Source organism: Neltuma alba, unplaced genomic scaffold (genome assembly GCF_004799145.2).
Source record: "Neltuma alba isolate B1F8T4 unplaced genomic scaffold, ASM479914v2 tig00011029_pilon, whole genome shotgun sequence".
NCBI lineage: Eukaryota > Viridiplantae > Streptophyta > Magnoliopsida > Fabales > Fabaceae > Neltuma > Neltuma alba.
The window spans coordinates 1-62,292 of record NW_021635780.1 but is presented as its reverse complement, the minus strand read 5'-3'; the positions used below and the strand labels follow the sequence as shown (position 1 = coordinate 62,292).

Below are 62,292 nucleotides of genomic sequence, written 5' to 3'. Positions count from 1 at the left end.
GTATTTAAGGGTGATTTAAGCTAGTTTAAGACCTTTTATTTGGAAAATTCCAAATAAATATTTTGAAGGAGAATAAATTCCAAAAAAATTCCTATGATGCCCCAAGGAATTATAAGAGATTATAAAATTAAAAGGAGACCCTCAATTATCCAAGATTTTTCCTAATTATTCAGAAAAGTGAAAAAATCACTAAAGAGAAGGAAATTAGTTTTCCTTTTTATCCAATTGAGTTTGAGCTAAAGAGGGCATTTTAGGAAGAAAAAATTGAGAAGAGTAAATTATGGATTTGACAAAAATAATTACAGAGGCCAGAGTACTTTAATTATAGAAAAGAAATTAAACTCGGAGTAAAAGTGCACGATAAAAGTGTAAATTAGAGTCTTACACTTTACTTGGCTCACAAGTTGCCACTTGTTAAGCCCTATTAGAAAGTAATTAAAGTTCCAAGTGTCAAGCCTTAAGAGGATCTTGATTTTGGAAACTAATTATATTTGGATTTACTTAATTAAGAGAGAAGTTTCAAGACTAAATAGGGAAGTGACACATGGCGTAGCAATTAATTATGATAGTTGGGTAGTTGAGATATTTGTTTGAGCTTTTAATGAGCTCTTCTTACCTCTAGAATCAGATTTCTCATTTGGCTAAGAGAAGAAGCATTAGCCATCCATTTTTAAAGATCAAGCAAGAAGAAAGACACTACTTTTGGTCAAGTAAGCTTGGACTTAAGGTTAGTGGATGATCCTATAGGGTTTCTTGCTCGTTTTTCTTGAGTTTAATGGTTGGAAAAATATGTTCTTGTTCCTTATGGTGCTGGCTGAATTGATCTTTGGGTAGGGAAGGAAGTTTTGTTGCTCAAACTAGCTAAAACACTTTAAATCATGTTAGTTTCAAGTGATTTGGTGTTGTTTTTGAAAGATTTCTTGGTTGGTTTTCAAGAGAGACTATTCGGCCAAAACGAAAGCTGTAACCTAGGATGTATTTTTCAATGTTTTGATGCTTTCATGGTGCTCAAAATGAAAAATAGTGTAGGATAAACCTAAGAACAAGTGTTGGAAGCATTAAAATCAAAGTTGTAAGTTTTGGAAAAACCTAGACCCTACTCGGCCAACCTTAGTTCTTGAGGAAGGGGGTTTGTTTTCTTAAATTCAAGAGTATATTTGGAATCTACATGAAAAACAATGTAGGAATGAACCAAGAAAAGATTTTTAGGGTTAAGGAAATAACTCTAAAAATCTAAGAACAAAGAAGGAAGCTTTAAGGGGTTTAGGAGTTACTTGAGCTATCTTGTTAATTTTATGTGGAATGGCTGGTAATCTTGGTGCCTTTTTGTGATTTATCATGTTAGGGTTTGTTAATTGTGGAGAAGAGAAAGAAGGTCAAAGAATCAAAGAGCATTGGATTAAGTAGTGGGATCTAATTATCCACTAATATTAACTTTGCATTGTTATTTATCGCATGAATGCTTGCTATTGTATGGTTGAACTATGATGATTGTGATATGATTGCTCCTTCCATTTGTTGCCATGGCCTTGAATATTGAGGTTGCCTATTTATAAGAAGATTAGTTCTCCTATGATAGCTGATGTGAAATGTTTTATAATGATGCATGTTGATGTTTTGGTTGATTGATCTTGATACTGGGATTTCATTGAAATCTCATCCCCATATGTAACCTAATATTTTAGGAGCTGAATTATCAAAAGGGAGACTGCAAATCTAAGGATAAAAATGGTGATGAACCATGAGGAAACAATTATGTTTGGTCATGTATAAGAATATATGCTTGATGTTGTAACCCTAAGCAGGATGCCAATTTTGAGCTTTGTTTTTATTAAGTTCCTGAATGAATTTCTTCACAAAATTTGGTATGCTTAAAGTTCATGTCATGAGCTTCAAATCAATAGGTTCCCTCAATAGTTCGGTGAGGATGAGGACTATAGCCTTGTAGCGGATTTCTACTATGATACCTTATGGAGAGTAACCCTCCGCCTGATATAGCCACATTTGCTTCAATGATCCTCAGAGGATTGAGGTCATTCAAATATCTGGTGATAATGGACCTGGACCTAGTAAGGTCAAACTACTTCCAATCATGAAAGAATTTCACACCATAGTGGACCTAGTCGAGGACTTTAGGGAGAAGGGCTGGTACATTAGCTTGATGAGAATCAGAGTGCCTACATGTACCTGATATATCTGGAGGATATCCGGAAGCTCTACTATTATGTGACTAGAAGATGCTACCCTAGAATGATGGACTGGACTTAGCATTACTTAAGCACTCGTAGGACCTGGCTTTAGAATGGTGTGACATTATGGAAGCCTAGCATGATCTATAGATCCCAGATGGACTTTGAAAATGGTTGTGAAGATCTTTCATAGACTGAGAGACTCTTCAATTTATTTATGTATTTTGTGAGATGACGATGGAGTGTTTGATGTCCAGCGGTAATACTGAATTAATTGCTTGGAAAAGATTTTTAATGTTTTGGACTTTCCAACTGAGCGGAAAGCCCAAATGGCGATCTACAAGCTAGAAAGGATACCGTGGAAGAACACCACACTTATTCTTGTGCTCGGACAAAAGGGTGACATGAAAAGTGTTCCTGGAGCAGTTTTATGAGAAGTACTTCCTGAAGTTAATCAGGGTCAAAAGGGAAGCGGAATTCCTTACTGTAAGCAGAAGAATAGCGAGCCATTTGATGAGTATTTACTTAAGTTTATCTGTCTTTCTCACTACTCTCCAGTTATCTGTGTTACCGAGATGATGAGAGGTGGACAACGAAAAAGATGATCAGAGGACTGAAGTAGTCCTTAAGGGAGATGAATTCTCTCAGGCAGTTCGAGCACTTCAACAAGGCAGTTAAGGCCTACCGAATTACAGAGAACAGCTTAAACCATCACCTGATGGTTAAGTCTACTCCCAAGTCAGAGAAGGGAGATTATGGTGGCACCTTTTCTAATGCCAATATGAAGAGGAAGGGGTCATGGGGCAACCAAAAGAATAAAAAGGAAGACAAGCCCCCAAATGGCAAGGAATGCCCAATTTGCGACAAGAATCATGCTAACAGACTGTGTATGGCCGGACAGAATGTTTGTTATACCTACGGTATGTCACATCCCAAAAATTTTTATCTGGCCATAAAGGATCAAAAATTAGGATGAGGGTCAATGTAAGAACTAGACGGAAAGATGAAACAACTTTTGATATGAAATCCAGAAAAGGCCCGGGCTGGCATTTCTGTAATTATAGGTCTATAGGAATGGCAAAACAGGAAAATTTAAGAAAAATTCCAGAAAATCTCCAAAAAATGGGAAAAGTGTAGAGTAGAGGTTTTGAAAACTCTGTTGAGACCCGAAAGGTGGAAACTCAGTGAAAATGAATTGTTACAGAATTTCCCGTAAACAGAGGTTTTTTGGGAAATTATTGGAAAATTGAAGAAAAATAATTATTTTAATTAGTTAGAGGCCTCAATAAATTTGGAAGATTGATGAAGAATTCTTCTAAAAATTTTTATTTTAATTTATAAAATTGGTTTTAGGCCTTGGAAGCTTAAGAATTAATTTTACGGAATTTATTTTCTCGTAGTGACACTAATTGAGGCCTAATCGGAGAAAATTTAAAATAAATATCTAGAGGTGGTGAAAAATTCTGAAAATTTCAGATCACATTCTCATTTTAAAGGTGAATAATCATGGAGAGAAATGAATTTTTGGAGGTCTGAAAAAATTATGGAATGTTACTAGTGAATAGTAATCGATAAAGTTTCTAACTGGTTTGGGATAGTGATTTGGTTTGTAGGCCATCTTTTTGGACCAGCCCAAACCATTTGTGGGGCCCACATTGATCCCAATAAGGGCTTGATTTCGTGCAAAATCTGCAGGCTTCAATTAATTAAAGAAAAATGCAAAAATTAAGAGATATTTGTGTGGAAAAATCTAATTTATGGCCACATGTTCAAATCTAATCAATTCCCACACTTGATGGCTGCCAACATACCTCCTTATCTGTCATTTAGGCGTGCTAATTAGGGGGGGAAGTGGCAGAATTTTTGGTCTATAAATACCCCTTGAAAATACAAAAAAAATGTTAGAAAATTGGGAAAAAATAAGGGAAAACTCTGCCACTATTCATCCAAGCCACCTTGCACGAAATGCTTGAGGAGTTTTAGGCAAGGAATCATCCAACCTATTTCAAGAAAACACTAAGGTATGTCCAAGCATCAATATCCCAAGTTTTATATTGATTAAACAAGGATTTTTGCTTGGGAAAATGCTGAAAAAATGCTGGAAAATTCTGAAAAATTCGGTTGAGATGTGTGATGCTTAAGGAAGGATGGAAACCTTAATAATCAAGTGGAATAAGCAAGATTAAGTAATGTATGGATTGATTTGTGGATGAAATCAAGGTTAGGGTTTAAAGGGAAATTTTCGGCCAGCACTATTTTGGAATGCCTGTAAATAAAAAAGAACAAAATCATTAGTTAACTATAGATAAAAAATGTGAAAAAAATTGAAGAATTACAATGTAACTTCTATTTACCTTATCTAACTTCTCAGTAACCTCTGTCTCAATGATGTCATTCATATAGTAGATCATATAATGTCCGTATTCAACACTCCCAGATTGACAAGGGTACTTACAAAATGAAAAATAGAATTGAACATTTAACTTTGATTATCTAAAAAACTTATAAACATATACTTCGCTTAGGACAACATACTTGTGGAGAATCTATGTTGGTAGTGGCAAATTTGAACAATTATAACCAAGAAAACAAAATCAACTATCTCAAACTAATAAATAAATATTCTTAAAGCTAAAACCTCTGAATTCAAAATGAGTACACAAATGATATCTAATTGCCATGAAATTTTAAACACACTTCGTCATTAATCAAAATTCATAACCCAAAAAAATTGGCCAAACACTGAACAATTATTCATAATGAAAAATTGACAAAAATTTGAAATAAATATAAGAAATTATCAAACAAATTACAAACATAACAATTAATCAACTTTAAAGGTTTAAACATGTAACCAATGCTGTGTATAGGAAGTAATTGTAGTTTTCACATTCAAAATGTCACAAACCAATCCTCTAGGCATATAGGATACTCAAAACAAACAATGCAAAACATTCCAAATGTAAAATCAATCAAGCTATTTGATATATACGAAATTTCTATCATCAAACATCCAAAACAATTAGAAAAAAGGAAGAAAATGAAGAACGAGGAAAATCATAGTGTAGGAGATAAGGAAAAAAAGGAAACAAGACAACTTGAGTAGTGCTTCAACAACGAAACACCACAACAAAGAAAAATGTGGCAAATAGATGCCAAAAATGAAAAACACTACAAAAAAAAAAGTGCTATTAGCGATGGAATTTAGCTACGGAATTTTTTATTTAGCAATGGATTAGTGACAAAAACGGATTAGTGATGGAATTTGTTCTATCACTAATTGGATTAGCGGCAGAATTTCAATTCTATCACTAATTAGCTACGAATTAGTTATGGAAATTTCCGTCGCTAATTACCAACAGAAATTTTCCATTGCAAATTCGTCGCTAATTACTGACAGAAATTTCTGTCACAAATTAGCGATGGAAAAATTTCATCGCTAACCCAATTTTTGAAAAAAAAATATTAAAAATGCCACATGGCACCTCTACCAGTTGCCATGTCATCATCAGCGACCATCTCAATGTATCCCTACTACCTCGATGATAACCGTCATGTGCCGCTACCATCTCACCTCTGCCTCCCACGTTACATGTCACCTCTGCTTGCCATGTGTTGCCACCACATAATTCTTTCCCTCAAAGTGACTTCTCCATGGCTCGAACCCAGGACCTCATCTATGCGTACACGCGGTTTTACTAGTTGAGCTACAATAAACCTGTTGACTTATTATGTAACACTAAAAATAAATATATATGATATTCTTTTACACAAACAATTATATATGCATATATATTATTAAAAACTAAAAAAATAAACTATATGATCATTTTAATCATAACTATTTTAATGACAAAATAATTTTTAAATATTTGCTTTACTATTTATTTTATAATTTTTTATTTTTTTAAAAAATATTTTTAATATAATTTTAATTTCTAATGACACTATTTTTTAATTTTAAATCATAAATAATTTTTTATAAATATTTTTTAAATTTATTTTTAATTAACATTGATAAGATATACAATTTAATTATATATGTATTATATTACATTATATTATATTATTTATATTTGTTTTATATTTTGATGAAAACCATTTACAATTAGTCAAAAAAATCTTATTATTCAAAAAAAACTCTATAATAAATCTAATAAATTATTTTAGATAAGAAATTAAATGATTTGAATAGATTATGATAAACAATATTCTCTTACTTGTATATATATCCTGTGTAATTGATTTTCTCACAATTCTTTGTATATACCATTTGTTTTTGTATCGAAGACCAAAATTAATCTATATCATGGGTACTAATTATATCATGATTAAATTTTATTGTTTAATGATTGAAATTCAAAATTCACTTCAATATTAGTTTGTGTTCATATAAATTTATTTTTTGGTTTTGGATTTTTACCATATATTATATCTTTCAATATATTGTACATATGATAAAATTATTTCTTTCTTATATCAGTTTGTATAAAAAAATATTAATATTATTCTATTTTTTAATTATTATTAATAATCAAGAGGAATCTATTTTAACAAAATATAAATAAGTTTTCTAACAAATTATCTTCCTATTTTCAGTATATACCTAATGATGAAATGAATGATGACGATATCTTCATTAACACTAACTCCACAAATATATCAATTTATTTTATAATTAAAATGTTTTTAAATTATTATATTCTTAATTGTTAATATATAAATTGTTGTAAGATTATAATTTAAAATAATAAAATTTAAAATTAGTGATGGAATTAGTGATAAAAACTTCTGTGACAAACAATTTAGCGATGGAAATTTCTGATGGAAAAAATTTGGTTGCTAATTCTGTAGCTAAATATTTATTGATAGATTTTCTGACATATTAGCGACAGAATTTAGTGATGGACATAAATTTCATCGCTAAAGAGGGTATTTTAGGAAGAGAAAATTGAGGAGAATAAATTATGGATCTGACAGAAAACAATTACAGAGGCCAGAGTACCGTAATTATAGAAAAGAAATTAAACTCGGAGTAAAAGTGCACTGATAAAGTGTAGATTAGGGTCTTGCACTTTACTTGGCTCGCAAGTTACCACTTGTCAAGCCCCTATTAGAGAGTAATTAAAGTTGCCAAGTGTCAAGCCTTAAGAGGATAGGGTCTTGATTTTGGAAACTAATTAAATTTAGATTTACTTAATTATAAGAGAAGTTTCAAGACTAAATAGAGAGGTGACACATGGCATAGAATTAATTATGGTAGTTGGGTGGTTGAGATATTTGTTTGAGCTTTTAGTGAGCTCTTCTTCCCCCTAAAATCAGATTTCACATTTGGCCAAGAGAAGAAGAAGCATTAGCCATCCATTTTTTAAGATCAAGCAAGAAGAAAGATACTACCTTTGGTCAAGTAAGCTTGGACTTAAGGTTAGTGGATGATCCTATATGGTTTCTTGCTTGTTTTTCTTGAGTTTAATAGTTGGAAAAATCTGTTCTTGTTCCTTTATGGTGCTGACTGAATTGATCTTTTCGGTTGGGAAGGAAGTTTTGTTGCTCAAACTAGCCAGAACACTTTAAATCATGGCAATTTCAAGTGATTTGGTGTTGTTTTTGAAAGATTTCTTGGTTGGTTTTCAAGAGGGACTATTCAGCCAAAATGAAAGCTGCAACCTAGGATGTATTTTTCAATGTTTTGATGCTTCTATGGTATTCAAAATGAAAAAAGGTGTAGGATAAACCTAAAGAACAAGTGTTGGAAGCATTGAAATCAAAGTTGTAAGTTTTGAAAAAGTCTAGACCCTATTCGGCCAACCTTGGTTCCTGAGGAAGGGGATTTATTTTCTTAAATCCAAAAGCATATTTGGAATCTAAATGAAAAACCATGTAGGAATGAACCAAGAAAGGATTTTTAGGATTAAGGAAATAAACTCTAAAAATTCCAAGAACAAAGATGGAAACTTTAAGGGGTTTAGGAGTTACTTGAGCTATGTTGTTAATTTTTATGTGGAATGGCTGGTAATCTTGCTGCCTTTTTTGTGATTTATGATGTTAGGTTTTGTTAATTGTGAAGAAGAGAAAGAAGGTCAATAATCAAGTAGCATTGGATTAAGGTAGTGGAATCTAATTAACCACTAATGTTAACTTTGCAACGTTATTTATTGCATGAATGCTTGCTATTGTATGGTTGAACTATGATGATTGTGATATGGTTGCTCCTTGCATTTGTTGTCATGGCCTTGCATGTTGAGGTTGTCTATTTATAAGAAGATTAGTTCTCCTATGATAGCTAATGTGAAATGCTTTATAATGATGCATGTTGATGCTTTGGTTGATTGATCTTGCTACTGAGATTTCATTGAAATCTCATCCCCCATATGTAACCTAATATTTTAGGAGCTGAATCATCAAAAGGGAGACTGAAAATCCAAGGATAAAAATGGTGATGAACCATGAGGAAACAATTATGCGTGGTCATGTATAAGTATATATGCTTGATATTGTAACCCTAAGCAGGATGCCAATTTTGAGCTTTGTTTTATTAAGTTCCGAACAAATTTCTTCACGAAATTTGGTATGTTTAAAGTTCATGTCATGAGCTTCAAATCAATAGGTAGCACGTTAAAAATGGCCAACTATACGATTTGTAATGATTTTTCAAAGTCAAGGTCCAGAATATGAAAAAAGAGTTTTTACCCAAAAGACAGAGGTGACTTTCACAAAAACCTGACACATTTTCAAATGGAATTGGTTCAAAAGATTATTTTTTCTTGAAAGAGCATTCAAATAGCTTTTTACAAAATTTTGAATCACTCCATTTCAATTTTTCTAGATTAGGTTATGATTTTTTGAAATTAGACCAGAAAACTAGATTTTTACCAAATAAACAATAAAAATCTGAAAATCAACATTTTTATGAATTTGTGAGCCCATGGCCATCCTATGTGGTCTAAAATGGTTCTAATTGAACTCTAAGTCACTCTAGTATTAAGGTATAACATTTTTGGTATTAGAACGGAGGTTCTGGCATAAGATAGAACGTTCTGCTTAGATAATGTGTCAGTTAAAAGGAAAATTGACATATTGTTGCAGGAGAATATTACTGTTCAATTATTGGATGGTGTGGTTATTACAATGTAGAGCAATGTAGAATGGCTTGTTGTGGCTACAATAGTAACTCAGAGGGTTCAGTTAACCAGAGGAAACAAGGAGAACCTTTCCCTCAATTGTTCGATGAGGATGAGGACTATAGCCTTGTAGATTTCTACTATGATACCTTATGGGAGAGTAACCCTCCACCTGACATAGCCACATTTGCTTCTAATGATCCTCAGAGGATTGAGGTCATTCAAATATCTAATGATAATGAACCTGGACCTAGTAAGGTCAAACTACTTCCAATCATGAAAGAATTTCACACCATAGTGGACCTAGTCGAGGACTTTAGGGAAAGGGACTGATACATTAAGCCTGGTGAGAATAAGAGTGCCCACATGTACCTGAGATATCTGAGGATATCCGGAAGCTCTACTATTATGTGACTAGGGAAGATACTATCCTAGAGATGATGGACTGGACATTAGCATTACTTAAAGTACTCCCTAGGACCCGGCTTTGGAAAAATGGTGTGAGAGACATTTATAATCGCATGGATAGCGCTAGCTTCAATGATCTCATAGATGCCCTTGAGATCTTTGTGAGGAATACCTTGAAGTTAAGATGCGGAAGATTGGATCCTGACAATGACGGACACTAATTTCCATCACAATTCCATCACAAAAAATATAATATAAATATATAATAATTATTTTTTAATAGTTACTATTAAAATAAAAATATAATATATCATAATTTTAAAATAATATACTATATAAAATAAAAACTACAAATATTATAAAATAAAATAAAAATAAAAATATATAATATATAATATAATGATTACTTCGTTAAATATTTGAATAAAAATATAAATTATTAAATTTTTTTACTAAAATACAAATATTAAATTCAAATAAATTATATATAATATTTACTCTATATATTTGTATTTGTTATTAGAAATATACATATATATATATATATTTATTTTTGCATATATATTTTGCAGGTGTTTCTCAGCTCAACTAGCAAAAGTTTCAGTATGCGTGCAAGAGGTCTTAGATTCAAACAAATACTCTTCACAAATTAAGCCAATTTGTGATGTGGTGATGACGTGGACAAGGCGATGAAGTGGCAACTCATTATGATGGACACGTGGATAATAAGATGGTATGGTTGCATGGAAGAGAGGAGTTGGGGTGGCAGCCAGTGATGATGTGGCGACACAATGATGGACACATGGCGATGACATGGACAAAGGGATAACATGGAAACAAGAGAGAGAGGAGGTGGTTAGGTAGCAACCATTGATGATGTGGTGGCTTACAATGATGGACATAGGTGTCGATAATATGGATGAGGGGATGACATGACATCATGGGAGAGAGAGGAGAATATGAGGTGGCGGCTGATGATGAGGTAGCAATCACCAACATGACACATAGAGGCAATCAATGGTTACCACGTGGTATTTTAAAATTACAAAGTAAAAAAAATTAGGGACGGAAAATTTTGTCCATCACTATTTATTGATAGAATTCATGTGGGATACCTGTCACTAATTAGTCACGGATTAGTGAGAAAAAATTTCTGTTACTAATTCATTAGTAATCCTTCACCAATTAGCAACAAAATTTTGAATTCCGTCACTAAATATTTAGCGACAGTGGAATTAGTGATGAAAAAATTTTGTCGCTAACTACATTCCATCACTAATCTGTCGCTAATCCATTACTAATTTTAATTAGTGATGAAAATTTTGTCACTAATTTGATATTTTTTCTGTAGTGTTATAGCAAAACGACGATTATTCAAATAACTGCTATTAAAAATACAACAACATTTTACCAAATGCCATTGTAAGTTCAAATGTCAGCGTTTGTTTTTTATCATAGTTTTGGACATTTCATGAAGGTTTGGTTATTTAGTTAACTGCTGTGAAAATTCAAACTTGCCACAACTTGATTACAAAAATGCTACCTCTTTTTTTAATGGTATTTTTTTTCTTTTAATCGTCATAAGTTAGCATCATGAATTGTGTTTTTTCTAGTAGTGTACCAAAACCAAAAGCATAACGCTTATCGAAAGAAATGAATATGATCAAAAAAATGACAAATACTAAAACTAAAATTGCTTTCTTCGTTATCTATTTCATGCCCACTGATGTGTAAAGCCATTGTTAACTCCTTAATGATTTCTTCTATATGAGCGAATGAATATTGCATATAATACTTATCAACAAAGTATTGTATGCAAAAGCAAAGAAACTAATAAAATTAGAAATATATATACATCCAACCTAAGTATAATTCTAAAGTATATAAATTCAAATATGAACAAAGGCAAGTTACCTTAGTAGGGATTGTGTCAAAAATGCTTGGCAGGAATTTTAGGTTGTAGTGAAAACTATAAAGAAAGAGGAAGGAAAATATATTACTCAATGATATTCATAAATTACATTTAGTTGAATAGCTAATGATGATGAATACCTTCACTTTTTTTTCGTGAGAACACAGAGTCGAATAGGCCACCTTTGATCAGGGGACAAGTTAAGCCTTGATTTGTGTGGAATAGCTACACAGCTCTAAGAACAATGAAATTAAATATTATTGACTGTAAAAAATTATATAAAAACAAGAAATTAAATTAAATGTGATGAAAACATATTCACATTACATATTAAATAGTGAAAACATACGTGGTCAATTGGTTGGATCCCTATTAAGAGAATCAAAATACTAAAGCTTTGACTTAAAGAGATTTACCACAATCAACGTCCAATGTCCTTTCAATACAATAAAGACAATGACAACAATTAGAAACCATTGGAAAAAAAAAAAAATTTAAGAAAATTTAGTATACTTACCTTTAGCAGTAAGGCACCAAAAACAAAGTGTCCATATTATTTACTATCCTTAAAATGAAGACATCCACCAAACCTCTCAATAAGTATTGCTTTATATCCTAGTTGTGGCTAACAAAAGTGTGGGGACTGATGAACTTGAACTTATCATCAATGCAGATGGGGACTAAAATTCTTATAAAGATACCTAATTAAATGCCCAAACAAACATATCAATATAATAAATGTTCTAAGTAGTTAAGTATTTAATTATGATTTGAAGAAATACCTTATATGAAATTTATTGGCAGTCGTGCTAGCCATATCATGCATCAAAATTTTTCTTAATAAATTATTTATGATGTATTTATATTTCATTTTTCTCAAAATATATTTGGTATCTTGAAGACAATACTTGAATAGGCTTAGATGGTTTCTCTTGTGAACATTATAATGACTAATCTCCCAATAGACAAACAAACATATAATTAGAAATTAAAACAGAGTTTATACATTATTTTAAATTAGTTGAAGGTTTCAACATATATATACCTTTGTGGTGATAGTAATGTAAGAAGACACCCAACTCAAGCAACAAAGCTACCCACTCTCTCTGCATCTAGGGTAGACATAGGAAAGGCCTAGTTGAGATCATTGGCGATGTTCAACTGTACCTAATGATGCCTCTATCATTAAAGCACTCAATTAAACTATGTCTCAAATAATTTTTAGTTTAGAATCAACCTAAGTCATCATTACTTTCAAGGAAAAAGTTACAGTTTCTTTAGGTAAGAATTTAGTGATGAAAAATGTGATAAAATAGACCTAAATTGAAATGCAAAATACTAAATCTAACTACACTATGCAAATGCCCTAAAATACATATGAAAGTTAAATTAAACTAAATGAAGACAAATGCAATATTTTGGGGCAATTATTTTCAAAAGAAAAAATTAAAATGCTAAAAAGAAAATTAAGCAAAAAGCAAAGAAGATTAACAAAGCAAAAAATAAGGGGTTTTCGTTAGGTACACTAGAGGGAACAATTTAGGATTCACATGGAGTCAACTTTCATAGCCCAAGTAAATTAATTAGACCAAAGGAAAGTGACAAGAGAGAGGAATTAATAAGTTTAATTACCTACTTGAAACAAGAAAAACCTCAAGTTCAAAAACACTTAAACTATTAGAAAACTCATAATAGTATAAGGCCAATTAATTAAACCATTAAAACCAATAACAATGTGTTCAAATTAATTCTAAAAATTATGTTTAAGATTATCCAATTAAACAACTAGACAATATACCCCGTCAATTAAACAATTAAGAGGCAAAAGAACACAAATTTGCAATTTAAACCACATTCATTGTAACACTTACTATAATTATACCAAATGGGTTAAATAATTAGCTGTCAAACCACTAAGCCAAGTTTGATTTTGGGAAAGAAGATAATTTCATCAATAGGAATTTAAACAATGAATAGTAACCCAAGAACAAGTTATAAATTTTCAATCCACGAGCTTGTTGCATGATCCATTTGAACTGTAACGCTTACAAATGCGTACTCTGAGGGGTTAAAGGAACGGTGTTTCAGATTTTCTTGTTTTGCCCTTGGTAAACCCTAAAATTCCATGACCAATTGGCTCTTGATCAAGTCTTCTACTCCATGATCGAGCCACATGTCCATCCACCTATTACACATGTGATAAAAATATAATTTTTATTAAATAATTCTATTTCTTCCAAACTTGCTCCTTAACAGATTGTATAATTCCATCCATATCCTTCCCCTCATACTTGGCGATGAAATTAGCAAAAAATTTGGGAGGGAAATTGTTCCACCAAGCTTTAGGTTATTCTATTATATAATTTCACTGTTTTAATTAAATTTTTTCTTGATCCTGTCTAATCTAGTATCTTTAAAAATTCATTTCTTTGCGGTAATAATTCCTTTTTATTGAGGAGAAGTTTGCTTTTTTTTTTTGAGGTCAAAATTCGACTTGTAACTCTTATTTATTTTTTTAAATTATCCTTTTATCAATATAATTTAGCTTTAAATATTTTTAAAGCTAACCTCTGCACTTCTAGAGATCGAGAATAATTTTACAATCTATAATAACCTCTCAACAAATTTTTCCTCATTTTTGTATGAATTATTGATGCCTCTCTATATTTAAAATGATTTATATTGGCTAATCTTTCCTTAATTAGCCAAAAATACCTGTAATTACAAAAAATTCTCTAATAATTTATTTTTCTCCTATTTTCACCTTTTGAGCCTCAAATACTATTTAGGACACTTTCTTCTATTTTTCATGAATTCATAGAAATTTTTAGGAATCTCAGGCATAGTTTCTAATACCACTCTTTCTTGACTAGAACTTTTCAAAATGACATTTCAGTCCCTACTTGGGTTTTACTTTAAAAGTTGTTTGGTCTATCTCTCTCTCTCTTATCCTATCTAGCTCACAGTTAGTTCTACATTCCTCATTTAGTAGATTAAAATTTATAGGATGTGACACAAGTAATATCTAGCACGGCCCAACTCAATAATATGACAATGCAAAGTAAAAAGAGTAAATGAAAGGAATACAACTAAGGCTAAGTAGCATATTTGTTGTGTGATAACCTCTACTTCTTGTGTGGAGAATCCCTCATAGTAAGGCTTCAAGTGATTACCATTGACTGTGAAACATCTTGTAATTGGCTCTCTCTTGATCTTTACAACTCTATAGGGAAAAATATTAGTGACAATGAAAGGCCCCTCCCATCTAGAGTAAAGCTTGCCAGGAATGAGCTTTAGTCTAGAGACATAAAGTAGAACCTTTTGGCTAAAATGAAATTCCCTTTTCAATATGAGATTGTCATAGAGAGCTTTAGTTCCTTCCTTGTAGATTCGAGCATTCTCACATGCTTCTCTCTTAAGCTCTTCAAGCTCTTGTAATTATAACTTTCTTTCATTACCAACACTAGCACGTTCAAGGCTGTATCTTTTAATCGCTTAACATGCCTTGTGCTCTACCTCTACTAGCAAATGACAAGCTTCACCAAAGACAATTAGGCATGGATACATGCTAATAGGGCTCTTATATGCGATGCAATATGCCTAAAATGCATCATCCAGCCTCTTGCTCCAATCTTTTCTATTGGGTTGCACTATCTTTTTAAGAATGAGCTTGATTTCTCTGTTAGAGAGTTTTGCTTTGTCCACTTGTCTGAGGTGGTATAGGGTAGCCACTTTATGCATCCCCATGCTTGTTAAGTAAGCTTTGAATTCTCTGATTCCAAAGATGAATGCCTCAATAATTAATGATAGCTCTTGGAATTTCAAGCTGCAAAAAATATGAGACCTAACAAAAGAAGCCACTATAGAAGAGTCATTAGTATCAGTGGAAATTGCTTTAACCCACTTAGAGACATAATCTACAGCAAGTAAAATGTATGTAGGAAAAGGTCCTATGAAATTGATGCCCCAAAAAATCAAAGACTTCACAGAATAAAAGGAGTTGTTAAGGCATCTCATCCTTCCTAGAGTTATTTCCTTGATACCCTAAACATTTCTTACAAAACTCGGGAGCATAATGGAATAGAGTAGGCCAAAATAATTCATCTTTCAAAACTTTCCTAGTAGTATGTTTAGCCTACTATAAGAAAAAAGGCTTTTAATGGCAGTTATTAAGGGTTTTTAACAGCGGTTTTGGAGGCACAGTGGATACAATCGATGTTGAAAGGTAAATAAAACAAGGTGATTGAACTCCATAGAGGTTCAGTTAAAAACTGCCATGGAAAATCAAATTTCCACAGCGGTTTTATTAATAACCGTTGTGGAAATTCAATTTTCCACAGCGGTTTTTAGAAGAACTGCCATGGTAAATGTTTTTAACGGCGGTTATTTAAATGATCACCGTTAAAAACATAATTTTTTTTAATAATTCTGTTTTTTGTTCCTTTTAGCTCCCTTCAGTTTACAGTTCAAAATAAATTCAGGCAGTACAGAATATACAAAACTATTTTAAGATGACCATATAATTAGTTGGTTAATACATATAGCGTAGCAAACATTGAAATTTCTTTTAACATAGGCATAAAGAGCTTATAAGGGTTCGAATCTGTCTAGGCAAGATAGAAAATAATCCTATAACTACAAGATGATACGTTAGCTTACGACTTCTCCAAACAACAAGTAAATGCATAATTTAAAGAATAGTAAAAAGCTAAGTTAATTATGTCTGCACAATAGAACTAAGGAAAATGTATTTGGGGGGAAACTAAGAGAGAAAAATCTAACAATGAATTTTTTGAGGAATGACCTAATTATTTCAAATTTTCAAAACTCTGTAGCAATATTATTGACAAAGTGTCCCTTATCAAGTGATTTCTTCCATTTGATATGGCGCAGTATTTTGAAATATCTATAAACTGAAAATAACATAGTCAACTTAATTAAAAATGTGAAAAGAATTGAAGAATTACATGCAATGTAACTTATCTTTATCTCGTCTAATTTCTCAGTCACCCCTGTCTCAATGATATCATTCATGCAGCGGATGATATAATATACACATTCAACACTCCCTTGTTGATAACGGTACTAACAAAATGAAATATAAAATTGAATGTTAGACTTTGATTATAAATATTAACATTTTAATTATTAAAAAAGATTTAAAAGTATATATTTAGCTCAAAACAACATACTTTTAGGAGAATCCATATTGGTGGTTGTCTATTTTGCTTCTTTACCACAACATTGAAACTATGAAAAGCCCTATCAATAATAAAATTTAATGATGTTAGAGCATGTTTTTATAAACTTCAAACATAATAAATATATCAACATAAACTAATGTGTCGATGACATCTCTGGTTTCTTCAGATGGACTTCCACAGAGGGAATTGAACCAGTAGACTTTGTTATCAAAAGGGGCACAAACAATTAGGGTCCAATGATAACTGCAAAATACGAATCATGTTAATTATAATCCTATACGTACAACTTGTGTATCTCAAATATAATAATATACTTAACCTTCCACATAAGGTGAAAAATATATTTGCTTTCTTGTCTGAGTCATTGTGGTCATCATGTAGATCGACCTCGCTTCCATAGTATTGACTATTTTCTGCACCCTTTGAGGACACATAAAGCCATATGTTCCTTCAAGTCCTCCTTGCTGACAGATTTGAGTAAAGCGCCTGAGAAACATTAGGACATGCATAAGTATAACATGAATTAAGAAAATGATATTGTAACTTACAAAATAGCCAGCTGCATAAAGACTATATCTAGCTCCTCAAAGTTGATGAATTGAACGAGGTCCTTCTTGTCAATGGTGAATTCGTATGTTACATATGAACTCACAATCCCCAACAGTATCTTGAAAGTAGCAAGCTTATCTATGTTTGTTACTACGGAATGAAGAACCTCCAAACTGGAAAACATAAGGGCAATATCACCAAGAAGAGGCAGGAGTACAAGATCTAATGATGCGCTCTTTATGGCCTTCTTCATTGTCGTCTTTTTCTTCAATGGCTTTGTAACAAGTCTCTTTGGCCATAAAATGAAATGTCCTTTAGCCTGAGCCAATAGTCGAACCTCATCAGTAGGGTTGGGCATCAGTGTACCACCATGACCACGAAGAATTCTATCCACCATCACCCTCACTTGATCCTTCGGAACCTTCATGCTGTGGATTGTTGTGCCCAAGAATGCTTGACTATTAGCGATATGAACAGTTGAATCTCCAAAGTCCATGTAAAGAGCACACAACATTCCATCATCTTCGAAAGGGTCAGGGCTAGGGTCAGGGTCAGACACTGTTAGTTGCTACATCTGATTATTACTTCCCTTCCCATTTTTTATCACAAGTGAACCCTGAAACATAATGTGAAATTAGTTAAGGCACATTAAATAAGTTTAAATGGATCAAATGAACCTTTAGAAGATTTGAAAAGATGTGTGATTATTACCTTGGAAGGTTCAGACACTTGGGGCATCTGGAATCTGGTCATGCCCATCATCATCATAGCCTGTTGAAACTTGGCGTTGAACTCCTCACGTATCTTTTGCATCTCTGCCTTATGTTATTCACTGAGTTTAGCTCGAACTCTCTGTTTTTTCATGTAATCACTGGTCAAGCTCCTCTTTAGATACCATGTTAGTGAAGGATGATCCAGTACTTCTTCGTGAACCAGAGCCAAAAAATTGTTTAATACCAATCCCTTTAGGGCCCTCTCTGACTCTGTCGGGATGGTCACCCTTTCTAATAGCAGTGGCTAAGATATCCATCTATCCTTGAGGGATAAATGTACCTTGAGATAATTGCTCCTCAAGTGCATCTTGTAATATTAAAGCAACAAATTCAATTTAAGATAATTGAAAAGAGCAATTTGAAGCATAATGTATAAATATTACTTACAATCCTCTCAGCAACAGCAGCAGACTCTTGCCACCTTCCATTTTTCTTGACAAGAAGGATGCTCAATGGGTGGAATATAGCCAGTAGGATCTGAAGCAGCAACCATCGTGCATTCTTTATCCGCCCCTCCATCATGCTTCTTTCCAACCCACCATACCCTACACGAGACATGGTATGTGGGTACACATTCTGCTTAAATATTTGCTTATTCTTCTGACTCAATGCCTATGACAATGAAACAAATTCAACAAAGTTAGTTTAGTTAAATAAAATATGAACTGATTAAAATCTAAGTTTGAAGAAACCAAACTTGAAATGCAGGGTCTTCACGTTGCTTCACAAAACTCTCTCATGCCTCGTCACTAATAAACTAGTATCATTCATTAGGATGTTCACCCTTTCTTTTTCCATGAATATAGTGCTTTGTAAGCATGGATTTAAAATCCCTCCACCATTCATCAAGTTGCTTAAACAGACAGTCTCTCATTTGCTCAGTGGCGGGAATACCAAATGTCAACTGCAATATAATAGCATAGGGTAAAAAGTAAATAAGGAATTATAATTTAAACAAATAGATAAAAGAATTTGTAATGTGCCAAAATATCCTCCCAAATGTTTTGCTTCAAGTCTTTGTCTACCTTCTTCCTACTAGGAATGTCAATCGTAATCTTACTGTATGCGACATAACCCACATAACTAGTAAATTGAGCACCAGTCTTTCCTATAGGCTTCAAATCATCATCAAACTCCACTGTAATCCTCATGGGCTGTGTGGTCTTATCACGTAAAGCCAAATGCCTCATACGGTTAGCCCTCTACCCTTTCTCTGGCTAGTAGTAAAGGAGCTGTCATCGCTAGAACCCTATTGACCGGATCCGTACATTTCTTGTTCAAGGAACAACTAATTAATAAATGTAAGAATAAGAAATATCAAGTTAATATAAAACATTAAGTATACAGAACAAAAAACATCATATTATGAATAATAATAAAAAAATGAAATGAATTTAATAAGAAACATCAAATAATTTATTTAGGCCTTACAATGATTATCCTCCCAAATTCCTTCACAATGATCATCTCTAACAACACAGTCATCATCTACCAAATATAATTCAGCTGTTTTAGGTCGAGTAGTTAAAACATCCTACCTTTAACCCCTTAGAGTACGCATTTGAAAACGTTATGGTTCAAGCGATTCACAAAATAAGCACTTAGATTGAAAATTTATGGCCAAATTGAAGCTATTCCCCAAACTCTCAGTTCAAGTCATGAGCTCAAGTTCGCAGGTTGCAACCTGAGGTCATAGAGAGCTTTTGGGTACTGTTCACTAGGTATTTTCCAGAATACAGGTCCAACTTTGGAAGGGCATAACTCTTAGCAAACATATCCATTTTAAGTGATCCACCACTTGTTTTAAAGCTTAGAATGTGTACTTTAATCACATCAAATTTCATGTCTTAACTCATTAATTTAATAGGTCAAACTGAAGCTAGAAACTAACTGCTCCAGGACCTATGTTTTATCCATTAAACAATTCTTACTTTAATTCTCCCTTCATTCGAACATGCAACAACTAGCTTTATGAATTCCCATTCATTCATATACTTTGAATTGCATGCCATTACATTATACATCAAACATTACATCACATTTCATGCTTGACATATCCACAATTAATTACATAATTAATGATGTCAATCATTACATTGAAACGCATGTAAATTTTCCACTTTCTTTGCTTCCATCTTCTTGCCCTTCTTTATGCTTGCCTTCTCTTTATCATTTAACCTACTATGATTGGTTAAGGGAGGGTGAAATTCAGGAGAATCTCAGTAGCATACAATAACCATCCAAACATACATAGCAAGCTTGGTATTTATAACATGCTTGCAACTTAACATCTTTATAACATAATGACATGTTTGGTAATCATCATGCATTTATCATAAAACACATAGGCCTATGGCATATTTCAAACACATTCACAATCACAACACACACGAGTTCATAAAATCATATAACATAGAAACATGTTATACATGCAAGCAAATACCAAGCACATAAGAGTAAGGTCAAGTTTGCTACCTTGTGTCCTTAAGCTTTCTTCTTACTCCCTTTTGCTTCCTGTTAGATATGATTAGTTTTGATGATGTCAACTAATAGAGTAAAAAATTTGCATGAATTATTTGTCTCATACTTTGACTAACTACCGTACTTAATATCTTGTGTAATTTCTTCACGAAAAGAAAGGATTTATTATGTTAAACTTTGAGTTATGAAAAATGATCAAGAGGAAGAAGAAGAAGAGAGATTGAGAAAAGAAGAACTTACAATATCAAATGGAAATATCAAGATTCAAATTCATAGATTTGATATTAGAAGTTGCTATGCTCAATTAGAAGTTTCTATGGCTCAATCGGAAGCTAAAATGCACAAACCAGAAGTTATATCGTCATATATTGAGTCACCCTTCATATAAACATTGAAAATAAGCTTCAGAGGTGATTTTCAAGGGCATTTATTGATCAATAATTCGATCAACCACTTATCGATTAATTTATCAATAAAACACATACTTTGTTATGATCTGTTCTTCGTTCAGCTCTGACATAGGTTCGGTGTTTCTCTAATATCTCTTAAACCACAAATCTGTTTGAGGTGAAACTTGATTCATATGAAACTAGACTCTGAACATAGTTCAAAGACACCAAAATCAACTTCAAAGAGTTTCATATGCCAGAGATATGTTGCTCGAAACATTACAGTTGGGTTTAACACCTTTATTCCAACCTTTAGTCACTGTGATGAAGATAACTTTGTGATTACACTGAATTTTAGGGTGGTTCTTATTGCATTAAAAAGTAGACTCAAAGAGCTTTATAGAAATAGGTCATTTGTAAAATTTAGAGTTGAATTGGAAGATTTATGATCACTCAAAGTTGACCTTCATTTTGCTTGAATCAAAATTCAAATTTATTGAGGCAAAGACCAGAAGTTCTACATTGACGGATTAAACTCTTGAGCAACATGTTACTCAAACATGTTATTGAGTAAAAGCACTAGAAGAAATGAAGAAATGAAAAGCCATTATCAGATGTTACTTGAAGCCAGTTATCAAGTAAACTGATGTTTGAGTTGATGATCAAGCAACTACATACTCGATCACTTTATCGAGTTTCTGGTACTATCTCTTTAATTCTTCTCTTATATCTTCACATACATTTCTAAGGTGCTCAAGCTATAATCTATCTTTGAAAATATGAAAGCATAAGTAATTGATAACATTATCGATTAAAGGTTAATCGATCAGATATGTGATCAGTAATAGAATTGTTTAAGTGTAAGATTTTGTGCTAAATTATTGATCATTTAATCGATAATTGGTTGATCGATAAGCTATCAGAAAAAAGGAATAAACTTCATTTCGTGTAACAATAGGAATATCGATCACCTGATTGATCAACTCATTATTGATCAGGACTCAGATAATCTGGTAAGCTTCCTTGACTTATTTACTATATTGAACAGTTCACTAGTTATCAATTAATTTATCGATTATTACTTTATCAATAACTTGTTCGAACATTGTATGGTAATTTACTTCTAATTAATCGATAATGTGTTCTGTCAAAATTTTCTTTCAAGGTCTTTAATCAATCAATTGTTTTTCGATCAAATGATTGATCATCATCACCTTCACTACACTTACTTGTTTTAAGCCATTTTCAGATCACCTAATCGATCATTCATTTATCAATAAGATGATCAATCATTCAAATCTATGAATCTTTTGTTTTCACATAACATGATAGATTAAAGTCTTTTCTGGTCTTTTTTTGAAGAGAGATTTCAATGATATTTTATCGATCACTTAATTGATTAATCATTAATCGATCATCTACTCGATCATCTTATATTTGGTAACTTCACTATGAAAATCTCTTTAAAACTTTTCATCAATTATTTCTCTTATCAACTGTTTATTGATAAAGTATTCGATCAACACACTTTGAAAATATATTTCTCTTATACTTAGCTTTATCGATAATATGATCAATCAAACATTTTTCGATCATTGAATCAGTTCATTTCGTAACAACTATTCACAGTGATCTTCAGATTCTTTTGAATCTTTATCTTCAAGCATTTCTCAACCTTCCTTTAACACATAACTCTCTATTGAAAAGACATGAAGGCAAATGAAACTTGAAAGGGATTAACCTTGCATATTTCATTTGGAGTTCACTGTGTTGATGCTTCATCATTTATTGATCATTTGTTCGATCATCATATGATCCATAATCTATTCGACAATTGCATATATCTGCTATATCTTTTCTTCATATAATTAATTGATACCTTGATCGATCAAAGCTTTATCGATTAAGACATCGATCAAGTAAATTCATCTTACTTTCTGAATATCTGATGATTAATTCTAGGTTTTCCAACTTATTATTTCTAAGATTATCAGATACTTATCACTTGATTTGAGGAAGATTATTTCAGGTAAAAAAGCCACAATGAATTTATGATGTGAAGAATCAACTTTTTTCAGAAGCTTCCAACGGCTAGTTTCAACAGTCACATTCTTCAAGCCAAATGGGAAGAAGATGATCAATGGTCAAATGCCCAACATCATCTATAAATAGAAGAGCATTCAATGCAAGAAAAAAAAAAAAGAGTCTAAGCTTGCAACATCAAATGCTAAAATGCCGAATCAACATATTCTCATTTAGAGCTCCGAGAGAAAACTCCCTTTCTTTGTACTTCAAAGACTATAACATATGTATTTGTAAGATAGAGAGGAGAGTTTCCCAAACATGCTTAAGATTCATCTATCACTTCTTTGAGAGAAGAAATATTCAATCTTCATTATCATTATCAGATTGTATCCTTACGATGTGTAAGGGGGAGTATTTACCTCCGTGTGAGGTTGCTGTTGAATAGACTGGTTAGTCTAAGGATTGTAAGTGGCGCCACAAGTGCCCGGATCAAACTTGTGGTTGTAGTGGTTCTCAAGTACTTGTGTTAAACTTGAGGGAGATAGTGGATTGAGAATCTAGGGGGAGCCTAGGGACTGGATGTAGGTCGATGATGACCGAATCAGGATAAATCACAGTTTGTATCTTCTCTTACCTTACCTCTTTATATTTCCAGCTAAACCATTTTGCTACTGTGATTATGCTTATATGAATTCATTGTTTTTATACTCAGAATTTATTATGAATTTCATTATATTGCGAAAAGGTTTTTTATTTTAATTAACACCCAATTCACCCCTCTCTTGGGTGATAAGCCATTCTTACACTTCCAACCATTAAGGTTGCTTGCTCAACCACATCCAAACCTTCTCTTGGATGCATCAAGGTCCTGACCACAGCCACAAGGGTCACATTACTCATTAGGACTAAGAATTATACAATATAGAAGACTTGTGTCCTTAACTTAATCTCTTTTTCCTTAATTTATAATGTAGTGTTCTAGCTTTATAAAAATTGTTCCCTTAGGCCAATCCCACATAATTTTGCCTAAGGAATCCAAATATGAGCTTAGATTCATCAAAATCCAATTTCTTCCCCTAGTTCTAGGCCAAAACTGAAATCTACCACTTAATTTTTAGTTTTGATTCCAATGCTTCCAACTTCATTCTTTCATCTTATCCCTACACAATTTTTCATTTTAAATACATTAGAAGCATCAAAATCATCAAAATCACATCCTAAGCACAAGAACCAGGTCTGGTCGAAACATTTTCTTAAGTTACACAATCATGAAATTCAACCAATTTCAGCATAAAACCACTTGATTCGTGTTCCTTTCAAGTCATTGAACATTAATCTGACATCAATTTCATCTCCCCTCACACTTAACAATTTCGTGTATCACCTCCCCCAAGGGTTCCAAGCTCCCAAAAATCATTAAAATCCATAACCAAGCCCAACAACAAGAGTAGTTAAAACTACATCAAAAACCATGAACATATCTTGTTTTAGAGCTTGATCTTGCATGGGACCACTTGGCCTTTCTTTCTCCCTCTTCTTTCTCTCTCTAGAAACCATTTTGCCAGAGCTTCTCTAAGGTTTCCATGAGCTTGGACGAAATGAGGGGTAGGGAGGGGGTATTTATAGAAAACAAGACTAAATCTGGGCCGTTGATCTTAAAAATACATGGCTTGATCTGGACCGTCTATTTTCTCTTCTAATCTTATGGTGACAAGTGTCCTATGGCATCATGCTTACATCATCAAGCCACATGTCCCCAATCCAATCGTACACGTGTCACTCATCCAATCGCACACTTGTCTCCCCATGTCCCTTCATCATTTTGGCATTAAAATAGGGAGAAAATTAATATAAAATTCGTGCAAAATATAATTCTTAGGTATTCCTCCACCTATCTTGCCATTCTGCATCGTATCAGGTACTTTTTTGGGTCCTGACTTTCCCAGGGCCACTAGGACATGTTATGGCACCATTTTCTCACCTTAAATAAATCCACATGGCATTATATGACATGCCAAAAGAGAAAGTGATGCTCTTCCTTTGTTCTTCCATTAAAATAATTAAAATAATTAATAATATTTATTTCAGAGTGAACTTGACCAAATTCTTTCTACTGGTCCACAACTCTGAGAATCTATCTCCTATATGATGGCATGAATCTGCTTAAGTGTTGTAAAAAAAAAATCCTTCAAGTAACATAAATTTCAACAATACATTCTAATTATAATGTGATATAACGTCATATAATATTTCTAGTTTAAGTGAAATAAATTAGATTGCACATTTAAAATTAACAACACTTTTAGTTGTCAATGTTCTCTATATCAATTGTTAATGTCTGTATCCTTACTTGTTAATGGTGAGAGAGTGATTTGTCAATAGTTATAATATCACTTGTTAATTTATATGCTAATATGATCTACTTTAAGTTTTGAAAATAAGGTCATTCAAGTAATATAAATTTGGTAATATATTTTGGTTATAACATGATATAATATTTCTATTTTAAGTGAAATGTAAGAGAATTGTACGTTTGAAATTAACACCTTTTGTTGTTAATTTTCTCTATGTCATTTGTTAATGTTTGTATCTTGAATTATTAATAGTGGTATTGTGACTTTGTTTTAAAAAATTAAACAATATGAAAATAAGTCATGCATGAACATGAAATCAAATAATAATCTTATATCATTTGTCAATTTTCCTTAACACAAAATGTGCTATTAACAATTAGACCATTACTTGTGAATACATCCACCCACAATTGTGAATAATGACACCTTAAGTTGTCAACACATGCTCATTAACTAATATTTCATTACAACATTTTAATAATCTAATACAAAGTATATCATTTACAATAACAAGTGAAATAAATAGTAAATGCGTCTATTCTTTCAAAATAAATGAATTACTTTCTTTTGTAACAAATAATAATAATATGATCTGCTTGATCATTTACAAATTCTTCTCCATATGAAAGAAACAAAACAGATAATTTTTGATGTACTCGCTATCTTGAATATAAACCTGCATAACATAGTTCTCATTAACAAGTCAAGTAGCCATATTGACAACTATTACAACCTCTATTGACAATACATTCTTTTATTTTATAGTAAGGTTTCTACCTACACCAACTTTTTTCTTTTTCTTCTATTCCCACTAAATCATGCCTAGATAGAGCAAGCCACCTATAATATACCCAGAAACAGAACATCCATTCATTACTCTAACCAAACCCTAACTTAAATTATCAACACAACACTATAAAGAGGGAGATGAATGTTGCGAACCCAAAAATCTATCAAGATAATGAAGAAGAAAGATACTTCAATGATGGTAATAGGGAAGATGATCGGAAAACTCTATTATTTTGGTTTGAAATTTTTTTTGCTTCTCATAAAGAATTTGGGGGGAAGATGCACAAACATAGCATCGCCTTTCACTTTTGTTCTCAAATCATCACCGATAGAAAAGCAATTGTAACTTTGCATTTTCTTGCACTTAGGTCCTCTTGAGACTTCTAATCTATTTATAACTCATAGGGATCTTTTTACAGTATTTATTTTTTCTTGGGAGCCTAGTGCCATTTTCCCTTTAAATCATCCCACGAGGCTAAAGGATTTAATTTTCCTAACAAAACATAAAATTTAATTGTGTGAGTTGATCAAAGTGCTAGGGAAAAGTATATATACAACAACTGCAAATCATTCACAATTTCAAAATTGTGTCATATTTTATGTGAAATATATTTTATTACAATTTCAAAGGATTTAGATCAAATTTTAATAATTAAAAATTTATTTATTTATTATTAATTAGTATTATAATAATAACAATTTTATACTTTTTTTATTGTTATTATAAGTTACTAATAACAACTTTACTCAAATTAATGTAATTTGGCAAAAAAATTGTATAAATTAATATGAAGTGAATCTAATAAAATAATGCTCACAAGGAAGAATTTTGTAGAATTATGATTTACTTAGTAGACTTTCATTCAATTTTTTTGTTATTGCCAACAGACTTTCGATCAATTTCACATTAGGTTAGATGATAATAATACATTAATAATCTGACAAAAATTTGATCAAATTTTTACATTTTTGTATTTGAGGCTTTTTTCTAGCTTTATGAGAATTTGTGTACTTTTTTATGGGCATCTTAGATTCAAATTTTTGGATTCTATTATCTTCCTTTAAATAATTCTTTTAAATAATTGGAAAAAAATCCAGACTAATAATTGATTAATTTCTAACCACATACGTGACCAGCAATTTTGGCGGGTGGCCGGCACCGAGTTATTTCAAAAATAAAAAACGTAGGGAAGATCTGACCGATTATGTACAACATTTTGTTAATGTGCTATACATCATATTTATAATTGATATATAGTAAATACGAAAAATAGCAAATAAAGACCCTTGAATATATAAAATTATGAAATGGGTACTTCAATTAAAAAAATTGCTGTCAGAGACCATGTCCCAAGTATGAATTATGAAATGTTAGGAAAAATACAAAAATGCCCTTATTTCTTCTATGTCATCTTCTCCTTCTCTTTCCTTCTTTTCTTCCACAACAGCCAGTTTTCCATTTTGGCATTTTCAGTCCTTCTAAGTTCCTAAGTTGAAAGTAAGTAAGAAGCTCAACAGCACTAACGCTAAGGCAAGCCTAACAGATTCATCTCTTGAGGGTGATGCTTGCCTACTTTGTATCTGATTTCATTTGAATTTTCTCCAATTTCAAGTCGGTCTTTTGGTATTAGTCATTAAATTAGACTTTGTTATTCCCATAAGAGTCAAATTGTAGGGATTTAACATGCTCCCTAATTTAACTATACATCGGTTGGTCCATCTCTAATGTTTTTTGATTTGATTGCTGCTGCTGGGGCATTGTGCCATGAATAGTTTCATGAGTTATTGATTTGGTCAGTAAGGAACCAATTAATTCATTCGAGAAAGATGCTTTCTCTGGAGGCTTTTATTTGTTCTCTGGAGGCTTTGATCAAACAAATAAAGAAGCTAGATAATTTTTCTTATCTAGATTTCAAGCCCTCAAGATTGGCTATTATAAATGTGAAGACTGAGAAAAAGGATGAGAACCTCCAAGTTTGCAACTACTAGGGAGATGGGTAGACATTAATGGTCAAGAAGCAAAAATTTAAGAATGGAATATTCTACACAGTATGGATTGGTTTTCAAACTCATTCACTGCATAAATTTTCATGGAGTTTGGAATAATATGATAATTGCATTTGACTTTGCTCTGTTTGAAAAATCATTTTAATACAGAATCTTAAATTTCTATAAATTTCTTATCAAAAGTTATCATTCATCTTACTAAACTTATCATTCGCCATACTAAACTTGTCATGAATTACTTATTAGAACTTGTCATCTGTTAAATAAAGCTGGAAATTGTCATTTGAAAAGAGAAAAATAAATTTGTATGAACTACTTATCAGAAGTTGTCATTCACCTTACTAAACTTATCATTTGTCTTACTAAACTTGTCATGAATTGCTTATCAAAACTTTTCATCTGTTAAATAAATCTGGAAATTGTCATTTGAAAAGAGAAAATTAAATTTGTATGAATTGTTTTTCAAAACTTATCATTCGTCTTACTAAACTTATCATTCACCCAGGAATTGTGCAAGTTGTCATTTTAACACAGAATCTTAAATCCTATGAATTGCTTATTAAAAGTTATCATTCGCCTTACTAGTGTAAGTGTTGATCGGTCATTTGTAGTGCATGATGGTGAAGGGTTACGAATGTAGTGGTTTGGCAAAGTATGGGTGGGATAATGGCTGTTAGTTTGAGTGTGAAGTTTTAGGTGTTGTAGTGGAGGAAGGGAATGAGGATGCTATGATTTTGAAAAGAGAAAATTAATTAGCTCTACATTGTAACAATGTAGAGCTATTTAATATTGTTCACTTAATCAGAAACATGGTGACAGAAATGCAGTGACAAAAACACAGAAATTCTGTCATTTTCCCTATTGAATTTGTCATATGCTAAAGAAATCTGGAAATTTTATCATTTGAAAAGAGAAAATTAAATTCATATGAAATGCTTATTAGAAATTGTCATTCGCCTTACTAAACTTGCTATTCACCTAAGTAAACTTGTCATGAATTGGTTATCAGAACTTGTCATCTGCTAAATAAATATGAAAATTGATTTTTGAAAAGAGAAAACTAAATTTGTATGAATTGCTTATCAGAAGTTGTCATTCACCTTACTAAACTTATCATTCGCCTAAGTAAACTTGTCATGAATTGCTTATCAGAATTTGTCATTTGCTAAATAAATGTGAAAATTGTCATTTGAAAAGAGAAAACTAAATTTATATGAATGGCTTATCAGAAATTGTCATTTGCCTTACTAAAGTTGTCATTCTCGAAAAAATTGTGGAAATTGTCAATTTAATACAGAATCTTAAATTTCTATGAATTGCTTATATGAAATTGTCATTCGCCTTACTAAACTTGTTATTCACTAACGAATTGTGGAAATTCTATTATTTTGACACAGAAACTTAAATTCTTATTAAATGCTTATCGGAACTTGTCATATGTGTTACTAAACTTGTCATTCACCAAGAAATTGTAGAAATTGTCAATTTAACACAGAATCTTAAATTCTTATAAATCGCTTATCAGAAGTTTCATGACAAATTGTCATTATTTTCATATTATATAGTTACAAGACTACCAAACAAAATTACAACAATGGTAAGCCAAATAACAAAAAGATAGAGGTGCTTTGACAACAACTAGTTTTTGCAAGATTCAGTGATAAATGCATCTCAAACTAACAACAACCTCCTCTAATTAACATCTTTCATCATCAACTTCACTTCTCATCTCCTCCTAATGTATAAAACTATAGCATTAGAATTGTTATAAGCCCCTCAAGAAGCATGTTCATGTCAACACCAATGGCAAATGCACTACAATGATCACATCTACTCACAAGTGCATCCTCAACCATGAAATCTCACATGCAAACTGTCACATCATACGAATAAGAAACCATCAAATTCTACATATAAGGCGAGAACTTTATTCACCTTACCACCTAGCGATGCTTATTTAGCATTGTAATTGGAGCTCGTTTGTTCCTCACATCCCACACCTTAATTGATTTAGCCACCGAAATACAATCATCATACTTGTTCCAATCACAAGCTTGGAGAAGATGTGGTGTGTTAGATAATTATGATAGAACCAAAGAAAAGAGAAGGACAAAGAGAGAGAGGAAGAGAAGAAGGAAAGGGAAGGAGATTTGGAGAAGAAGAAAGAGAAAAAAGAGGGACATTTTAGAAATTTCACCATCATTTCATATTTGTAATATAGGACAGGGTTTGCTAAGTCCATTTTTCATATTGAGGAACCCATTTAGCAATTTCACATATTAGGGGGTCTCTATTTGTCATTTTTCCTAATAAATATACATATTAAAAATTATATTACAAATATTAAATAATAATATTCAGATTGTTCATAATATTAGTAGGTAGATAGAACCCATTTGACACATTGTATGCCATATTTTGTTAGTTAATACATTATCCATTACAAAGTTTTATATCAAAGTCTTTTTAAGAACCCTTTCTATATATATTTATAAAAAAAAGATATGCAACATCTACTTAATAAACTAAATTGGGTTAATATGCAAATTTGCCTTCAAAGTTTTTATTCAGAACCATTGACACTAAAATTTTTTTTGGGAAAACGATAAAAAAAGACTGCCGAAATAGAAAAATTGCAAACAGGGACCTGTTCACAAAAATTGTTATCAAAACTTATGCTAATGTTGTCATGGGTCCCTATTTGTAATTTTTCTATTTTGATAGTTTTTTTTGTCATTTTTCCAATTTTTTTGGGCATAAATTTGCTCTAAAAATTTAAAATTGTAATAACATTCTCTCTTATTGTTAACGGTTAGTGTCACTATTTTAACTGTAAACATTAAATTTTTTTAATGATAGAGGCAATATTGCTATCATTTTAAATTTCTAGGGCAAATTTGCTTTCCAAGTGTCTAATGCTCTTGAGTAAGAACTTTTGCAACAAATTTACACTTTAACCCAATTAAATTTATAGTCCATTGAATTGTTGAAAGCATTTTCAAATTGAACTGTTTCTGCAACAGGATTTGATTCTTCATTTGAAGATTAAGTCAATTAATATGTAACTCATGTTTCTAACTTGAATTCTCTCTGAAATTAGTGAATTTGCTTTTTAACCTTAAGTCCAGTTTAGTACAAAATATTGAAAATGAGAGATAGAGATTGAAATTGTAATTGTAATTTTGAAAAATCATTAAAAAAATTTAGTATGAATAATTGTTTATTGTATGGGACTAGGCAAACTCATAAAAGTGGAATTGGGAAATACTACTTCTTCTTATGGTATTCCCTAATCCCACGTACATGTGTTTGTTTAATCTTATGTAATGAGCAGTCTCTCATGTTAAACACTATTATAATAAAGTTTCTCAATTCTAATTCTCATTCCTGCCAAATGGGACCTTGAGAACTTTAAGAATGTACTGCGTGAGTTTTATGAGTCCTTGCTCATTTCTCACCATTTGAACATTAAAGCATCTGATTATTCACTGTGTTTAACTGAATTCGTGGGAGTAAATTTTCTGCACAATCTGAATTGTGCGCACTAATGTATGCTAGGCTGATACATTAGGCCTTACATTTCACTTTGATACGTTAAGTTCTCATTTTGCTTGACTCCTACTGTTCTGATTGAATTTTGTGGTTGAACATTAATTTTGATTGTACATTCTTCTAAATTTGCTGTCACATTTCAATGTTATATAGTTAATTCTAAGTCTACACACACTTGCCCAGGGTTTTATTTTCCCAAGAATTTTTTTGGAAGTCCTCATCTTGGAACCAAGTGTTTTTTAGTGAAGGGTTGCACTTACAGTCATTCATTCATAAATATCATATTTTGCTACATTGATACACTAATCTGTGTGTTTTAACACACCATTTCTGGTAGAATCTTTTTTGTATAGAGTTGGTACGTAATATGGGCTTAACCCTCTAATCCCATGGGTTATGATGGGTTGCTACAGGCAAATCTGCTAACTCGAAGGTTAGCTCGCTTTTTCTTTGTTTTTTTTTTATAATATTATTATTTACTCTGAATAAAAAATTTATTGTTTTACTCACAATTTAAACATAACTCTGTTTTATGTTAAGAACTTGATTCTATACTTGGTTTTCCACTTTTTTTATTTATTAATTCAATATTTTTTTACATTACTAGAATAATCATGTAAAATAGATTTTATGTATTTATATTTACAAGTTTTGGGGTTAACTCAACCATATAACTTTATGGAGGTATTATAACTCGTATCCACAGTAAGCCAACCCATAAGTTAGCCCGCATTATCACCTATATGTCGGGAGTCCAAGAGCAAGTTTTGCGGAATTAACTGGGTTTCTGTGGCCAATTAGCATATCAAGCCTAGTTAAATATGAAGCTATGCTTAACTGAGTTTCTTAAACCCCTTGCTATCAAGTTTGTTGAGTTCAAGGGCCAAGAGGATTCTGAATTCTGATTTGTGTTCTTGCAGTGAAAGTGCTCTACTAAAATTGCACCTATACTCATTTTTGAGAAAATGACAGAGTTCAATTTGATTTTTAGGAAAAGAAGGATTTTTGTTGTTTAGCTGAGTTAATGTGAAAGTGATAAATTTGAAGTCACTACTCTAAAACATGAGCAAAATTTTTCTATCACATAACTCTCCAAAATTGTAACTCCGCATAATATGTGCATTAGATTTGACTCATAAACTGAAATTTTTGTTCCAACTAGTCATTGAAAGTATCTCTTGGATGTTCCTAAATTGATCTTTCTTGGAATTTGTTTAATTTGATCAAGGGCGTGTTTGTATCAGCATTTGGAGAGGGAAACGTGTATTGGAAAGTGGGAGATATGAGTTTGTAGGAAATATGAAAATTAGAGGTGGTAATGCGGGCTGGCGGTGCGGATACAAGACAGCCCGTGGCGGTGCTGGCTGAAGTAGCCCGCACCTTGGCGGGCTAGCAAAAGCCCGTATATATATTCTTTTTTTTAAATAAAAACTATTACTCTTCCGATCCTTAATATAGGACCCAATTCTTGAGTTGGTTTTGGTCATAAATATAAGACCCCTTTATCATATTTATCAATTTTTTCTAAATTACCCCTATGAATACTCTCTTAACCATAATCAAGTAAAAGAGGGAGAGGGAGTATTAAGAAAGATGATTATGGTGTTTTAGGAAAAATGTGTCACTTTTCTTATAATTAACTAACTTACCTAACTTCCTTAATCTAATCAAATTAATTAAATGGGTCTTATATTAAGGACCGGAAGAGTATTATTAATATAAGTTGAGTTTAATTTGAAATGTTAAAATTAGGCTTTGAATCTTGAATTTGAGTAGTAAGTTATGATAAAATAAAGTGAAGATTAATTTATACTTTAAGAATATATTTTTAAAAACTAATATATTTTTTATAAATAATTAATTTAACTAGTTTTTTTATTCAAAGTAATTTAGTTTTCTTATCCAAATTAATTAAGTAGGTATTTTATGTATAAATGTATAAGTATCACATGTTTATTTAATTTTATAAAGGCTTTTATAGTGACACAACAAATAAATGAAAAATAAAAGATGGATGATGATCTTCGTATAACTACACACAGAATCACAAATATATAAAGTGTTTAATTACTTATACAATAATATGAAAGAAACAATGTTTAATTGTTCATGTGGAATTTGATGGTCAAAATATTTTAACTATATTAGGAATTATATGAAAATTTTTAAGAAAAAAAAAGCGGGCTAGCCCGCCAACCCACGGGCTAGCCCGCGGCAGAGCGGGCTCAAAACGGTGCAGGCTGGAATAGTCCACACCTTGGCAGGCTGGCATATTGCCAACCCGAGCCCACCTTTTTTGGGGGGCTGGCAAGCTAAGCCCGCGGGCCCAGCCCGTATTACCAGCTCTAATGGAAATGGAGTCTTCTTTGGATTAATGATATGTTGGAATGACTTTTAAGTCAAAATCAAAGTTATTTTGAGATGCTTCTGGAAAAAAAGGTGAATTTTTCACAGTGGAGAGAGAAGGAAAAAGACAATAAAAAAGAAAGGAGAGAGAAGGAAAAAAAAAAAGGAAACACAAGGAGAATGACAAAGAAGAAGGAAGGGTAGAGAAGGTCAATATGAATCCTATGCATTTCATTGGTTTGAGTAGCTGTATGGTCAGGTTTCAAACAAATTTTGCTAACATCTCCATTGTAGGTGTTAAAATTTGCATAACACTCAAATTTCTGTCCAATCTTACCAGATCAGCTTAAAATAAGAGATTGAAGTCTTGGCTAGAGAAGCATAGCATTTTTTGCACGCTTAAACTAGTTTTGAAATTTTCTTCTTATCACGTAGCTCATGTGCACTTAATTGAATGTTGGTATATTCCTTCACTAGAGGCCATTTGGCTCATAAACTCCATTCTTAGCTAAGTGGGCACATGCTAGTGGATTTTGTCAAAATTTGACATTTTGATTAGGCATTTAAATTTGGGATAATTACATTCATGTCCCAAATAAGAGAAATTATTACTACAAGGTCCTATGAAACCACCAATTAAATCTGAAGTCCCAAGGGACTTGTGGGTAAGAAAATCTAATTGTGAAATAACTAAGCTACCCTCATTGATTAATTTAGTTGTTAATATATGCTGTGATAGTTGTTAATATAACTCCTTTTGATGTCAATGACAAGTGTGTGATATAGGTGGATATTAGTTGTTAATGCATATCACGATAGTTATTAATATAACTTCTTCAATTGTCAACGACAAGTTTGTGGTATAGGTGGATATTAGCTATTAATACATACCGCAATAATTGTTAATATAACTCTTTTAGTTATCAATGACAAGAGCGTGATGCAAGTGGATATTAGTTTTCTTTTTCTTTTTCTTGTGACATTAATTGTTAACACATGCCGGGATAATTGTTAATATAACTAGTTTAGTTGTTAATGATAAGTACATAGCGCATGTGGACATTAGTTGTTAATACATGCTGTTATAGTTGTTAATATAACTAGTTGAATTGTCAATAGCAAGTATGTGGTACAAATGGACATTAGTTGTTAATACATACCATGATATTTGTTAATATAAAATTAGTTTAGTTTTTATTGACAAATGTGCGGTACATATTAATACCAGTTAGTTAATATAATTAGTTTAGTTGTCAATAATAAATATGTGGTACACCTTATATATGGTTATATAATATATTTTGGTTATTATATAATATAATTTTATATAAATTAAGTTGTCAATTTAGACCCACTTATCAATACTTGCATCTTAACTTATCAATACAAGCACTTTCACGTTTTAATTTCCGTCACTAAAACATTTGAGAAACCACTATCTTTTTTATTTTAGTCACCGTTGAATAGAAAGATCATACCAACTGCCAAAAATTAATTATTAAATTACCAAAATGGGAAAATAGAAAACCTCACTAAAGAATGGAAGAACTAAACACACTATCTCATTAAGATCCTTACATTAGATTATAAGTATAATAAAACTTTCTATTAATTAAACAAGAATTTAAGAAATATTCAATATTTTCCTTATCATGAATATATATTAAATATTCCTTTCCTTAAAAAGGGTATTTTAACAATATTTATAGTTAATATTGCTTTACTATGATCAGAATAATTTTCATGCATATATAATATTAAGGAAATTAGTACAAGAGAAGAAAATGGAAGAAGACACAGAGTTATGATCTCAACATATCCCTAAAGAATTTGAACCCCCTAAAACCAAATCAGACACACCCTCCTCCCTTCCATAATCAATGTATATTTTAAAATAGTAAGTGTGATATGGAAGGACAATATCAGACCAGCTAGAAATGAGTATAAGATGAAATGAGACCCCAAGAGAACCTGTCTCTTGTAAACCCAAATACAAGAAATTGAACAGACGATCGAGGTAAGACTTAAGAGAATATGTCTCGTACAACTCTAGCCATGAAGATACCACAATATTGATCAATCCCTTGATACTATCGAGTATTCTGAGCAGCAAAATAAAAAAAATTTGTGGAAAAAAATTGTGGAAAAAAAGAAGAAAAAAAGTGCAGTTGTGTCCGAAAAAAAAGACCACAGAATTGTTGGATAAAAAATAAATCTGAAAAAAAAAGAAAGAGTTTCATGTTTTAGAGATTATAAAATAAAAGGCAAGTTTCCTAATTTGAAAGAGCTTCCGTTACAAATCACTATTAATTTCCTAAATCTATAAGCTTAGATAATAAGATTCCTACTTTCTTATTTTTACTTTCCTTTCTTTTATCTAGTTTCCTATTTTGATTTTCTTTCTTTTATACCACTTTCCTATTTTCTTTTCTTTAGATTTCCTTTGTTTTGTTTCCTATTCATTTTCCTTCCTTTTTTTATACTATTTGCTTAATTTAAGTTATTTTCTTATAAGGTACTCACTTTCTTAAAGTGCTCCCAAGGTAGTACATTTTCTAAATTCTTTGTTCCCACTTTCCTTTCTTTCCACGCTCAATTTGTATCCATAAATTTTCTGTCATTTCTCTATACGTTTTTTCTTTGTCCATACTTAATTTTCATGATATACTTCTATGTCACATTTTTTTAATCCCCACTTTCATCCCATATCTTTTTCTTTTCTGTCATAGTTTCTTACAAATTTTGGTTGTGAAGATTACCACAAACTAACATTGTCTCTTAATTTTTGTTTAGTTTCAATTAAGAATATTATAGGAGGCAAGCTTGAGTAATAAAAGGCAAATTTGTTATACATCAATTTAAAAACCAAATTTAAGTGAATCACGAGTGGCATAAATTATTTTGAGTAAGACACGTGAGTAAAATGGTAAGGTCCATTTTCTCTCTATTTCTAATCTTTCAAGCACACAAATATGTATGGTCATAAAGAACTTGGGAAAGATCTCAAATCTTTCCTAAAAGAAGTTCAAAAGCTAAATGCTGAAATAAACCAGTTGAAGTCTAAGTGCAACTCCAATTTTAAAAGAGATTTATATCGAAGATTGCAGGAGTTAAAACAAGACTCCATGAATGTTGAGAATTATTACAACGAAATGGAGTTAGCTATGATTAAAGTTGGTGTGAAAGAGACTCCAGAAACCACTATGGATCGTTTTATACATGGACTTAGTCCTATATTAGCCCATGTCACAGAAATATGTAGCTTCATGAAAATTGAAGATTTGGTTTCTTTACTTAGCAAGGATGAGCAAGAACTCAAAAGAAAAAAAATTCAGAAAGACAATGCTCCTCTTCAAAAAAGAACAGTCAAGAGAAAGATGTCATCTCCACATCCAATTTAAAGGAGATGGATTCCATTATTTTGGATAATTGTAAAAAGAAGGAAATCTTGAGTAAAGAAACAAGTAAAGAATCTTAGTGTTGTCAAAACAATGAGAGCAAAAATGAGAGTGTCGAGTTGAGTGAAAAAAAAAGATGAAAGAATTATGAGAATAATGAGGTTAAGAGTGACTACAAGGATATTTCTTTGATTACTAACAATCTTAATCATTCTTTTTCTTGTGTTTCTGGTGTGTTGCAGCTATTTAATTTGTTTCCTAAAGAGTCATCTGAGGAATTCTCACTTTATTCACGCAATATTGAAAAGCATTCTGATCGTAAATTTTGTTATTACTAATAACTTCCTATCTTTAAGATGCCTTGAACTTCACATATTGAATTGTCATTGTTACATAAACTTTGTTGTTCATAGGTGTTCTTATTACATTCAAGTTATGGTTACGAGGCTTTCTTGTTATTTGGATTTTGTTGTTGCTTTAGGTTATTATGTAGTTACACAAGGGATTCAAATAATCATTTATATTTGGATACATGTTAGAAAGAAAAGATTTTTGACCCAAAGCAAGTTTCATTAGCTTTCTAAATTCGAGTCTCCTCAAATGAATCTAAAGAATCAAGATCCCTCTCAAGATCTTGAAATACCCATGATTTTACTTACAAGATTCCTCCATTTGGTTAGTTTTGTGTTTATATTATTTTTGAAAAATTTAATTTCTTCCTTTTTGATTCAGGTCAAGATTCGAGGACAAATCTTTTCAAAGAGGGAGAGAATAATAGCATACTAGGAGGCATTCAATGTAGAGGTCATGAAGTTGAAATAGCACTTATTCAGTTAGAGGCCCAACAAGCCCTCTAGAGTACTCAAGGAATTTATAAATTGAGAATGCTTATATGGAAGAGGACATGGATCATTGCTTGGATGATGACATGGACACATGCGGAGCTTAACATGACATATGGAAGGCCACCCCGAAAGCCATCATGGCATGTGAGTCATTCGAGTATTAACACTTGGACCTTGAGGATGACAAGAACACATTCTAAAAGCCTAAAAGGAGCATTTAAAGTCAATTCTTATCTTATTAAAGGCCCAACACAATTATATGTGTATAGAGCAGTCTATTGGAGCTATAATCTTCTAAATTGGGACTCAAATGCATTGTGTTATGAACCATGGGAGTTCTAGAACATGATTCAATCATAGTTAAGCCCAAAATTGATGTCTAAAAGGCCCATACATGCTTATGGACATGAATAGCAATTATGAAGATCCATTTGGAAGGTCTAAAAAAATTCAAGAAGTATCAAGAGTGATCTTATATGGCATTAATTAGTATTCTATTTGTTTTAATTAGTTTCCTATTTTACAGTTTCCTATTTTGTATTGTTTGCTTTTTAAGAGCCAAGACTTACTTATTTTGTATTTGATTAATTAGTAGAGAGTCAAATAAGATCCTTCTCATTAATGATGGATCCTTTTAGGTAGTGTGTGATTTAGATTATTTTATCTTGACTAGCAAGTTAGAGTATTCTAGAAGGTCTTTTGATTTTCCTACTTTTATTGTATTCTTGCATATATTTTTTATGCATTTTATTTTGTTAATGTTTTATGCTCTAATAGCTTATATTAGGCTTTCAAGGCTTAGGTTATCAATTAGGGTTTTCAAGAGTCTTGGTTTATAAATAATTCATGTGTACTCTTTTTAAAGGGAGAGATGATTTGAATAATTAATAGTATGAGAATTTCATTTCTCTTTGTGTGAGCCTTGCTTGCATCGTCATATTCTCGTAAGAATACTTGACAGTATCAAGGGATTGATCAACCTTGTAGTATTTTCATGGCTAAGGTTGTACGGGACATGTTCTCTTATGGTCCTACTTTAATCGTTCGTCTGATTTTTTGTGTTTGGGTTTACAAGAAGCAGGTTTTCTTGGGATCTCATTCCATCTTATACTTGTTTTTAACTGGTTCGATATAGTCCCTCTATATCAAAGTGTCAACAAGGCTATCAAATTATTCAATAATCAACAAAATCAAAATATATCACTTTGGATGATTCAAAGAAATGAACACCAGTAAACAATAGTACATTTGGATCACAAATCAATCTATCAGAATGAATTTCTGTTTATTGGTTAGTGCAGTATAAAGCCAATAGGTGCTATATCCAACAACCGATTTTCTTTCTCATCTTATCACCAAATTATTAAGACAGTTCACACTTAACAAAAACTCTGATAATCTCTCCACCATGGAGCCCACCATAGAAGGTGACAAGTAATTAACCTCGTCTCTAATTTTAGCCTTCCTAATTAAACAAATGCTTGTTCTCAAAGTTCTTAGTGTTAGTCTTAGATTTGTTTACCTACAATTCCTTCATCTTCTCAACTATAGAACTTGATGATGCTATCAATCTCACCTCTTTCTCCCCCATCCAAGCTAAAAGGGTAGCCCAATAACCCTGCAACTCTCTTTAGCTATCCAGTTGTATTTTCTTTTTGATCCTCATGCTCCAAGAACAACCTTGTTGGGTCTCTCCTTGCTTTCATTCTAGTATCTCAGCATGTGGTTCCAAGGAGGACCAAACCTAAGAATCCTTTTAGAGTATATACCTTTTAGAGTACATATCAAAGGCCTCATCTAGTGTCAACGAAGGGAGTGATCCTTGCTTTATAGCCATACAGGAATTTTCAAAACAAAATAAGTGCAAGACAAAATTCCCCACAACGGTATAAAACTCTAATAATTTTTGTATTGATTATAAATCATGGATAATTTAGCTCTGAGTCATACTGTCATATAAGAATTTCTATAAATAGAACAAGTCCACACCAGAAAAATAAAATTTGATAGTAGAACTAGTTTCGTTTTAAAGGACATGAATTAAAAGCAAAAAAAAAACTTTATTATTTTATTGGTGAAAAAATAAAATTAGAACCACAATTCAAACATTCAAAATCAAACATCTTTGAAAATATAAGCAAGAAGCTCGAAATGCAAAAATATTCTAAGAGAGAGAGGTTTTGAAGAAGAGAAGATAAAGACTCTTATTGGAGATTGAGGGTGTTAGTAGAGAGAGCAACAATGCGTATAAGAGATTGAAGGCGTCGGAGGAAAGAGAGACGGAGTGCAGAGCAGAGAGTGACGGCATGTGGAATGTTTCATGAAGACGACATTTGAAAGAGGAAGTGAGAACCTCATCCTTCAATTTGTATCTTTAATCGAAAGGGCAAGAAGGTAATTGAACATTTCAAATTTTTTGCTATAAAGTCCCTTGGGACATCAGATATATTTAATGATTTCAAGGGACCTTAAAATAATAAAATGTCTTACTTGGGACCTGTGTGTAGTTCTCCTTTCAAATTTTTGCTGTGGATCTGAATCATAGGCCACCTACTGTATTCGTGGTAATTTATGGTGGTGCATTGCAAAGTTGGCCACATCTTTTTACATATATACTTCCTCCAATTCAAAATATAAGCATTAAATATATCAACTTGGGTTGGGTTGGGTTAGCGAAAAGAACTAGTTTCTTATAATATGACAAATCAATGTTCGAATTCTCACTAGGATAGATATCCATATTTAGTATCCGACAGTACCTCAAATAAGGAAAAAAACTAATAGCAAAAAAAAAAAAGCAAAAAAGGAACAAAATCATACAACTCAAAAAGTTGATTAAAATTAGTTAAAGACAACATATATGTAAAAAATGTAACTTATTTTCTTAAAGCACCTGTATTTATAGAGAGGGTAAGTGGAAGAGAGAATAATGAGTAGAACAAGAGATGAGAGATAATAAGCCAAAAAAAGAAGGAAAGAAATGAGAGAGACATATAATTAATTAAAGGTAAAATAAAAAAATACATTAAATGATTAGATAAATATAAATTGCATCTTATTAAAAAAATGAAACCCTTTGAAAAATTTGATGCTTATATTTTGAGCTAGATGGAGTATTAAGTTAGGAAAAATTTACTTCTACAAGTTAGGAGAGAAGAATTGAGAGGAAGTAAGATGCTCACTGCATAGTCATCAAAAAATTGGAAAAAAATTTCAATGCAACTACAATCTATGTCCAAGACAACAACCTAGATGTGGAAATGGAATTGGATCAAAATGAGCCCGGTCTGTCCGATCCAACCTGCTCTTGAAAAATACAACCCAACAATAGGACAGGACTAATTGGGCCAGACTAAACTATCGGGTAAGACCGGGTTAAGGACTAATGGTTCAGACTATGTAGTCTGACCCGGTCCAGGCAGATTTTTTTTTCAAAAATATATAGATAATTAATTTAGTGTTTGCCTTAATCTATTTCTCACTTGTTCCTTTCTCTCCTTCTACACAGTCGTTGCTCGTCCCTTTCTCTCTTGCAGAATAACGTTTCCTTCTCCATCGAAAATGGACCTAATAACGTCAATGAACGAACCCATCTACTGTCTTCGGTGAACACCATCAAATTCTTCTGGCATTAGTTTTTGCCTTAGCTCGCCAACAAAAACCATCTTCAATTTGCATCTATTGTTGCTATCTACCAGTTTGCATCTTCCATTCCCACAACTATGATCTTCAAGTTCGCATTAACATCTCCTACCTTTCTTATATGTTTTAGTTTCTTTTCAATGTGGGTAATTTATTTTAGTTCCAGAATGTATTATTTTTGTAGCTAAAAATATGCACTGAATTTTTTTTAAAAAAAATATAAATAGAAAAGCAACCTAGACCAATCTGGTAACCAGGTAGACCAAGTCCAACTCGGTCTTAGTCCTGGCTCTAACCAGATTGGACTGGTCTTCGAACTAAAATTTTCAACCCGGTCATTTTTCAAACCATACTTCAGACTGGGATGTAACCTGGTCCAACCCGGTCTTTGTGTAGCCCTAGTTAATACTTCCACCAAATAATTAAAGAGAAGTGATATAAAAAGTTTACCTTCTTTTGTTTGATAAGGGATATCAAAAGTTTACTCCTTGAGCATTGTTTCAAGTAACTTGATTTGGTAATAAATGGGCTCATGCTCATCAAGACAGTACTTATCACATATCTAAATTTTATTAATATAAATTTTATTTAAATGGTCTATACTCAATATTATTTTTATTTTTATATTTTTAAGAAATTTTTATTTTGTATGCTGATAATTAAAATATAAATAATAATTTATTTATTATTTTTGTAAAAAAATGAATTTAGTGGGCTCTATTCTTTTTTTCTTTTTTTTTGCCTGATAGTGGGCTCTATTCTAGTTGTAACCTTGTGATATCATAGTCTGCCCCTCTAATTTGGGGGGAAAAAGATCGCGTGACAAATTCATGGCTGTTAGATTATACGTACGGTGCAGATCGGCATTGAGACGCATCGCGGTAGACCGCAATGTAGGTGATCTGCGTCATTTTCCCGGGATGACTTTCTCCCGCCAATTTTGGTCGATGCCCCGTACTGCCACCCTGACCCCAATATCCACTCAGTTCTCTCTCACTCACTTCTCGGTTCGCGCGCCAGCAAAAATGGACAAATATTTACTCCATTCCAAATCCTCCACCGAGAGTGCTCGTACTTTTCGAAGGTAAATTTGTTCCGCTTATACTGAAGTTTCTTATGTAGTCTACAATTGTTGTGAAATCTTGTTTTGGTTGAAAGGCGTATTTGGAAAAGGGAGTCCGTAGAAGTAAATGGAAGATTCGAGCCTAGTTACCGACACCAGATGCTTGATCTGTTAATTCGTTCCTATTCTGAGGTGCGACAAATTCTGTTTAGGTTTCTCTTTAAGTTAGTCTTTCTTCTTCTTCTTCGTCTTCTTCTTCTTCTTCTTTTTTGTTTTTTTTTTTTTTTTGTAATCTTTGAAATTGCTCGTAGCTGAAGTTTAATCTGCAATGCTTAATTCTGTCAAGGTTGGGGCTTTCCCGCATTTATATCATGTGAATGGAAATGGACAGCCTTGCCAATCTCATGTATGCGTTATTAAAGTCATGAAGTTTCCTTCTAGTAAGTCTACAAATTAATTTCTTTCTCTTCCATGATTTATGTCTAGCTAATGTCTTGGTCACGCTTTTCAGATGCATCGACTTGCAAGTGAGGCAAATATTGATCGCAACGTGTCATTTAGAAAGTCAGTCTCCAGTTCTTTCTGTCTGATGAAATTCATTCTGATCAATGTGCAACATCCTTTCAACTGCTTAAATCATTGGTGTTGTCTGCAGTGATGATTTTCAATATTAAAAATAACTTAAGTTTGTTTTCTAACAGGCAAGGCATCTCTGCGGTAGACTTTGACAATAAGGTAATGTATAAGCAAGTAGTTACCTTTGCAATCATGAAATCACGAAATGTGACCAAAAAAAAAAAAAACGAAGTGAATTGTTGATTGAACTAGCATTGGAACAACATTGCAAATTTTCAATTGGTTGATCAAACGTTGAAGCCTATGACACTAAATTGAAATATTTATGGATGTTGACAAGCTGATCATTGTTTGTTAACCATAATTTCTCATAAACTGAATTATATTTCTTGCATCTATAATTACAGATATGATCTATTAAGTGAATTTTTTTTTTTTTATTGCAAGGCAAGCAGTTAATTTCATGACATTCTTGCTGCTATTTTGTTGTCTCTCTGTTTTTTCAATACTTTAATGATCCATTCATGCTATTTTTGGCCTGTATTCAAGGGAATATACTTGGTCTCTGTGACAAAATCAGGTTGCTTAACAGTGCATGATTTCGAATCTCTATATTGCCGGATACATGAGTTAACATGTAAGTTCTTTAGCAGTTTTCTGTTTTTAATAATTTCTAAAATACTGTCGAAGGAACAAAATTGTCCATTCTCTGCTAGCCAAATCCTTTATTTCATGCATTCTAGGACATTAGAAGACAATTGTGCTGTAGTCATTATTATTCTTTCATTAATTTTCCTGCTAGGCTTGGAAGAAGATGAAAGCAAGCATGTAATGCATCTCTCACTAAACCGGCAACTTGATGTTGTGAGATGGAATCCAACTAACCAGGATGAGGTTTTGACTTGGTCAACATTTATTCTTATTCAGCATTGTACATTCAAGATTATGATTGAAGATAATTTACTCAAATCACATCTAACACATTACAGAAATGGCTTTGGTTTTAACTTTATCTTTCCTCAGTTGTATTCTGATAAATCAGAACCATTTACTTTGTGAAGTTAATGTGTACATAGGCTCTTACATATTTTGCCATTTTAGGTTGTCTGTGCGTCTGTAAAAAGTAATGAAGTACTTATATTTGATGTTGGTTATATCACTTCTGAACCAGTTGAAGTAAGTCCCTTCTCTCATATAATCTTATTCTTTACTCTTGGATGTTGCAGACATTGATGTTATTTTTTCTGACGTATATCTTTCATATATCAAAACATGTTTCTTCTGTCAACTTACAATCAAATTGGTCATAATAGTTTAGCATGTCCAGATCACAATTGTGACCTTTTGTTCTGAATTATATCATACAGGTGTTAAGAACAAGACAAACGGCCACAGTACATGGATCTGGCATTCACAAAGGTCTATCTGACGTTGCCCTTATGCTAAATGACTCCAAGTGAGTAAGTGAGGCCTTGATTTAGTGAAACTACTTTTGTTTTTTTATTAAGATGACAGCAACTGCGTGTGCTGATGTACTTAATTAATTTGTGATACAATGCCGCACATTTTAGTAGTTACAATGTCTAAACGTGTAATTAAACATGGCTCTGTTGACAAGATATTCTGCCATTTTTCTTGTTTTCATATCAAACTGACTTATTAATAAGTCTATCATAACAACAGAAGTAATGGTATGTGCTTTTTTGACTGATGATGGATGTTGCTCTCCTGTCCCTTAGTTTGATTGTCTTTCTTGCACAATCATAATAGTTTCGAAGCATTCTATGATGATGTTTCATACTCTGTAATCTCTCTCATTTTAGTAAATGTGCTTCAAGAGAGAACATAGTTTGCTTGAAATATTTAATTGAGGGTCTTTACATCTCTTTGAGAAACATGACTTTCCGTTTTTGCTAAATCCTAATCGTTCATGACTCATCAAGTTATTTATTCATTTACTTTTGACATTATGCAAGAAAGCACCAAGGCGTTTCCTTCCAATTTGGGATGTTAACAAGTTATCTGTTCTGACTTATGAACCCCCGTCGCTGGAGAAGAGATAGACTGATTGTATGCTCTTAAAAGATCTTTTGTTTTATATTTTCCTTAGACCACTTCAATTGTTTTTCCCAGGCAGGATTACCAATAGTAGTAAGACCAATCAATTATAGTTCTGACACTGCAGTTCTAAGCTTTTTTGGTTATTTTCACCAGGATACTTGCTTCTGATACACACGGGGGAATCAATGTATGGGATAGAAGAGTGAAAGCTCTCCCTTGTCTCGAGCTTGCATCTAGTTCCTCTGGTCTGCTTAACAGCATCCAATTAAATGCAGAAAATCAGGTTGAGTGTTATGTCTACATTCTACAATATCATTGTGTTTTTTATGATTTTATCAACTTTTGATGCTTCTAGAAGTTTTCCAGCATAGATTGAGTTGAAATAGTTCCAGAAGTAGGCATGTGTATCTCAAAGTTCAAAACTTGTATTTCAATTTTGAAGTCCTGAGAATCTGGGTATTTTGAACCATACGCACCCTTCATTTTGCCCAACAAAACTAATGCACAACGACGGTCTTGCAAAACTCCAGTCGATAACATACATGAAATTGCACTTATATCGGTTGGATTTCCCCAGCATTTGATATATGTCTTATTCAATTTTGTTCTGTATATATAATACTTTGAGAAATTATTAACAGAGTGTTACCCATATTCCAGATCATTTTTGGCGGTGGGAAGCATGGTATAGTGTACGTGTGGGATATTCGGGGTGGAAGAGCATCTGCTACTTTCCAAAGTCACAAAGAGGTTGTAGCTGAGATTGTGTAACTACATATAGTTAATTGATATTCATCATATTTAAGGGAGAATCAGAAAGAAGCGAAGAGCCAAGGCCCTTTAGTGGCTAGAGCAAATTACATACGAGCTAAAACGCATAGTCAGTTCTTATGTCTGTGACTTTATGATATAATCAACAATATTGCTTGAAATTAATTAGGTCTTTCAGAGGTGAGAAAGAGAATACATCATACTACTCAAGTCAACAGCTCCCACAAGTTTTGAACATTTTAAATTTAGTTTTGCGATAAAGACTTATATGAAACACAAATGAGTTCTTATATGGTAATCAAATCAGTCCATCGTGAGTCTTATAAGGATCTGAATGTCGCTAGATATATTACTTCTATCAAAATACTTCCTTGCTCTTGCGTATTTTGGATGTTGATAGATTATTAGATATAAGCTTGTGACATCTTAATTGCTGTAGAACATAAATTTATGCGTTTGTGGTATTAATAACATCATCCCCCTTCCATGTTTTGCAGCATAAGATGCTTGCCCAATATACTTTTGTTGCGGGGTTTAATGAGGCATTGATTTGTTTGCTAAATCAATTGCGAGATGTATTTTATAACATTTAGCTTTCTAATTCTGATTTAACTTCTGTTTAGGCATGTCATCCACCCATGACATCGTTGAAATTGGCTTCACTGATGGAGAAGATCGAATCTCTGAAGGTAATACTCCTCGCCCTCATTTTTGTCATTTTATAAAATAAAAATGGAGTAACACTTCTTCCTCATTACTGCGAGGCTGATACAGATTTATAATTTTAAAATCTGTACATATATAACTTTTATCTTGTTTCTGTAAGATAGGAATTCATTACCCTCAGGCTCAATATCAGTCCAAGTCATTTTAATGTTTGAGCCAAGAAAGGTTCTCCCTTTTGGTCCGGAACGCTTAACTGGTCTCTCACAACCATACCTCACGGCCCCCTTCAAATCAGCCTGCCAGTTTACCTCTAATATATGCTGAGGGAATTAAGCTAGGAAAATAGAAAGCTATTAGAGATAAATAGTGCCTGAGTCTGAAAATCACTGTTATTATAACTCTAATTATTCTATTAACCCCAATGAAGACTCCAGTACAGGACAAATTATAAGCTGCCTCCTATGTAAACGCTGCATCTATTTATAAAGTACAAATTGATAATTAAACCCTAACTTAATAACTGAATCAATATACGCCTAAACACTCGACTACAAGCCTTCCATAACCGCTGTTAACTGCCGCAACGTGCTTCACAGGTAACTCCCTCTCCCACTTCGTTTCTCACTACCGCTAGTTTTGTGCTATCCTGAATTGCCGCTTCTCTACTGCTTCCTCCTGTTCTAGACCTTTTGTTACTCCAACTGTCCATGTGGAACTCTATCAATACTCCCCTGTTGAAAATCCGCCTTGCCCCAGTGTCAGAACCTAGGAAATTGGCAACACTGGCTAGATCTTCCAGTTGGATCTTGGTGATGTGATTGAACACTGCCCTGCTTCTCGAAGAGTTTGTTATAGTGGTAACAGTGGCTCTTGTGGGTCCCACCCTTATGCCACCTTACAAGGCAGTGATAAGGCCCTCAGAGACAATGAGACAAGATCCTCCGTTGCAGAAGCAATGTATTGACAGAGCATCGACATCATCTTAGATATTGAATCAACATACAAAATGAAAAGTTGTGACAAGTATCGTAACAAAGGAATTGATATCCGCCAGCAATGTGCTATGCACTGGTTATAACAAGAGAAAAATAAATGCCTCGGTTTGTCTTATCGGGGGTTCCGGCATTCAGCAATGTGCCTATTTAATGTTTCACGTTCTCACTGACAAATGACAAGTAAATGCTAAATGAAGATTTCAATTTTCATGAAACTGCTTTATAGAAAATGTAACTATTTAATGGTCAAAGAAAATGCTGAGGTCACCAGGTTATGGAATATAATAAGATGCTGGGATCATACAACACAACTATTGATTTTGCATACTTATGCTAAACCACAAATATTGTTGTGCAGGCGCAATCAGATGTTCTTCCAAAGGAGATACACTCCATCAATCTTGATCCATCTTGCCCGTATCAGTTGGCATTCCACCTTGATGATGGCTGGTAAGTTAGGAAATTGGCATTTTTCAAATGTAATTAAGAAAAGAAAGGAAAGGAAGAGGAACAAATTAGCGTCTATGGAATCTTAAATAAATTCTCTTTAAAATCTTATAGACTACTTATAAATGAACTAAATATTAGTTATAACAGCCAACTGTTCCTTATATACCGCCTAGAGTCCTAGACGTTCTTCCATCACCAGGATAATTTTTTCAAAGTGCTTGATTTGAGAATTTGCATCATTTTATACGAAGAAAGTACTACCTCCGGTCCTTATTATAAGACCCTATTTGACTTTTTGTTTGGTCCTAATTATAAGACCCCAATCCATTTTGTCTCTCATATTTATGCATTTTTTTTCAAGATAATCCTTTTAATAATGATAGTTCTAGCCAATATACTTAATTAGCAAGGATATTTTAGGAATGACAACACTTATTTATTACAAATAACTAACTTAACTTACTTCCTTAATCTCTTCAAATAAGTCAACTGGGTCTTATAATTAGGACCAGAGGTAGTATATTTTTTATCAAGGATGAAGGCATTAACTCGTGATTTTATATTGTTATCACTTATCGAATCACTCAATAAAAATAACGTTGCCATTTCTTAACAGCCCTTGCATTGTCTTGAATTGTGTATTTGATATCATGATGATATAGATCTAGCTTTGCTACTTTATATTGAATTTTATGAAGTAATTATTTTTCCATCATTTCTGATTTTAGTTAAATATTCCTTGATAATTTGATGTAGGTCAGGCGTTCTGGATATTTATAATCCCAGAGTTACGCATATTCATTGCCCTCCGCCTGCTTGGTTGTAAGTTCATAACTTGAATTGTTCTTTTGAAGTTTATCAAAACGCCCTCCGCACGAAATCTAATCATTTTGCATTTACTGTTCATTCTTGTTAGAAATGATTCTTACGTTTCAGCTGAGCCATCATATATAAGAAAACCTTCATGGTTGTCCACGTGTTCGGTAAGAATTTCTGACTTACTTTTCTTGTTGCATATGTGTTGTTCTCTTCAATCTTTCTTCATAGTGCTAACATCTCCTTTGTATTTTATGACACTTAAGGACCCTCAATTCATGAAACGACAACTGAGGATCATGATCCTTTTCTGATTTTGAGAAAAGAAATTCTATGGAACGAAATACCCCTACTTGGTTGGAAACATAAACTTTTAAAAACCAGTAGAACAATGGTAAAAACTGGAAGCTAAAGTTGTAAATGATTACTCTTCCACGATTCGTGATTTACAACTGCATTGTTGTTTATGATATGTAATAAAATTTCTAGATTTTAGAACGCACAGAAATCTGAAAAAATGGAGTTTTGAGTATTTACCACTGAGTTTTCGATTTTTATAATTAGGCTTTCAATTCTTACAAGTTGCCGTGTTTCCAACTGAGTGTTATTATTTTCCTACAGATGTCTTCTTTGTCATTTTTCCTCTTAATTATTTTTTGTTTTTTTTTGGTTGGAGGCTCACGAAAACATGAAATAAGCATTTATATGCTGTAACCAAGTGCAGATCTATGTGGTTGGATCGTCATCGGACTCTGGCATTCATCTCCTGGATTTCTATCCCAGCACTAGCTCATCAAGCCATGTGGATTTCAAGTAAGGCACTGCAACATTGAGAAGATAAACTCATATTTACCCTGTCCCTTACTATAAACTCTTAATTTTGAAAAACACACAAATCAAGAAAATATTAAAATCTATGTGATATGTAAAAATTAGTTTTTATTTCTATTCTCGCCCTTAAATGTCATGAAAAATAGTGCATTTTTTTAGATATCAAGGGTGGGATAGGTAATTCAGATTTTCTGCAAGGGGTATTTTTTGGGAACATGCATTGACTACATCTAGAACTCTCTGTATTAGGACGTAAATTTAGGGACAAAAGAAAGCTGAAAATTGGGACTTAAATTAAGGAAAGAAGAAAATATTTCATCTCAATCATTGTCTTGCTGTAAAATATGATTGAGATTACATATACATACATATAAGAATTCTTTATCTTGGCATCTTTTCATACCTATGAACATATCTTCATCTGTCATAATTTACTAGTTCCATGTATCCTCCATGTCTTTTTTTTTTTTTTGGTTGCCCCCTTAACTACCAGTTTTAAACTCTCTTTCAGGGAGGATGTTCAGGAAATGTCAGGGGTGAACAACCGGAAAAATCAGAACAGATTTGTTCCTTTATCTGAAGGAGTAACTGCATGTGCTGTTCATCCCCTATTTAATTCCGTCATAGCTGGAACAAAGCAATCTTCTTTGCTGATGATTTCCCAGAAATGTGAGTCTTACAGAGGTGGAGACTGAACTCTATTAATGTCTTATCCTCTTACAAATGTGTCAGTGTGTAACAAGTCCGATTTCTCTCCCCTTAGTTTTGAACATTCATGTCAAATTTTAACAATGTAAATTAATCACAAAAATACACATTTAGTTTTAATTTTACACATGTTTTTATTTTGATCCCGTAATTTTATAAAATGTTTGACATTAAAATTTAAATATTGATAAAACATTATCAAATGTGTTCAAGTTTAATTTTCAAAATAATAATAATGATTGTTAAAAAAAAATTATATCATTTGATACTAATGGAACTATCAAATGTGTTTAAGTTTAACTTCAAATTATTTGAATCAAAACCTACTTTTATTGATGGACAAAACTTAAAAATCATTTATATCCATTAAATCAGGTTCTTTAATTACATTTGTTATTTTGCTATTATTAGTTTTTAAAATACACATGCACACTCTTATAAATTTCAAAATACAAGAGTTAATTGAGGGATCAAGTTGAATTCTAAATGTAAAATCTCAATATATTTTGTCTCTATATTAATCTATTTTTTTCAAACTATTCCTTTTGTTACCCATGCTAAGGGACTTTGCAACAATTCCCTTTTTAGTTTTTAATGCAAATGATTTAATGATATTTTAGAAAAATTAACATATATTTTTGACAAATAATTAATTCAACTAATTTTCTTAATTTACACAAATTTGTTAAAGAGATCCTATATTAAAAGCAGGAAGTAACATGTGTGTATATATAACAAGGTACTAAAAAGTGAATCGGTCATTGAACCGATTGAGAAACTAGTTCAAGGATTAGTAGTTCAAATCGAAGTCAATTCGGAGTTAAACTGTCATGATCAAAATAATATATTTTTAAATATATATTAACTATTTTAAATGAAAATAATACTAAAAATAAATTTTTAAAGATTATATTGTCTCTATATTGATCTTTTTTTTTTTTGAGTAAAATATTCTGACTTCCCCTAGATTTTGCTCTAATTATACGGACCTGTCCTTTATTTTGAAAACATACACTTAAATTTAAACTATTAATTTCATTAAGAATATTCTAAAAAGATAACTTTTTAATTAGAATTTAAATTAAAATTATTTTTATTTACTAATTTACCCTTCATAATACAAAATCCCTAAATTTTGATTAAAAAGTTTTAAAGAATTTAATTTTTTTCCTTTTCCTTAATTTCTTATTTTTAAAAATAAATATTTAATATTTATCATATTGGGATAAAAATTAAATAATTTAGTTAATGTAGACATAAAAAACTAGAATGAAAATTTTATTAATTTTTTAAATAAATAATAAGTTATAAAAATTTCTAACAAAATTTTTATTCAAAAAATTTAAATTATGAATTTAAATAATTTCTATATTCTCTCAAACTTCGATAACTTATATTATATGATAAAAAATATGTATTTAATATATTTTGTAGCTATTTAAAAGAAACCTAAATAAATAAGTTTCAATATTTGGGATGAAAAATTAAAATTATAAAATTTTATAATATAATCAAAATTAATAAATTTTATTATATATTCAAAAGTTTGAAAATACATGTATTAAAATTTATTTTTTGACAAATATAAATCTTTAAAGAACTTTTATGTTAAGGAGCAGTATTTTAATAAAATAAAAATTTAAAAGTCAGTCAATGGAAATGGAATTTCAAATATACAAGAGATTTATCTAATATGCATTTTACTTTTAAAGAAAGTTTATGTGCATTTTCAAACTAGATGAGAGTTTTTGTAACTTGAGTAAAACTGATAGGCAGTTAGTATATTTTACCTTTTTATTTTCAAACTTGGCTTTCCTGCTCCTCATTCACACGACTCGATGCATTAATTAGTGCTAGCAAAACTACAAATATCCATGGGTTTTTTAATGTTAACTTGATTTTTTATTTTATTTTTTTCAAAATGTCTCTTCAATATTCATTTCCTACAGCTTCGTCTTCTTCGTATTGATTCTCTCATCACCTCTTCATCTTTCTTTCTCCTCCGTCTCCCCTCTTCATCTATATTTTTCTTTCATCTTGTTTTTATTCCCCTTTTTTCTTCTTCTTCTATAGTGTCTCGGGTTTACACTTAAAACCAGAGGCAATGCTATTTAACTACTCCTCTAATTCTTAATATAAGACCTATTTAACTAATTTGATTAAATTAAAAGAGTTAGGTAAGTTAGTTAATTATAAAAAATATAATATTTTTTCTAAAATACTATAATCATCTTTCTTAATATCCTTCTTTTCTTACTTGATTATGATTGAGGGAGTATCCATAAGGACAATTTAGAAAAAATTAATAAATATGAGAAATAAGTCTTATATTTAGAATTAAAAATAATTTAACAATTAGACCCTATATTAAACACTGAAAAAGTATCTACTAAGCCAAGCATCAAGGTGGGAGCGATGGAAAGACGAACTAAACCTGAATCCAGCATTTTTTCTTCCCTTTCCTCTTATGTTTTCTTTTAAGTAACCGGCGACCGAAACAACCCAACAGGTTACCCGGGTTTCCTCTAGGTTGTCCTGAGTCACACCAGTTCATTTTTTCTCCGAGCTAGTTGGGTTGCCGGTTTTCAGCTCCGGTCCGGGTTTTCGCATTTTTAATTTTTTAAAATTAAAATCTAATTTCAACAAAAATAGTTTAAAAAAATGTTTACTTTACATATCGTTCTAAATTAAAGATACTAAATTTGTAATAACAAATTAACCAAAAAAAAAAAAAATCTAAATCGTTCATTTCTCAGAGCTGGAACCAAAATTGAAAGACTTCACAAACCCCATTTCCTATGCAGCCATGGATGTAGAGGAAGAAGTCCACAATTGACGTAGTGATGATACATTTCTGGATCTGGTAGCACACAACCATTGCCTTGGGGTCTCATAATCATCATCACTCACAGTTGGCACATGCCAACTACCATTGTCTGATTCCTGCAGTTAATTATATTAGCCACAAGTGTCAATCTTCCCTTCCATGAAAAAGTTTTTACTCCCAATACTCTAGAGAAAATCAGCATGTGATTCCAAGCAATGTAATTATTAAAAAGTTTCATAACAAGTTAATAAGTTTCAATACAGAAAATGACAGACAAAATCTATGCTACTCTCGTTAAATTCTTTCCTAGGGACTCACAATGATTTCCCCTATTTCATATTATAAGGCATTTTGCAGAAAATCTCATGTTTCAATATGTATAGAATTTTACATGATTTTAACGACAGTTGATATCTTTTTACCTAGAATGTGCTGAGTATCACAAAATTACTTGCTAATCATTACAAACAAACAATTAATGATAAATATTAAAGAATGCTAAAGTTGGAAAAAAAAAAAAAATTCTCTTGGTGAGTATGAATTAGGTAAGATTGCCTTATAATATGAAACCGAGGGAGCATCTACAAAGTATGCCAAAAAAAATCCATGTTATCTGTTTAAAAATTTTCTAAATGGGGTACGGATAGAATCAGCCAATGTTTCATAATATCCGGTTCCAATTCCAAACAAAAGAGTTATATTAAGTCCGGCCAACGTAAAACTTATTTAACCTCTGTGACAACGGGGTATGGCTAAATGGAGAAATATAGACCAACCCTCAACTTTTGGTCAAAAGCGGGGAAAAAAGAAAGAAAAAGAAAAACAACCCCCAACTTGTCAAGAATCGAGCATGAATGATCTCTAAGGCCAACCTATTATTTTATTCTATGCTTATTGTAACCCAAATGACATCAAACGATGAAAAATGGATGATCACTTGATAAGAGGCCCACTATCACACATTCCGAATGGTCTCTCTCTATCTTCACTAGGCCATTGGCGAAAACATACAATTTTATAATCAATCAATTGAACAAGACAAAAGTGGTACCTGAATAACTGTTGAATATGGTGGAGGCATGATGAGAGAAGGCCGACTATTTGAGGTTAACAGTCTAACCTGCGAGTCATCAAAGTATCCAATACTCTTACTCTTCGAGTCAAAAGTACAAATAAACCCTTGGTCATTAAAAGAGATGTGATGTACAAGTCATATACTATTGCAACCCTCAAGCTCTTCAAGACGGCAATTGTGTAGTTACAAAATCAACGACAACCAAATTTTGCGGAAATGAACCATATGTAATTACATTAACCACAAAGCATGTTTCATTAGCTCAAAGTAGATCAAGCTCGGCCTCCTAATTTCTCCATATAAGATTACTGAAATCGTTAGTTGAGTGAAGATGAAGATGATTACATCTTTTTCGTTGCAATGTGGCCATGAGTAACCTTATGTAGAGAAGACCCACAGAACATATACCAGCCTCATTATGAATGCATTTTCTAGAAATCTATAAGAAATTCCTTGAAATATTAAGTACCTGATGCCTTTCCTTCCATCTTGGGAAAAAACTAGAACCTAATAGTTGGAATAAGTGGTCTCTCATCTCATCATTTGTCACCAACAAGCTTTTACAGCTAACAGCCGCATACAGCCAATACCTATGAATTAAATTTAAAAAAAATAAAAATAAAAAAGACTTTCGGATTAGGAAAAAGAATTTGTTCCAGCCCGTACTTGTACAGATCAAAGGTATGAAAGACTCAGGAATGTATAATGAAATTAGATGAGTAAGTGTAATTTAACTACTGAAGGGGCATTCCATTACCAGTCATCATTGGAACCTTGAGGTGTAGCATAAAGAGCACCATTTTTCTTCCAATATTCTAACAGTTTCTTATTATGTGGCTTCTGAGCAGGACCACTAGTGACCCGACTTACATGCAAGATTACAAGTGGCAATCTTTTTGAAGGACTCATTTCTTGCAATTGCTGCACAACAGAATTAAGCTACAGCCAAGAGAAGAGTTGTCAAATAGATGTTCTGGTATAAGTGCTAATAAAGTTAGCAACTTATAACCCACCTGCAAAAAGCTGAAATTTTGCGTGTTGACAAGGCTTACATTGGCACCATCTACAACTGCATCAAAAGGACCATGTCGCTGAAGCCACTTCTGTAAAAGTTAAATTTCTATATCAACCACTATATCATGACTAACTAGTTTATACACAACAAAGCTCAAGAAATAAAGTGTAAAACCATCATCACAGCATGCCCACAAGAAAAGCGGAGCTTTTCAACTAAAACCATGAAATTGTTCTCCTCAAGGCAACTGCTCCAATAATTAGTTCGATTACATCTTGTTTACTCCTGCACCCCAATGTTTAGAACTCATGCAATTGATTACGCATCACCTATGTAGGTCACTAGTTCAAAATGACCCTTTCATTGCTCTCATGCAATAAATGCCATGAAATTTCAAAGGTTAAAATGTTTTGCAACAAACTGAAGTAGAAGAACCTGGAAAGTTCATCTTAACCAAAAAAAAAAAAATCTAACAACTGACACCAATGCACTGTCGCTTTCCCTGCTAATATCATGTATCCTAGAAGCTACTCTACTCCAGATTATAATGAGTATACGTATCAATGCATTATTACTGACAAGTAATGACTGGGGACAGATTACCTCCATGCAACATGATAGTAAAGCCAATACTATCAAGTAACAAGACTAGGCCAATAAAACTTAGCATTCTAAATATTTATCTGTTTGGGATCAAAACTATTAGATAATCCTTCCTCTTTTAGGCATATTCTCATACATGACTTGAGCCACTTTGGTTACCTATTATGTACTGGTTTACTGATTTGACCTTTCTTGGCGAACTTGGCATAGGATTATATCTCACTTCTGATCAATGTTTAGAATAATTCTTTCTCTGCATGTCTAATGCATCAATGCTACTCATGATTCTAGCAAATGATTACTAGTAAAGAACAAACTGATACATAGCAGTATATGAATGTATTCAGTTCGATGAGAGAAATTCTTCTTTGAATCCCAGACAACTCAAAATATTGTGTCATACCTGAAAATGGTTAAAGTTTGCCTTAGCTTCTCTTTGGCAAGCCAATCTAGTTAATGAGGTAGCAAAATTTTCAGTCTCTTTTGGATCAATATCAATGCTCACAAGCTTTTCGCTGCATGAGAGACACATACCAGCATCAGTTATATGGGTCTTCACCACCTTCCATTGCCCGCTTCCAAGCCATCCTTGCCCGTGCCATCCCCCACCTCCCTGAGCAATCCCTTTTCTTATAATGTTAACATCCCAATGTTTTTCTCCAACTTTTGCTGCATGTTCAGAGTTGAACCAATCTTCAATAATTTGAAGAGTTGATTCTGACACCTGCCTCACAGTAGCACGTAAACGATGCAACATTTCATAGACCTTGACTTCCTTTTTTGCACCAACACTGAGTTTTAGAAGAGCAGAAAGCTCAGGCTCTTCAGCCATAATCCCAGAAGCAATCATGTCTGCATCAACTTCATAAGCTTTATCTGTATCACCCCTCTTGCAGAATCCAAAAAGGGCAGGTTCATATGATCTCAGCTTGGGTGCAATACCACAACTTTTCATTCGCTTTAGCAATTCAAAAGCCATTTGAGGATCATCTCTTGCAGCTGCAAGCCTGGCTGCACTTGTAAATGTAGCTTCATTTGGAGCAACTTCGTCAATTAGCATCTGCTGAAAAATCTCAAAACCCCTTTTAAGGCCTAAATTCAATGTATTTTCATCACTCTTATTTTCTGTTTTGACAGAAGCATGAGAAGAACAAAGGTAAAGTACTATGTTATAATGATGCGCATTCAATGCAACGCCATTACTTCGTGCCTCATCATAGAGCTTAAGTGCCTCAACCATGTCCCCATCCTTAGAGCATTTATTTAGCTTATGCCTTAGGACTCCTTCAGGAGATTCATTGATAGCTTTTCTCTTAGCTTTGTTTGAAAGTCTATTAGTAATTCCTCCAGAGCACTCAACTAATGATGCGGCTGTCTGACTTGAAGTACTCAAATGAGATTTCTGGTCCCCTAAGAAGCTATAAGAAAATTTGTTGTTGAGTGTGCACTTTATATTGATACAAGAGTTGTAATAACAAAGACGAGAGGAACCACATCGAAATCTCCAGCAATTCAATGGTCTTGGGTATTGGGTGAAGAATGAGAAGTGTGGAGTGAGTTTGACCACTAGGCAGCTGCGTAGCATGACTTGTCAGCTTTGAGCATAATAAGTCGAATATATAGCCTCTTTTCTACGCAAATAAAAAGATAAATTGTATATACAGTTTAACCACAATTCTGAGCAAAGCTTGATCAAATAAATATTGAAAAGAGTACTCTTTACAAATAAGTATGAGATAAAATTTCCATTCTTAATGAAAACCTTCGTGGGTGTCAACTTGCCTCTGATAAGGGGTTAAAAGAGCATTTACACAATGTAACAGCATCGCTTACGATGTCACCTGGGTTTGGAAGAGTTGCATGGCTGTAGCTCCCATGATCACTCTAAATCAGAAGATAAAGAAGGAAATAAGATGTCCAGCTTGGTTGGCTTCCTTATAACGATGGTCAGAAGTGACAAAGAAAAAAACACCGCAACGGTATAATTAAAAGTTAAGATTCCACAATCGTTCTGTCAAAAAAAAAAAAATTCCAGAAAACAACATTTCAATTGCAGATTTAAAGCCATGTCAGATCATTGTGAGGATTCAAATTGCATCCAAATCACAGATAAAAACAAAATGAATAGCAGATTCGCACCTTTACCATTCATTCAATACACATACAAACCTTCAGCTTATGTTTGGATCTGCATTTTGGATGCTCAAAACGCAGCTAGCAACCCCAAAATATGGTTAAGCCATCTAAAAACAAAACAAGACAAGGAAAACTTGAAACCATGTTCTTCCTCCAAACCAACCCACCCTCTACTTATGGATTGAAGATGTCCGTTGAAAGCATTAATGGCAAAATCAAAATTTTTCAACAACCAAGTATCAACAATACCCTCATCTATTTTCCGTGTGTCCTTTTCCTCTTCATTGTTGATTCAGGTAACTAATCCAGTTCCAAAAGTGTGAATTCAGAAAGCAACAATTCCACTTCCAAAAATAATTATATCTAGAATTTACATTTAGAAACCACAAATGCAACAAGAGAAGAATCAGAGAATACTAACCAGCGACGTTGACAACTTCATGTTAACGTCACTCCATCCCCGACGATAACAGGGCCATAGGCCATGGAGTAACAGAGAGGAGGAGTAGATGTTCGCGGATTCGAGGAGATGGAGGTTTGTGAGAGAGAAGTAAAGGAAGAATCTGAGACGAAGTGAAATCCTGTTCGCTCTGCAAGGGAAGAAAATGGATAATGTTCTAGGATGACGCTGGTGAAATGCTCTAGACTCGGCGAAGAGGAAGAAGGTAACGGGATGGAAGGTTTTTAGGGGTAGGTAAGGAAATGGAAAATACTAGCGACAAAAAGGGGCAATGGCCTTTAAAAAATATAAGGTTTAATTTGGTCCATTGGTCACAGAGAGTATATTATCTTCAGCTGTTCAACACCAAAATCGTTGTGTTTAAATGATAATTTTTTATAATAATAATAATTATTTTAAAAATTAAACTTAATATATTGTTATTTGTAAATATTTTATTAATATTTAAAATATTAATATTATTATTTTTGTTAACAATTTTAAAATTAAAAGTATATTTTTTAAAATAAAGAGATCAAATTAAGACCACTATAAAATTCAAAAACTAAATATATACTTTAGTCAAAAAATTAGAGAAATGGAAAATAGAAAGTAGTTATACTTTTAACCAATAAAAAAAAATCAGACTAAACACTAAATCAGTCGAGATGGGAAGTTACGGCTCAATGGATCAAGTTGGGGCTGATCTAGGGTCAGACCAGTGATTACTTAAAAAATATAATTTAAATAAGATTTGGAAAATATTCATTTTTAATTAAAAATATTTTAATAAAAATAATATTTAAAAATATCCCCTTAAATGAATACTCTGTTTATCCTTTTTATAAGCAACAACTATCATTTCTCTCTTGTCCCTAAATATAAGCAACATTTGCATATGTCTTAAAAAAAAACAAACTTATTTATTCCCTTAAATTATTTATTTACTATTCAATATATTTATTGTTGGATTCCCAATTATTATTCTCTCCATCACACATGCTCTCTTTTTCATAGTTCTCTCTATTATAATAATTTTCTTATTCTTTTTCTTATATTCTCCCCCTCTTAAATAAAGAGATTTTATTTTAAAAATTTAATTAATTTATTTTTTTAACTAACTTTTATTCTACATAACAAAGTTCTATGTTGTTTATCTAAGAGAAGAGGGAGTATATTTTTTTTTCCTGAATAATAAAACTGGATACAGACTAAAATAGCACAACAAAAGAAAACAACCAAGAACAAACAGAGCCTAACCTTTTTCATCACCTTCTGCCTTTGGACTAGAGAGGTTGATCAAGGATCCAGAAGGAAATATCAATATTATGGGAGACTTTGGCAAGGTAGTCTGGTAGGTGATTTCCCATTCCCTATGCACATGGTACACGTTAACCTTCCATTTTCTCTGTTAAAGACCAATTAGCATCATCAAAATAATGTCCTTGAAAGGGTGCCGGTCATCACATCCCCTAGTGATAAGGTTGATCACTTCCAAGCTGTTAGAGTAAAGGGAAACTTCCTTAAAACTCTTGTCCAGCATAAGTTCAAACCATGAATAATACCGATCAGTTCTGCTATCGTGGAGGGCACATTAGTGAGCTTGCAACTGAAACCACACATCCAATTATCCCTTTGTCTTTGTAATACTCCTCCGCAGCCACTTCTTCCGTCCTGTAGAACAGAGCCATCTACTGCTAGCTTAACCGCTCCCTCTGTATGCATATCACTTCGCTCCTCTCTGTTTCGTTGAAATTATAGAATATGTTGTACTTCAAAAGATCCTGATCTAGACTTTAATTCTGATGGAGTTTATGTTTGCATAGGGAATGGATCACTTAGCTTGGAAAACAAAAAAAGAAAAAGAAAAAGTACTGATGCTGCTTTAATTCTGAGCTATCATCACTCATTGCCTTTTCCATCTTTTCATTTTCATTTTGGATGCGGGATTGTCGCCTCATTAGAGCTCCTTCCTCTCCTTATTTTCCTATCTTCATCTCACATGACAAAACTCAAGTGCTCACCTGAAACATATTTTCTTTCCCCTTTTAATGCTCTCTAGCCTTTAAAAAAAGTTTTTCACTTTATTTTTATCATGATTTTTCAAGAGTTTTCTGTTCTAGTAAGTTATTTTTTTTACGTCTCTTCCTCTATTTTCTTTCTCTTCTTCTCTCCCTCTTTCTCCGTTTTTCAGATGAACTTTCTTTTTATTTCTAATGATTTTTAGATGTTCTGAGCAAGTGAAAAATATTGAACCTGATAACCCACTTAGACTGACAATTACACGAGTTATTTCCAGTTTACACAGGATAAGTGTAATCCATACTAGTTCACTTGTTACCGGTTCTGGTATTCACTTAATTTTTATTATGATTTTTCAAGAATCTTCTCTTCCCGTAAGTTATTTTTTGTGTCTCTTCCTCTATTTCTTTCTCTCTTTCTTTCCCTCTTTCTCCGTTTTGGGATTAACTTTCTTTTTATTTCTCATGATTCTTACATGTTTCTGAGCAAGTGAAAATTATTGAACCTAATAACCCACTCAGACTAGCGGTCTACTCAAGTGATTTCTTGTTGCTTTTAGCTCATTTGGTTTTAGTTCATTAGTTATTTCATCTAACACTTACGTTTTACTATTTAACGTGTAGGCCAAAAAACGTTTCACTCATTGAAAAATCATTTCACTAATTAATAACTATTTCTTTGTTTTATTTTAAACTTCATAATAAATAGCTGGTGACTTGTCGTGAAACACTAAACAAGAATGATAATCCGTTTGAAAGACAGACCTTATCCATCCATTTATCCTAGCAAGTTTAAAATATTAAAAAAGTGATTGTTAATTGTTAAATATTATAAAAAGTAGCTAATGAATTCCAGCTGAACAAAAGTTGTGATCAGTGTTATGATTAATAGCTAATGTGTTTTTGGGAACAGGTAAAGAGGCGCTGTAAGTAATATGTGCTTTAAATTAATAATATGGGCCAACCTCGCGGGATGCGGCAAAATTCAAGCTTTTGTGGTCCGGGCCGAATAGGCCCACTCTCCTTAAGGCTGCCATGAACATTAATACACCATATACTATTCTTAATTTCACGTGATACTATTTATAAAGAACTTTTCATATATTTTATAAAGACTAAAAAATCTTAATTTTTTATGATTTTTATTTAAAATTTAATAATTTTCTAATTTTATTTATTTTTAGGTATAATTAACCTCAGAATAATTAACAACAAATCAACACAAAATCAAATGAAGAGAAAATTATATATGTAT

At 32.3% G+C, this 62,292-nt stretch overlaps 2 protein-coding genes across 7 annotated transcripts; one reads left to right on the top strand and one right to left on the bottom strand.

The window, feature by feature from the left end:
* The first annotated feature begins 42,814 nt into the window (after positions 1-42,814).
* Positions 42,815-50,926, top strand: LOC114760858 (uncharacterized). Its single transcript, XM_028950153.1, has 17 exons — positions 42,815-43,068; positions 43,143-43,239; positions 43,394-43,453; positions 43,559-43,611; positions 43,749-43,782; positions 44,173-44,260; positions 44,426-44,517; positions 44,725-44,799; positions 44,991-45,079; positions 45,838-45,967; positions 46,345-46,434; positions 47,079-47,144; positions 48,475-48,566; positions 49,323-49,388; positions 49,483-49,549; positions 50,107-50,195; positions 50,725-50,926. The coding sequence occupies exons 1-17, from the start codon at positions 42,815-42,817 to the stop codon at positions 50,906-50,908; spliced, it is 1,626 nt and encodes a 541-aa protein (XP_028805986.1). The 3' UTR covers positions 50,909-50,926.
* A 2,618-nt stretch (positions 50,927-53,544) lies between these two features.
* LOC114760860 (proteinaceous RNase P 1, chloroplastic/mitochondrial) lies at positions 53,545-59,259 on the bottom strand. Of its 6 annotated transcripts, XM_028950157.1 has the most exons (10): positions 58,999-59,259; positions 58,827-58,877; positions 58,581-58,684; positions 58,224-58,325; positions 56,845-58,015; positions 55,837-55,926; positions 55,581-55,762; positions 55,293-55,413; positions 54,800-54,868; positions 53,545-53,864 (listed from the first exon to the last, which is right to left on the bottom strand). In XM_028950157.1, the coding sequence occupies exons 4-10, from the start codon at positions 58,265-58,267 to the stop codon at positions 53,718-53,720; spliced, it is 1,824 nt and encodes a 607-aa protein (XP_028805990.1). In that variant the 5' UTR covers positions 58,268-58,325; positions 58,581-58,684; positions 58,827-58,877; positions 58,999-59,259; the 3' UTR covers positions 53,545-53,717. The 6 variants fall into 6 exon arrangements, with proteins under 6 accessions (XP_028805990.1, XP_028805987.1, XP_028805988.1 ...); XM_028950154.1 differs by lacking the exon at positions 58,827-58,877; XM_028950155.1 differs by lacking the exon at positions 58,827-58,877 and having other exon boundaries at positions 58,611-58,684.
* Positions 59,260-62,292: the final 3,033 nt, after the last annotated feature.

Excerpts from the sequence above, each read along its gene's own strand:
- LOC114760860 (XM_028950157.1), bottom strand. The coding sequence starts at position 58,267 with ATGCTGTTACATTGTGTAAATGCTCTTTTAACCCCTTATCAGAG. Across the intron at positions 55,414-55,580 it reads CAAGGTTCCAATGATGACTG|GTATTGGCTGTATGCGGCTG; the intron begins GTAATGGAATGC and ends TTTAATTCATAG. Across the intron at positions 54,869-55,292 it reads GATGGAAGGAAAGGCATCAG|GTTAGACTGTTAACCTCAAA; the intron begins GTACTTAATATT and ends GATGACTCGCAG.
- LOC114760858 (XM_028950153.1), top strand. The coding sequence starts at position 42,815 with ATGGCTGTTAGATTATACGTACGGTGCAGATCGGCATTGAGACGCATC. Across the intron at positions 44,518-44,724 it reads ATCCAACTAACCAGGATGAG|GTTGTCTGTGCGTCTGTAAA; the intron begins GTTTTGACTTGG and ends TTGCCATTTTAG. Across the intron at positions 45,968-46,344 it reads AATTAAATGCAGAAAATCAG|ATCATTTTTGGCGGTGGGAA; the intron begins GTTGAGTGTTAT and ends CCCATATTCCAG.